This window comes from Lineus longissimus, chromosome 11 (genome assembly GCF_910592395.1).
Source record: "Lineus longissimus chromosome 11, tnLinLong1.2, whole genome shotgun sequence".
NCBI classification, from domain to species: domain Eukaryota; kingdom Metazoa; phylum Nemertea; class Pilidiophora; order Heteronemertea; family Lineidae; genus Lineus; species Lineus longissimus.
In genome coordinates, this window is record NC_088318.1 from 4,625,706 (window position 1) to 4,695,430 (window position 69,725).

General features: G+C 41.7%; 4 protein-coding genes and 1 long non-coding RNA gene across 7 annotated transcripts; 2 read left to right on the forward strand and 3 right to left on the reverse strand.

Moving 5' to 3' along the window:
• Positions 1–5,324: 5,324 nt before the first annotated feature.
• Positions 5,325–9,514, reverse strand: LOC135496200 (uncharacterized PE-PGRS family protein PE_PGRS20-like). Of its 2 annotated transcripts, XM_064785378.1 has the most exons (3): positions 9,436–9,514; positions 6,109–6,896; positions 5,325–6,072 (listed from the first exon to the last, which is right to left on the reverse strand). In XM_064785378.1, the coding sequence occupies exons 2-3, from the start codon at positions 6,887–6,889 to the stop codon at positions 5,792–5,794; spliced, it is 1,062 nt and encodes a 353-aa protein (XP_064641448.1). In that variant the 5' UTR covers positions 6,890–6,896; positions 9,436–9,514; the 3' UTR covers positions 5,325–5,791. The 2 variants fall into 2 exon arrangements, with proteins under 2 accessions (XP_064641448.1, XP_064641447.1); XM_064785377.1 differs by having other exon boundaries at positions 5,325–6,896.
• Positions 9,515–12,000: 2,486 nt separating this feature from the next.
• On the reverse strand, positions 12,001–26,266 carry LOC135496301 (epidermal growth factor receptor-like). Its single transcript, XM_064785558.1, has 11 exons — positions 25,893–26,266; positions 21,718–21,921; positions 20,319–20,471; positions 19,105–19,302; positions 18,288–18,409; positions 17,637–17,736; positions 16,501–16,617; positions 16,018–16,129; positions 15,149–15,331; positions 14,462–14,651; positions 12,001–14,084 (listed from the first exon to the last, which is right to left on the reverse strand). Exons 1-11 carry the CDS (start codon positions 25,969–25,971, stop codon positions 14,067–14,069), a joined length of 1,476 nt encoding a protein of 491 aa, XP_064641628.1. The 5' UTR covers positions 25,972–26,266; the 3' UTR covers positions 12,001–14,066.
• A 9,310-nt stretch (positions 26,267–35,576) lies between these two features.
• On the forward strand, positions 35,577–36,960 carry LOC135495366 (uncharacterized). Its single transcript, XR_010448549.1, has 3 exons — positions 35,577–35,630; positions 36,272–36,323; positions 36,810–36,960. It is a non-coding gene; the product is annotated as an uncharacterized LOC135495366 (long non-coding RNA).
• An 8-nt stretch (positions 36,961–36,968) lies between these two features.
• LOC135496058 (endothelin-converting enzyme 1-like) lies at positions 36,969–39,899 on the forward strand. Its single transcript, XM_064785167.1, has 4 exons — positions 36,969–37,020; positions 37,635–37,802; positions 38,650–38,726; positions 39,800–39,899. Exons 1-4 carry the CDS (start codon positions 36,982–36,984, stop codon positions 39,897–39,899), a joined length of 384 nt encoding a protein of 127 aa, XP_064641237.1. The 5' UTR covers positions 36,969–36,981.
• A 1,892-nt stretch (positions 39,900–41,791) lies between these two features.
• On the reverse strand, positions 41,792–50,043 carry LOC135495387 (G-protein coupled receptor GRL101-like). Of its 2 annotated transcripts, none has more exons than XM_064783940.1 (3): positions 49,970–50,043; positions 48,632–49,409; positions 41,792–47,509 (listed from the first exon to the last, which is right to left on the reverse strand). In XM_064783940.1, exons 2-3 carry the CDS (start codon positions 49,373–49,375, stop codon positions 44,207–44,209), a joined length of 4,047 nt encoding a protein of 1,348 aa, XP_064640010.1. In that variant the 5' UTR covers positions 49,376–49,409; positions 49,970–50,043; the 3' UTR covers positions 41,792–44,206. The 2 variants fall into 2 exon arrangements, with proteins under 2 accessions (XP_064640010.1, XP_064640008.1); XM_064783938.1 differs by having other exon boundaries at positions 49,915–50,037.
• Positions 50,044–69,725: the final 19,682 nt, after the last annotated feature.

Consider the following 69,725-nt stretch of genomic DNA (forward strand, 5'->3'; position numbering starts at 1 on the left):
AACCACCACAAAAGAGACACGCCCCCCCCTCTCCCCCCAGATAAGCAGTGCCAGAGACCTGGCACACCAGCTGCTGGCTTGCAGGCATTTATACTAAAACAACACAATTGGCCACACCAGAGACTTAACTATATGAATACCACACACACCCGTCCCCCTATCCAGGATGAAGTCAAAAGGGGTAGCAGCATCCGGAATTGTAGGTCTGGGAGGGATAGTATAAAACTACTGGGTACCAAAGTCGCCACAAATTACAACCACCCCTCCGCGGTGACGACAGCCAGACCTTGCAGCTACTGGGAAACCAACTGTTGTCTTTTGCAGGGAAAGACAGGAAAACCATAATTACAACCACACCCACACCCTTCCCCCGCACAATTGACGTATGTTGATCCCTTCATTACTGTCTTAGACAACTGTCATCGTTTACGAGGGCAGACTGAAATAAAAGAAGAAATGGGCTGATCATAACAAGAGACTAAGTAACAACCACGCTGAGAGATAAGATAACAACTTGCAGTGGGACTTCAGTAAAGGGCATTGCAACAACAAGGATGTCTTCCCATATTCAGAGTTAACAGACACACTGTATTGATCAGAATGTGGACACATGCTGGATGGCCTCATCTAGAGACAATGGAACAAGCAGTCGACAGACGGGCAGGACCATGGCACATTCAGCTAGCAAGCAACAATCAGGAGATAATCAGACCAGTCACTATATTACTAGGATGCAAGCGTTTTTGGACCAATGCAACCATGATCAGACCAGTCAGATACACTGCTGAAATATCACGGAGGCGGCCACATTAGATCGAGACAAATGCACAATCAGATGATTTCGGAGACAAATGCAACTACGAAAAGACAAGCAGTCTGGACCTGATACATGGCTGTAGCTTCAGAATTGGATGACCTCAATACGGGAGACTGCGGCTTTTATGCCGGGCCACAGTCAGAGAACGACTATGCAAAAAGCCAGCAAGCTGGGATCGATGCAAGCTTGGGTCAATGCGGCAATGACGAGGCCAAAAGATAGAGACCGCTGATTAATAGCTTAGAGAACTATATTGAGAGATAGCAATGCAAGCTTTCAGCGACAGCGCACTGACATGAGACCACCAGCCCGTTATTCGGAAACACTGCTGACGTAGCTTGCAGGCACGATGAAACAATAATTATGATGTAAGTGTAGTGGTGGCATCATTCCTACTAGCCCAGGCTAGAGGGAAATTCTGGCTTCCAGAATCAAGCAGAAGGAGCATTATGATCTTAGGGTACGTGGTGCTACACTTAATATCGGCGACAAGGTGTTGGTTCGCCGTGTTGGGGACCGTGGCAAACACAAGCTTGCCAACAAGTGGGAAGATGAGTTTTATACTGTGTCCTGTCAGTCAAATCCAGATATTCCGGTGTTTGTGGTAGAGGCCGAGTCCGGTTCCCGCAAATGTCTACACCGAAATATGCTGCTCCCGATTTCGTGCCAATCCGACCATCCTTTATGTCGGCCTAGCAGTGACTCTCAGTTGGCCCGTCCTATTCCTAGGCCAAGAAGGTCTTTGAAAAAGTTGGAGGGGGCAACTAAGGGAGAATCCGCTAGTTTGAAGGATGTTCCTGACACAGCGACGATTCCGTCAACTTTGGTTTCCGATGGGCCATCTCTGGATTCTGACGCACTGTCGAACTCAGATTCAGAGAGTGCGAAATCGGAGACTCTTCGTCGGTCAAGTCGACGACGTCGGCCACCGGACTGGTTGCGTCCGGATGGACAGTATGTTTTTTCACAGCATGTTGGTCCTGTTCCGGAATGGCGCCAGAAGGTGTTATTGATCACTGAGCTTCTTGGGGATAGCAGGTTTCAGAGTCATCCCTCTGCTTTGGAGGCTGCTATCCGGATTATGTCTCCAGTATAATACTATATTGTTGTGCTTACTGGCAATACATTTGTGTGATTTTGTATTGTACATTGGTTGAGCGTATACGTATATATATATATATAATGTGAGTCAAATTTTGTTTATGACTTCTTCGCCCCAAAGATGAAGAAACTTGGCTACCAAGGCGTATACAAGAAGCGGACACATGAGAAGGTAAATGGCCAAACAGTAATTTGTTTGAGGCCCACGAGCATTTCTGCGGTTAATGCTAAGTAAAAGTGTGTTCTCTTTTCCATTAATATATATCACTTATCATAGTCGCCATCATCATTAATCACCTCGTCACTCACTCGTCATTATTGCCATATTATCATATTGTTGCACTACCTGCAATCTTATTCACTGACCTGACTCACGCCAACCTTTATTAAACTAAATTTCGGAACCTTTATTAAACTAAATTTCGGAACCTTTATTTAAACTAAATTTCGGGAGAAATTTCTATAAGTAGGGGGTGTATGTGGGAGAATGGGTTAATGTATTTAATAGTTGTGCTGCCCATTCCAGATGGCAGCACAAGCTGGTCTTGCCTTTTTCAATACAATAGTTTTAATGCTCTTTAATACCTTCAATCATTACATAATATATACTTATACCTATTTAAGTGAATGTTTGGTGTGGCCCAGTGCCATTCCTTGAGTTTATCACTCTACTATAAGTTTAACATTATTCCTTGCTTATCATAAATTCTATGTGCTTGCAGGTATGTACATATTCGTGTTCTGTAAATTGTAAATATATTCCGTCATTCCGTCATTAAAAGTGCCTTTCCTTGAGTTTATCACTCTACTATAAGTTTAACATTATTCCTTGCTTATCATAAATTCTATGTGCTTGCAGGTGCCTGTATGCCAAATAATTAGGCCACTGGCCGGAAATATCGGCCACATAAGCTAAAGACATTGCAACCACAATGAAGCCGGGTCGATGAGATCAACAGCAGCCCGGAATAGTGAATGGACAACGAATGGACCTGCGACACAACAGCCAGCTGGGGGAAACACAACAACAAGTTCACTCAAAGTCGATGACAAAGTCACAACCATTCCACCTTTCAGAGTTCATCCTTGAGAGATTGAGACTCGTTTTTGCAGAGACACTTTCGGGGAGGTCGCGTGTCATTAGTGAATCAGATGATACACAACAACTACGAGGGCCATTCGGAAGTAAAGAAGAAACTGCAACATATGGGATGTCCACAATAAGAGACGAAATAGCAACCACGCTGAGGACAGATCGAGAGAGACATACACGACAACAACTTGTAGTAGAACTTCAGTAAAGGACATTGTAACAACCAGAATGTCTTCCCATATGCAGAGTCACCAGAGACACTGTATCATTCAGGTTTAGGACATTTCTGCAACAGTGATCAGACCAGTAAGAAAACACCGCTGAAATCGCTCGGAGGACCAGCTAGAATTTGAGGACCGCAGTAGGGGACATCCACTGGGACTGTGGCATTTAATACCTTCGAGGACCATTGAGAGCTTTTTGCTGGTCCCTTTGGTTGCTTGGTTTGTTTTGGTGTCTCCCAGTTGTCGTGCCACCAAAGGCTAACGAGCGATATCCACCCGCGTTGATTGTTCGATCGAGGTGTTCCTTCTCCTGGACTATTTACCGGCCACGGCGGAGAAGGCCACTCTCCCCGTAATACTCCGACCACAGTCAGAGAGACGGTGTCTTTGGTGTTGTCTTTCTAGTTGTTACAACGCCGCTCTGATAGTTATCCGTCCCCGTCTCTCTGACTGACAGTAATGCAGTTGCAAATGGATGCCATGGATTTTCGGGACAAGTGCTTAACATTGACATTGTGACATGAATCGATGACAGAATGAGTGGTGGCTTGCGGAACATGTTACACGTGTTACGCAGAGACGACACCTGTCCTTAGAACATGACACTAAACGTCTGATTGTGACTGTCTTGACCAGGCCCGACACAAAAAAAGATCACCCGAGGACACTTTGTCTACGCGGCGTTACAACAGTGACTAGGGTATCGTTCTCGATGACCCTGCATGGTTGGATCTGAGCACGGGTTTTCCAGTGTGATGGTTCATTGGCCATCCGACTCCGTTGATGCAAATCGAGGGGCTGTAAAGACACGTTGAAAGCATCTGACTCTCTCCATGTCAAATAGCGTGTTCGATTACTCGCGCGGCGCTTGCGCGAGTAAGCGCCAGTGTGTTCTTTTTGGTACTGGCGCCTCATCTCGCGCCAGGCCGAAGTGAGTGACCCTGTGGGCGGGTTACTAAGACATTAAATGGCCGCCGCAAGTGACCTTTGAAAAGATGGCAAACGAGTTTGTTAATGCCTGTAATTTTTTAAATTTCGGCACTGGGGCGAGTTTGTTTAGACTCTTGAAGATTTTACAGTAACCAGTAGTTCACCAATTTTAGTCAGGACGGCTGTAAAATCGGTCGTGAGCCATACGTAGCAACTGTCTTGATGCAGAAGTCGCAAGGACTCCTAGCCGAGTTAACCGTATATTCATTGCAAGACTGCTGTACATACAGTATGTGCACCAGAAATACCAGAAAATCAGTGTAGTGCCACAACGACTGTATAGATAACAGCACTGACGTCCTATAGGGCAAATCTGTACGAGTTTTATGAGGAAAGTATTTCGACTGAACTGGAGGAGCTTGCTTGGCATTCTCAGCCAAAGGGATAGTGAAAAAAGAAAAATAACATTGAAAATTTTCAGTACGTCTGAAATCAATGTTAGACCAATTCGCCATTCCCTTCCAGAATTACTTGAGAGGTTCAGATTTCTTTCCGAGAGCAAGAAGAAAACGAGGTGGCATTATTGACGGCAACGTATCGCGTTGCCTGTTGTCACAAATAAAACGAAAGAGTGTGTCTGTTAGCTTTGAAGCAATTAAACTAAACAGTCCACTTGAAGACGTCAATTAACCAGAGAAATAAAATCACCTCGTTTTCGTTCTCATATCAAAATCTGAACATCTCTACTGACCACAAGGAGGAACTCAACATGTGTGTCTGTCAATTATGATTGGTGATATCTAAACAGCACCCGATTGTCCAAAACACGATTTGTCGCTAACGCTGGCGTTATCTTGACTTGGCGTCAAGTCTAATGGATTTGACTGACGGAGATAACGCCAGGTTAAGTTAACGCCAGTTTTAGTGACAACATGTTGTTTTGAACGACCAAGCCCAGAACTGAAAGTTACCTCGGTCATGATCAAATGAATCAGAGATTTGAGAAAAGAAATCAGAATTTTTGAAAGTACAGTATATGACTGTACTGGAAGCAAAAAAAGTAGATTTTCCCCTCATAATTTCAGACATAGAAAAAGGTACTGATTGTTTTTTTGTTCTGCGCTATCCCGAGATGGAATAAAAACGACAAATACAAAAGTTATAGTGATCACAATTTCATTACATATCTTTTACATGCTAACATCGATTCGCGTTGATATTTTTTTGGCACAGTAGTTTAACCTGGGACTGATTTAAAATGGCGTCTTATTTCGTTTTTTTTCATCAAGTCAGCAGAGCGACTTCTAGGCGATCATTAAGGTGACTGCTCTCAAAACGTTTTGGAACATTCTTGAAAGATCAACGAAAATCGGTCTTCAGAATTTGAGGGACTCGCGATTTTTATGAATCTTCGGCGGGCGAGAAATCATAATGGAATTGTTCAGCGCACAGTCTTTGATTCAGTTCTTCTGTAAAACGATTGCCAGCTCTTAATTTTATTTGAATCTAGCGCTTTTTAAAGCGGCAACAATCAGATTTAATTTCTTTATAAAATATAAGACCAATAGTAAATCTTATGATGACACTTATAAATTGTCATTGCTCGGACAGCGTTAGGCGAAAAGTTCATTTTAATATTTTGTTTTGTTTCTTCCCGGACGTTTCGCCGCCCTTTCCTCCTTGTTTGCCTCCCTTGCCACCCTCCTGTCCTTTGCCACCTTTGCCTCCCTTGCCGCTCTCTTTCTCATCACCACCTTTTCCTCCTTTGCCTCCCTTGCCGCTCTCTTTCTCATCACCACCTTTGCCTCCTTTGCCTCCCTTGCCGCTCTCTTTCTCATCACCACCTTTGCCTCCTTTGCCTCCTTTGCCTCCCTTGCCGCTCTCTTTCTCATCACCACCTTTGCCTCCTTTGCCTCCCTTGCCACTCTCTTTCTCATCACCACCTTTGCCACCTTTGCCTCCTTTGCCGATCTCTTTCTCATCACCACCTTTGCCTCCTTTGCCTCCTTTGCCTCCCTTGCCACTCTCTTTCTCATCACCACCTTTGCCTCCTTTGCCTCCCTTGCCGCTCTCTTTCTCATCACCACCTTTGCCTCCTTTGCCACCTTTGCCTCCCTTGCCGCTCTCTTTCTCATCACCACCTTTGCCTCCTTTGCCACCTTTGCCACCTTTGCCTCCCTTGCCACTCTCTTCCTCATCACCACCTTTGCCTCCTTTGCCACCTTTGCCTCCTTTGCCACCCTTGCCGCTCTCTTCCTCATCACCACCTTTGCCTCCTTTACCACCTTTGCCTCCTTTGCCGCTCTCTTCCTCATCACCACCTTTGCCTCCTTTGCCTCCTTTGCCACCTTTGCCTCCTTTGCCTCCTTTGCCACCCTTGCCTCCCTTGCCACCTTCTTCTTCACAATCGTCATCATCGCATTCTGGTTTGTCCCCTGTTGGATGTGGTCCCATATCATCATCAGTTGGGCTTGGTCCCATACCATCACCAGTTGGGCTTGGTCCCATATCATCATCATCATCAGTTGGGCTTGGTCCCATATCATCATCAGTTGGGCTTGGTCCCATATCATCACCAGTTGGGCTTGGTCCCATACCATCTCCGGTTGGCGATGGTCCCATGCCAACTTGACGCTTGAATCGCTCGAGGAGGTTCAATGGCCTGGCATCGATTTGGTAGGCTGTGAGAGCCACCAGCAGGAGGCATGTGTACATCAGCTTCATGGTTCAGCTGCAAAGACAGGAATAGAAAGATCTATCAGAAATATGCATAGAATTTTTTAAAAACGTTTGTGATTCACGACCTTCGCCAGACTCCCTGGGCAGCCCATCGCGTCATCCTAATTAGGTCTCCTTATGGACTGCCACAAACACCGCGGATTCTTGGGGCTGGACGATTAGCCAATGGGTATTTCTGTAACAAAACTGTAAGGGCATTTTCTGTCATCGAATCGCAATGGTCGACGTATACCACTTTGGCATACTTAATAGCGTAGCTGATATTCAAATATTTATTTATCTATTTAAACTTCACTGTATTGTACAAAGAACATATATACAAGTAAAATACAGTATGGTGTGTGCGGTAGGAATACCTATAAAAAGCTCACACCGAGACAGTTCAAGATTAGGCCTACAAGAACGGATGACAATACATAAATTACAACTTGATTAAAACCCTCGCATTTAGCATTTTCATTATACCGCATTAAATAAATGGTCTGTAGAGGGCGCACATGCAGCAACTAGTCCAACTGCAGGTGTCCTCAACTTCAAAATAAATAAACTTGTTAAGATAAAACTTCACTATACAATTCTTAAAATGTGAATGGCTTAAAATGGCACGAGTTTTGACGGGTAAATTGTTCCATATATTAACAATGGGATTAAAATAGGACCCAAAGAAGGACTCTGTCCTACAATGCCTAGCACGTAATAATACGTTTTCCCCTCTTCGAGAGATAAATTTTCCAACATCGTCAATTGGGACCGAAAAACACTGAATAAAACATTTATGTAAGAATAACAGATCGAGAATTTCAAAAGACAAAGGTAGAAGGTCGAGACTAGATAATCTATCAGTATATTACGGTGGCCCATAGAGGACATGCGTTTATTTTCAATATAATAGAAAATTTTTCTTTTTACAATGCGTTTTTTTCTCTCGAATTACAACCGCCGTCGGATTTATTTCTCACCGCCGAAAAAATAATTTCCACCGCCGGGTAAAAAATAATAATTCCCACCACCGCGGTGGAAATTAATATCGACCGCGGTGGAAATAATATCCACCGTGGGAGCTAATTCGTTATTGACACCGGGTGGATATTATTTCCACCGCGGTGGATATCAATTTCCACCGCGGTCGATATTAATTTCCACCGCGGTGGTGGGAATTATTATTTTTTACCCGGCGGTGGAAATTATTTTTTCGGCGGTGAGAAATAAATCCGACGGCGGTTGTAATTCGAGAGAAAAAAAACGCATTGTAAAAAGAAAAATTGTCTATTATATTGAAAATAAACGCATGTCCTCTATGGGCCACCGTAGTATATGGCACATCAGAACCGATAATATGACTGGTGGCCCGGTGGCATTTCATTCCCATGGTTTAGATGGTCTACGTACACACTGCGTTGACAACAAACAAAACGATTAAATGCAAAATGAATCTTCGTACTGTAAAATCTGAGATGACATAATTTGTCTTTGGTGAATCAGAAACAATATTTTGTAAAAACAATAATGTAAAAACAACTGTAATCTTGTAGATCCTATTGTACTGACTGTGAAAGTTGTAAAACTGGTGAAGCTGACCATCGAGTATTAGAAAATAACCATACATTTAGGAAAAACCGAGGCGTAGCCAAGGTTTTGGCCAACATTTTAGCTCCATCCAAGCGGTTTTCGTGAGACAATCGATACCGACAGTGAGGTGTCAATTTCTATTCTAAAACATCTCAAATTAATTAACGAATGATGTGGTTTCAAATGCTTTTTGACTGCTTCTATATTTTGCACCAACCCAAGCGGTAATGGTTGCCTAACCATAACGGCTGAATTCAAAACGAGGCGCATAGTGCATTTACACTGTAAACTGCGGTTCATTGTAAATATCCTGTATACATGGACAATAATCTACCAAATTAAAACTTTAACCATGACAACTGGAATGCAATTGCAGATATTTATCGGGAAGGAATCACAAAGATCCGATTGTCAGCTTATACAATCGTGTAGCTAACTTTGATATTGAAACAGGGCGACATGAAAATAACTGTCGTGTCGTATTATCTCTATCGGACATAACAAGTTGATGACCAGTTGACGTCGAAGAAAAAGACACTTTTAAATTATTTTTTATGATAAAACAAAATAGCTTTAAGCATTTAAAACATTAAAAAACAATTTGCAACAAAAATATTTTTTAAATGATTTTTCTCTTCTCATTTTGTGCCACTTACTTTTTTGTGAATATTTTTTTAGGTGTCATAGACATCAACTGGCGATGTCTAATACCAGATATCCATTATCTGCTAATACACATCTAATAGATGTCTTTTAGACATCTACACGGATCAACAAGATGCATTATACACATTAGCAGATTGTTTCTGTTTAACCAGAGTCTTTCAATAAAATAACTGGCATATCACTGCTTCCTGGCAAGCCTGGCTTTAGATGAAAACATACTGTACTTTAGTATTCCCATTTCCATCTCTACAGAAAACAATAAAATCTGAAAACGGTTAAAATGTGAATTAACTTACCTTTGATACCGTTTAGTTAACAGTAGTTCTCGATCAGACGAAATCTTTGCGAAAAGTAATGCCAGGGCTCTCATTTGAGTCCCTTATAAACTCGAAAACACAATACGATCATTGTTACATCATATCTTTGATTCACCTGTTGGCGACGACATCAAGCCCTGGAACATTTTTAAATCAAAACATTTAAAGCTTTAAACCAAATTCACCCTGGAGGATAGCTGGGTCTAAACACATGACTATATCAACAGCCGTATTGTCCAAAGGCGAACTATTTGGTTTCTTTTGGCAAATTTGCCTTAATCTCATGACGTACGAATAATCTCTCAATTTGCTCTGCGGACAAAATATGAGCGGCCAGTTTATTCACAGGCTGAAATGCTTGTCCCATAAAATACTCTTTCGACCTAATTTATATAATGTGCCTTGATGCTCAATACCTAGCAGGAAAATTAAGCTGAAGGTTCAAAAAGTGTAACTCAGCTAATTCGGGACTGACACGATCACACTCTACGATTTCTTGAATTTCCCAAATCTAAGACAACCGTAACCTACGTTCTAGTCGATCCGGTTTCGCATCGTTTTGTTTCACAACCTCGGCTGTGAATAAAAACTGGGAAGGTTTTATAACACATTTTTCTGCCTTAAGCCTCGCATTGAGGCGTAGCCCAATTCGCGGTCTATTGTCTTTGAACAAAGCCTGCTCACACCTACATTTTAGGCCTGAATTACCATGATTACTCTATTGTCTTATCGAAGGGTGCATGACTGGGACAAATCTTGGTAACATCGACCGCCTCGAAACAGCCTTCACTGCAGTCGACAGGCCGAAATCGGCAAGGGCATATAAACGCAAAATTGTCCCTGATAAAACCGAACCAGGTATTCTACAAATGAAGACTCTGGAGGTAGAATGGGGTATTTGTAGTCCCGATTTATTTGTAGCCCGGCACTGCCTATCAATATCATAGGTAGGTGCTACAGTAAAACCGGGGTTACAAATACCCCATTTTGCCTTACATGTAGGCTCAGAGATCCCGGGAAAGTAACACCGTTTTTTTAATCATCGCGTGACTCGGTACAAACTGATGCCAGTATTTACCAACCGGCATGGCACCAAGGTAAGACCATTTGAAATAGGATAAAGGTACATGTATCAGTAACGGACATCGCCACTCGCTTATGCCCGGCAGACTAAACGTAACAACATTCGTGGCATGCTGCGATGTCGTGTCAGTTCTAGGGGGGTTGGGAAATACAACTTTTTGTTCCAAATCTGCAAGCAAAACACAATTTGTTCAGCGTGATATCCTCACTTGGCACGGCCAATCGACCCATATCATGCTCCGTGTCGACCATAATGTATTTATGTTACATTGTTGCTAATAAATAGCTTTCCGTATCGCCTTGCATGTTTATGAGATGACGTAACTGCTGAGTAATTCTCAAGATATTCATTCACATGAGCATGTTGAGACATTTGGGTGAACTTGGATATGAAGAGAAATATTGACATTGTAGGGAACCGCAAAGGTTTTGTTGAATGGATCTTAATCGAGCAAGCAGACCACGTGAGTGCTCTTAAGATCAAGGGTCACAGGAAAGGGCCAAAATGTTTGCTTTTCAAAATGTTTGTGTCAAGCTATAATCTCATACATCAAGTGAGATTCCGTGAATATGATTTGCTGACACACGTCACGTGACCGTGTGGTATTCGCAATGTTGCCCGCTCCAGCCGGTCGAGTGACATTTTGCCATGTCTCCCGGCGTGACGATATTCGGCATGGTACACTTCGTGGCAGGCAATATTTATATAATATGCCAAGGGTGTGTCGTTTCTCGTGGCAAAATTGACCATTATACGATACTGCCAAATACACAGTGACATCACGAGCAAAGCCTCGGGAGACATTGCATCCCGGCGGGGGGACATTCGGCATGTTCCGTGGCGGGCACTATTTATATGATATAAAGTCTTGGCTCTTTAAGGGCACACAATAAACGATAAATGGGCCTGATCGTTTGCTTCAAAATAATAGCAAGAGTATAGTTTCCCCTTTAAAGGGGTATACGCCATTTAATCGTGGGTGAGGAAAATAGGAATAACCTACAGTTACACATGTACACAATGCCGTATAATAGTGCAGATACCATGCATGCACTTTGCTGTCACTTGGTATAATATTTCTAGCTTTGTATAATCTGTCTACATGAAATTTATATTTTGTAAGTATTTACGCAATTGGAAATTTTCAAATTCTATTACAAACTTCACATTTTTAAGGAAAGGTGTACTTTAAGAGATGACAATCGAGGGTACATTTCGGGGGATTCCTAGCTGGACTGGCATGTCTGGTTTGCTCTAACTGACCCTTAGCGTTATCTAGATTCAAATGTTCTCCGCCTATATCAGAACGTAAATCAGAACGCATCTCCACCCAACTCAGTCACTGCAGCTCTTGACCCGGACCTACATGTAGCTTCCGAACTTCCAGTTGCCGATTCGAACCACTCTGTGCCCCCCCCCCCCCTCCCCCCACTATGGAACAGTGGAATGGAGTGTAGCAGCACCGGAGTCTATTTCAATGTGCTACTACCGGAGTAGTCCTATATCCTGGTTTCTTGTTCCAATGACGAAAGCAGGGATCAGGACCATGCAGGTTACCGAGCTAACACAGGTTGCGAGATTCGTACGAAAACTTAAGCGAACTACTTTTTACATGTACGACAGTAAATGCGGTCATCATGTCCTGAATTCATTCACGCGTCCGGACATTTTAAACAAAAATCGTCGATAAAATGAAATAATCGCATATTTCGTCCATGTAGCTCTTCGTACCTGCCTAAACCTTTCGTACTTCTGGCAAAGTATTTTTAGATACTTTGGAATTAGTTTAAGATACAATATTACATTTGTTCAATTATTTTATATGCTGTGTGAAATCACAACAATCAGAGTGCCGTTTTTTTTCGTAAATGGAGCAGGGGTACATTGGCTGTCAATCAAATGTGTTACTGAGAGTAACGAAAGTCACCGAAAATACAACACGAAATATAAAAAGTCTTCCTTCTCACTTTCATTCTATGCTAACCAACTACATGTATAATGGCCTTTAATACAGCCAGGACTTTTTGAACTTTGACCGTCTTTATGATCTACATCTAGCTCTGTTTATAGTTTATTTTCGTTGTTGCCTATGAATCTTGAATCAAACGCAAACAATACTTAGTCTACAATTTATTTCAATTTGATTACAGCTCTCTGGTCATTCAGTATAGTACACAATACATAATGAACCAGTTTGGTTTAAGTGCTTCCAAGGCTAGTGTGGTTTTTGGAGGTCAAAATGTGACTCATTTGTGCTATTTCAGTCCTTGCGCCAATCACAGATTGTTGATTCCCAATCAAACCAAATGGTCCCGATCTTGCTGATGAGGCGGCAGCACTTTTTTCATGTTTCTGCCTACATATCAAACCCTTGAGCACTTTACGATAGCGCTTGCATGCAAGCGTGAAAATAATACAGTTGAAAGCGCTTTGAGAATATAGCAAGCTCTTCACAGTGAATGTCATGTTACTATCCATAGATGTGAGTTCAACATCGTCCATTCCGAGCCTGTCTTCGAACTTGTTGACGTAAACCATGGAGACGGCCATGGAACACGCGTGCGAAAGAAATAACATAGTCACAATCATGGCGAAAACCGCACTGAACGTCAGAATGTTCCTAGCGGAACCAACGACGGCATAGTATTTACGTTTCTTCATCACGCGTATCGCCATCGCGATGTAAATGGTGGTGGTCAGGGTCAGGGCCACGATCATTTCGAGTCAATGGACGAAGACTTTTTAATGCGATTCCAGATGCCATGAAGGACTTAGAGCGTGTGTCAACTTTCAAACAATCACTTAAAACCCATTTGTTCCGCGAAGCCTTTTGTTGGTAGCTACATAGACTTATATTCCGAATGTGCCATCTATGTTTTAGAGACTCAATTTTTTTAAATCTATCTGTTTTACCACTATCAAACTGTTTTAAATCCAAATAGTTGCTTCTAACTCCATTGTAAAGTGCCTTGGAGCATGCTTAGCTTGTACAAGGCACTATGATATCCGGTATTTATTATTATTATTATAAATCAAACAGAAAAGCATGTTAATTTTACCCTTGTTGTCTTGGTTTATTTCGGTTGTGACGTTGGTGAATCCACGGTTTGTAAAGAATGGCAGTCGAGTGACGGTAGCTGAGTAAAAGACCAGGAAGACGTCAAAGCCTAGAGATAAAAGAGCAGCAATGGGAGAAATGGTCACCGCAATCGGCCAACGCAGTTTGAACAAGACCCCGGACATGGCGGCGTAGGCTATAACCGGATGACTGCGATTGAAGGAATCATTATTAAAAATATCGTGAATGACAGAACACCGAAGAACGGTTCGGTGGCGACAGCTTTGAAATTCTGTTGAACCGTGACTGTCATTGTCAACCAATCAGCAGCGGCCAGTACAGCAACAAGCAAATTAAACGATGTATGCAGCTCCTTTTTCGTCGCGATCATGAAGACAGTTCTAGAAGATTTCCCGGGACTCCGAGCACATTCATTTCTTACAAGTATCGCCATCACGAAGAAACGCTTTATATTCCACGTGCTTGCTGAAATAAAGAACAATTCTGTAAAACTTTATTCAAAGAGAGGGTTAGACAAACGGTCAGCCTAAAAGTTGGCTACCAGGAGTGCCACCTACTAGACAGAAGATGAACTAGTATAATGAATGATGCATGTACCACCGGCGCCGTACGCAAGTTTTTGAATGGAGGCGTATCGCCGGCCCAATTGTTCACATGTTTATCAGGCCGAATCTGATAATTGATCTGCTCCGGCTTTCCAAAAACGACCTCGTTTTGGGCCACCATATTTTACCTCCCTGACCCTTAAATGAGGTTTTTTTCAGGTTTTTAAAAATCACCAAATTACAGGTAACTCCAATCCGAATAGCTTTAAACAACCAGAGTTGCTCAAGGACAGTTACCTTTTGCAGATCGGCATAATTTCCCCTTAAGGTAAGCTTGGCAGACGTTCCAAGGCTTCGCCGTAGGTGTCTTGAGTTAATGCGGAGGTTCTGGTTGTCCACGATTGCAACACCGCCATTACCAATTCGCCTCAGCGACCGGAGACCAAGATGGCGGAAGGGCGTTTTAGCGATCACTAATGAGTTTCCGCTGCAACAAAGGAAAAGGTGTAATGAGTTTCCGCAATTGTAAATTCCTCACGAATTACAATTTACGAATACATGTGCGTAAATGGATATAAGGAGTTTCCGCTCGCTCACGAACTATGATTTACGAAGATGAATTCTTTGTATTCGTGCACGTACAAGAATTCGTAAGTTTTAGTCCGTGAGCAATTCGGGAGCTCACTCTTACGTTTGCGCTCACAAAACTGAGAATGATGTGTTTCGAATTTAATCTTATCTGTGAGTGTGAAAATTTAACAAACCGGAAACGGAGCTAATATTATGCAGCCAAGAGGTTTGAAAAAAAACTGGAGTGCTCCCACTAAGAAATCGTACAGCGATAAATATTGAGGGAGATTGGGAACGGTGCAGAGTAACCTGCAGCCGGGGTTACCTAATTTTCCGTTGCGGCGATTGTCAAGTTACTGATATGGTCATCCATGAATTCAAGGTATTTGTCAATGAGTCAATTTTTGGCCCTACCTCTCCGTGAGAAAGCGCCCATGTACCACTTGGAGATTTTCAAAAATCGACAGATCGCGCACCGGTAGTAATGAAACGGAAGTAGTTGCTGCAGAAACCTTGAGATATCCCGTGATTTCTCGCACGGATGAGAGGTAGCGGAGTTGTTCCATTGTTAGCCCTGGTCTATTGTAAAATCTGTCACTGAAAAAGACATTGAAAAGTTACCAAAAATTAGGTTGAAATGAATATACATGAAATATATCTGAAGGGGGAACTGAATGCATGGAAAGCCGGTTTGATTTGCGTTGCCGCATGGAGGGTGGGAGCAAGAGAAAATTCCCCTAGCCCTCTCCCAGAATTCACTAAAAATCTTTTTCATGCAGATTGTTTGCCTTCTCAGGCAAAATACAGGCAAAAGGTTGTCTCTGACCCGCTACTAGCCTGTTCACAGCCAAGACAACTCTCCGAAACATTTTTGCATAGACCTCCGTAGCCTATAGGGGTAGAACAGAGAGGCTATAACTGTTCTCTGGTTTCTGGAAACCTACATCGTGTGAACGTGTGAAAAAGTTCCCATCTAATCGCATATTTAAAGAACAGGCTGGGGATAGGCCTATTTGGCAAGCCGCTCGCTGAACCAGCATCATTTTTTGTCCTGTTCGGAGAACCGCTGCCGAACAGCACTGAAAATCAACCCAGTTTGGCAAACCCGGCGTGGTTTACAACAGAAATTGAAATGTGGTTAACTGATAAGGTAAATACATTGGGTACAAAAGTATAGTTTGGTCTCCATCTTTGGCGAAAAAGTCGTTGTTAGGTGAGCCGGGCTTGCCAAATAGTCACTTCCTAAAGTATAACAATCCGTTCATGTATGTCTGAACACTTACCCTAGAAATGAAAACCGTGTAATATGAATACTCCCTTCTACTATTTCACAATCTTTAAACTGTTCTATGTTACTGACGTCCAAAAATTTACTCCGTGGCAAACCCGGACAACCTGAAGAGAAGGGAACGATATCAAAATCATATCTCCCAGGAGCCAAAGACAATTAATTGAGGAATGCGAACCTGAACCCAGCCTTTGCTTCAGAACAGAGCGTTTGTAATAGCAATGTTATGTTAATCGAAGAACTTGTTTAAGTTCCTTCTTCCCTCAGTTGTTCATGGCGAATTCTTCCGTACTAAAAAGTAAACTATGATTTCGCTTGACCACATTCATGACATTACCATATAATACAGCCACTGTAAGCTCCACCACATTCATTATCATGACATTTGTTGAGAAGTAGCATAGCTTCGGGCTGCCACCATGGTCAAACAAGTGAAGAACAGATAAAACTAGACATAAAAACTCAAAATTCGGCTTACGCTTTTTACAGACCATCCCACAAGGGAGGCATTCTCCGTAGCCGGGATCGCCATGAAATTCCTCCTGTCCTACGGGACAACTCGTAGCGCATGTCCTCCCATCCTTAACTAGGTAATCTGTAGGAGACAAATGGCATAATAGATCATCAACATCATACGAGCAAATGACAAAACATTTATGTAACGACGGTGTTTCTTTCTTGATTTCCCTGAAAATCTAACAGCAATGAAATCTTCAAAAGCTTTTCAATAAGTTAAGAGGTGAAAGCGCCAGGTGACCATGAGCAGCGGTTGGAGAGAGAGCCGGCGAATACTGACAGTGCGAGGTATCGATTGTTATTCTAAAACTAACCTGTATTTAGACATTGAAATGATATTTCGTGTGTTTTTATATTGGCCGGGTCTATTTGGCAAGCCGCTCGCCGAACAGGCATCTTTTTTTGTCCTGTTTGGAGAGCCGCTTGCCAAACAGCACTAAAAAAGCCACCCTGTTCGGCAAGCCGGGCTTGCCAAACAGGGCAAAAATACTACCCTCTTTGGCGAGCCGGAGAGGTTACAACATGTTGGCCAATCAGAGAGCAGTGACGTCATATTCGAATTTATATGCGCATATTTAACAATGGCCGACTTCCCGCTCTCGATTCAATTTCTGTTACTAAACTCGGGTTTTGGTCAATAATCCATGAAGAAGCATGTACATGTACATGACTGTATGGATTTACAAAAAAAGTCATAAACGTGATTTAACTGATAAGCATGTTAGATGCATTAGTGTGCATTTCTAAAGGCGTTTCACTGTAACTCCAGTGTTTCTGACCGTGTTGCCACGAATGATAATGAGCTCCTGGATGGTTGAATATGCATGAGTTCGGCTCTCCATCTAGGGCAGAAAAAAGGCGCTATTTGGTGAGCCGGGCTTGCCAAATAGTCACTTCCTTTTATATTTTGTACCAACGCAAGCGGTTTTGGTTGCAACGCCAAAACCGCTTCATCCAAAAGAAGGCGCAGTGCACACGTACATAACATGGAAAGTACGCTGCTGCATTGCAACCAAGATGTTTAACAAATCGAGGGCTGCGGGTCTAATTGCCTGTGGCAAGGGATGCCTTTACTTCAAGTCCTCTTTAGCGGCTTACCAGGACAATAGTCGACACATATTCGACCATGCTTGTATTTGTGAGGAGGACAAGTTGGTACGCAGGCACCATCGTCTCTGAGCACTCGACAGAATCCTTCCTGCAACGATAAAGAAATGAAAAATTATACTAGGTAGTGGCCTTTTGAAATGGTTGTAAGCCTTCCAACGGTAACATCCCACCCAGATGGCCCTCCAGTTCGCAGTTATTATAGTTAGTGGCAAACCTATATGTACTTTGCAGAGACGAGAAAAAACATAATAAATGGCACTGACGGTGCTTCTTACGTGTAAAAAACTTGCCAAATGGCATCGATAGTGCTTCTTACGTGTAAAAAACCCACTAAATGGCATCGACTAGCTTCTCACGTGTAAAACACACACTAAATGGCATCGACTAGCTTCTTACGTGTAAAAAACACACTAAATGACATCGACTAGCTTCTTACGTGTAAAAAACACACTAAATGGCATTGACTAGCTTCTCACGTGTATAGCATTGACAGTGCTGCTTCCGTGTAAAAAAACATACTAAATTGCATCGATACGTGTAAAAATACACTAAATGGCATCGACGGTGCTTCTCACGAGAAGCCTGCTTAACTCAAACCAATGCACCCTGAAGAATCCGGCGCTGAGCTGTGGTACTTACAAAGCATTGCGTGTTGGCTGGTCCAACGCACCCCAGTGCACACTCCTCGTCACAGCAACCCCTCTCCCCTTCCGCGAAGCAACCATTCCTGCAGGACGGGTGACAATTTCTGAAGACGTCCTCTGAAAAAGTTTTACGAGATTCTTGATGGACGGTGTATATAAATTTTGTATATTTTTGTGAATTACATGTATGATGAAAGATCACAAAACGAAAATGTGACATTTCCTCCAGTGAAAGCAACAACACGCCGTTGGTAAAAGCACGTTCTTATTTCACTTTATGTTGATCGAAGCTGTCCCAGCTGGCGAAAGGGTAATAGCAACAACGTTCCAAAGCAAGAACGGTGAAATAAAGTTTGAGATTTCACAATCATCTAAAGACTCGTCAAAAACCATTTCACAGTGCAATCATGCAATGTTCATCTGATGCGAGTCTAGGTCTTTGCTAAGCTATTGGTTCATAGTGCACTCAAGCTGCTTCTTAACATCCCAAAGGGACTCTTGGAAGTTGATAAAGAGCGCTTATCGAAGAGCAATCGCTCATTGACAAGACGGCTCAATCAAAAGCTGAGCTACATGAATAAATTCAACTGGGAGTCTAGTATTATAATCACTTACCAACAGTTGCCTGACGATTGTCTAATTCAACTTTATCATGTTCAGTAGAAGTGTATTTCGACCACTTACTTGCTTGACAATTTATATGAACTACATATTATATACTCAAATAGAAGTCAGTCTATTTTTACCACTTAGTTGAACTACATGTACATGTTTAATTCATATAGAAGTCCACATGTATTTTGACCACTTACTTGCTTGACAATTTTCCCTTCCCAGCGCCCAACAGTTTACACAGACTTGGGGGTCACAGACGGGGCAGTAGATTGTCGGGTACGAGGGGCTCTTGTCCCTGACATCGACCGCTCCTTGCGTGATGCGCGACCAATCGATCGTATCCATGAAGCACAGAAGAGGGGATTTGACGACCTTGACCTCGCCTTGGCTGATTTCTAAAACAAATAACGGATCACTGTCAAATTTTGTGGTCTCAATCTGACAATCAGTCAAGGAGGCAACTCTAACAAAATTTCAAGACGTGATAATGAGTGTGCTTTGCCATAAGGAACGTGTGGTATGCACAACATGCTGGGAAATTTGTCGAAAGAGGGAAAACGTTTACCAAGAAAACGCCATTCACGCCCGATTACATAATTTACCAGTTACCCGTTTTCTGAGAGATTGCGATTATCGTGTCCATCATTTCGCCTCAAGAATATGTCCCATTACGAGCAATCTGGTGACTACGTTTGTTCTGAACACAGTTACAATCACCGAACAAATGAAAACAACCAAGGGCCACAGAGTAATAAGGGGTTCCGATTTTGATCCGAGAACGAGAATGATGTGGCTTTTTCGCAACGGATATCACGTTGACTTTTGTCAGAAATGTAATGGCCAGGTTATTGTAATAAAAACCCTTTTTATTTGTGCACATTCAGTACACATAGTTTTTAGGCTGAAAATTGCAATTTGAAGTTTTCAATCAGCTTGAAAATAGATGTGTACTCCTCAGACATCCCAGCAATAAGCTATTAAAGTTTTAAAAATATGACCTACTTCGAAGTTATTTTACCAAGTCATGTCAAGGAATTGACGCCATTTTGGCCTTGCATGGCAGAAATTTAGACTGTTGTAAAGTGGACACTCATCGAGACCACGAGGATCATATTGAAGTATGCTCTCCCGATCTAGAAAAATGCAAATAGCACGCCATTTGGTCGATATTGGCCTGACAGGCGGCTTTCAAACAGGACAGACAATTTTCTTTAGGAACTACGGTTCGGTCCCATAGCTGCGTGGCGGATAAATACACGATCCTGCCCTAATGAAGCAGCGTGTCTTTAAAGTCTGTTATGCCTGGGAACCAGATAAAAAAACAATCAACTTTGCTTGAAGACGTTAACTACTACGTCATTCTCGTACTCGAATCATCATCTGAACTTCCCTCATGATCGTAAAAACCTACCCCTTAGATTTGGCACCAACACTCTCTTGAGTCCGACCCCTTGGCCATAGCTCGGATACCAGTTCGCCATGATATACATGCTAAACCTGTCCATGAATAGGTCGCCTTCGCCTCGGATGATGACGAGGCTCGTCAGAGGCAGCTCTTCAAATGCTGAAGTGTTAAAAGGTTGAAATGAGGTTACGGGCTAAAATGCAACTGTGTGCATCCCGGTGGGTATCGGCTTAAAGGGCCCACTTTGGCATGAGATATGTTTAGTTTTCCATACAAAAACGGCTTCCTGCAGGACCGTAACTTCCCCAAACAGAATCGTTGAGCAAACCACTGAACTGCAATAGACAATGGACTAGAACGAGGTGTTACTTTAGGCGTGCCTGAAATTCACAAGCCATGTCTAAAACTATCTCACAGCACTGGCAACAATCACTATCAGAGATCAGAATTAGTGTGTCACTACGAGTGGCGGCGCATGGTATCAAGCAGGGGTATTATCCTCCTGGTTAGGTAAATCCCACGCCCACGTTGTCCCTTTAATATCAAGAAATACAACAAATAATTATCACCTCACTCAATTAATAGCATTCTGCGATAATGACGTCACTGCAGCTGCTGCCCTCTATTTCCCCATCGCTGAATTACAGGCAATGTCGGACAAACATGCGGTTTCGTAATGGATTCAGGCTTTCTAACTAGGGCAGTCAATCTGGCACATGTCCGAGTGTTGGAAATACTACATAATTGTTCTGAATATTTCTCTATCTGACTCTATGGTATCATTCATGCTAAAAACAATACAGGGTCAAAGAAAATTGACTTTGAAATAAGCTCAAATGCGTAGAAATAAGTGTCGATGTCCGACTGTCACGTGACTAAAACGTCATCAATATCTTATTCAAATGACCTTGTGAGCTATAAATAGTAACGTCGCGGAATGCTATTTGCTCACTGAACGTTCTATTTTTCGTTGATGCCCTACGCGTATATGACATACATGTAGATGTGTCAATGCACGTACATTTCAGCCTTACATTTTGTCATAAGGCCATTCAGTACAAATTATTTGGCTATCATCACTCAATCTGATGAATGATATCCATATTTTTGGCATCAGACCTTTATCCAATATACTTGGCAAAAATTCAGTGGAGTGTCTTTTATATATTTGCCTTTATTCGATTCAAAATGCACTGGTCGCGTGATCGAACTTTAAATAAGCTTAAGGGAGAATGCAATAATAATATTGAGGCAAAAACAAAAAGAGGGAGCGATGAACAATACACTTATATCCATTTCGAATATAATTTCGACATGTTCCATGATGTCATCCATAATTACCTTTGGTGACTCCATTTATAATCACCTAATCAATTTGTGGTCCATGAATCGGAAGCATACTTACTCGATGTACTGACAAGCACATAACCTGTAACCTCCCGTATGGAGCTCAAGAAGGACATATCGAGATTTCGGTTGGTGCTGTTACCCACGATGAAGGTTAGTTCCAGGTTGCCATCTACGACAGTGCAGTTCCTGTAACGTTTCTCGTAGAATGAGTAGCCCCGGATAGACAAGTATTGCAAGCCTACTGTGGTGCCGCGACAAACTTAAATAGTCAACAGGAGAGAAATGGGTTAAAAGTACGGTCTACCTAGCTTCAACAATCCTAACGGAGTTTTCAGACAGCGAGAGGATAAGGGATCACAGGGAATATGCCACTTTCGTTTTCTGCGTTCCGTTCATACACTCGGCATGAGAACACACCAACTTCCTGACAAAAAGCCATTAAACAGTAGAACTTCTGGCGGTACATCCTGGGATATCTCGTACACATTTTGCCACTTGATTACATAACATGCTAAAAATAGACGTCTCTTCATTTTGTTCTTTCTTAAAGGACAATAATGTATGAGAAAATCAATCCTTCTTCTAACACCAGGGGAGCCACCATCTAAGGAAAGGAAGACTTCAGTATACATGTACATTGCAGACAGGCAATGTATACTAACATGATAGTAGTTCCTCTCCCGTTAAGTAATGGGGGGGGGGGGGGGGTATTTTTAAGGAGGACACAAGTCTCATGACGTCCATCATGAAAGGCAATAAACCAACCGAGGTGAATAAGCGTCGAATAAGCGTAAGGCTTACTATAAACCGCGAGATGAGAAATCGCGAAATCGCGAGATGAGTAATCATTATTTTCTGCCACAAGATTTCTACTTCCCTTGACCATGACAATCACCATTTCTGATGCTGCTGTCAACTTCTCCATTCAATGATAGTAGGGCCGAAGACAATACAAAGGTTACATGCAACTGAATGTTCATCGTGACCACAACGGTTTTTGCAATTTATAAAGATATATTGTGAGTATAATACCACGAGGTTCAGGGTCAAGATTATTTTCACGCCAGGCGGGCGGCACAAGTCACCATACACAAGATTGACCGATAACACAGGGCATGTACCTGGTGAACGTCTGGTCATCCCTAAAATAACGCAGGATAGTCTGACCATCGAAACTAGGCTTTGATTAGGTTAAATTCCACACACCGCACAGCGGAGTCTATTTCAATGGGCCAATCAAAACAAGGATAGCTCCCTACTACAGCCTCGGTCTCATGAATGTTCACCTTTTCTGGTTCCATATTTCCAATACATCCCGTGGCGCATGATACTCTCACCGAGGTTGGCATCTCGCGATTTCGCATTCCGCATCTCGCGGTTTATAATAAGCCCAAGCTTATAATAAGCCCAAGCTTGGTTGTGAACTCCATTTAGTAAATTTTTTGGGACAACATCACTTTGTTCATCTGCAACAACTTTACGTGAATATATGATCTACATGACTGACATTGTCAATATTAGTATATTATTCTGTAACAACTGCATTTGTCTAATATTGTAATTACGGTCATTATAGGACATCAATGAGAAGTACTCGCAATTAGGTTGTGTTCATCAGATTCATCTTTGATGTGAACCCACGGAACAGGACGGGTATTCGAAAAAGCTGGATCACTGGCAAGGAGGATACCGCGGTGACGTCACATCACGTGATCCCGACCCATATTAGTGATCGCTATGGCCAATCAGATTCAGTCTACTGACAGCACCAGCACTGAACACATCTCCACGTCTCACTGTCTGGTGCGCTCCTGTACACAAAAACACCAATAGACATGAAATATTGCAATACATAGTATGGATTCTTCCTGTGTAAAATAAAATTTACAGAGCAGATTAACTTCCACGAATAAAAAAGACGTTTGGCGTGGCCAAAGTGCGGAAATACTGTCTCCGCTAAAATACACTACGAAATACATTGGGCAATGCACTACGCAATATACAGTAGAGATGCAGTTGAGTTTGTTATTGTTTTGACTTAGAAGCCCGCCCATATCATAATATATTCATGTATTCATGAAGTATGAACTCATTTCTGTCCCATACAACTCTAAGAACAGTCAATTTCTCCTTAAATCATCACCGAAACCGCGATATCCGCAGGAAGATTTCGTTCTAGTGTCCGAAAATGCATGATCTTACAGGGTCGCTAACTCGACAAATAGAGGGGATCTATGGGGATCTATGCGAGTTTTAGGTATTACAATTCTCGAACTTGTAAAATCTGTAAACATGACTCCAAATCCCATTATGAAAATGAAGAGATTGCCCCATATCTGGGAGACTGTTTTGAAACCATCGCTAATTTTGGAAGATCGGTGCCCGGCTATTTGGTTTAAAAAACGGTCTACCTAATGCGCGTCCGGAACAATTTGTGCGTCCGGAAGAGAAAGTGCGCGTCCGGAACAATTTCCTATGTAAATATGAACCTAATGTTGCATTTGATGGCTTAAATAGCATTTTAATTCCATGTAGAGAAAATAAAATTGGAAAAAATCTCCTTGGTGACTTTGTATTTTACAATTTTCAGCGGGGTGATTTGGGTGTTACACAGCCATCAAATCCCAGTTTACTGACGTTTCTCCTCAACAAATTGTTGTTGCAGTTGCAGAATTTCGATAGTAGCCGTGTTGTAATGGATTAGACTGGTATCTGGTGTCTCAGCACATGGAATGAATTTTGTTGACCCCCTTCCCCCGCCCCCCTCGATCCCCTCCCCTCCCCCTAAAAGCGCAAATTGGCTTCACAATAATTGCTATTGCCCCTTATCCCACGGCACGCAAAGACAAACTCATACCGACTTAGACGACCACAACAGGAGAAGGCGCGTAAGGAAGTTGGGATATGAGTATGGCATTAGTAATCAACCACCTCGCTGAAAATTGTAAAATACAAGTCACCAAAAAGATTTTTTTCAATTTTATTTTCTCTACATGGAATTAAAATGCTATTTAAGCCATCTAATGCAACAATAGGTTCATATTTACATAGGAAATTGGTCCGGACGCGCACTTTCTCTTCCGGACGCGCTCCGGACGCGCAAACAGAGTTCCGGACGCACATTAGGTGGACCCTTAAAAAACCCTATTTTTCCCCATCAAAACAGCACTTTTCATTATTCAAATGATAGCTTATTGTCTGAAGACTTATTTCATAGCAGAAAAGATTTGATGCGAAAAATCTAACTTTTTTGATGACTTGATTTTCCCTTGGCCGTGGATCGAGTTTGTTTACAATATGTAGCGCCATCTTGGAAAAGCCGTGTCGTCACTGCGGTATCCTCCTTGGATCACTGGACTGCTGGCCGATTTACTGGATTGTGACTCATGGAGCACCACCGCCTGGATTGGGGATCATTCGGAAAATGGGATATGATATAAACCAATACTTATAGGTATTTAACCCTATAATGCTGCACTGTAGTGGCCTACAGTGCATGTTGCAATACTCAGCCTCATGCTGTCATTGAAGAGTCCCCGACTCAAGTAAGTAATCATTTACTTATTGGCTTGGGAAGTTCTTCAGCTACAATTAAACTTTCTGTCAGCTTTGTAGGTCATGTTGAAGAGTCTGAGGCTGAGGAATCCATATTGGCAGTAACAGTGTGTGCACTTAAAGCACATGGTGGGGAATGTGAGGGATTTTGGAATTGAGCAATCCATCCAGGCGGTGGTGATCAATTAGTCATGATCCAGTGAATCCAGCAGTCCAGTGATCCAGCCTTTTCGAATACCCGAACAGGACTGTATTTTTTCCATACTAGAAAAGGCGATCAAAAAGGTAAAATGTGATTCGACGGATTTTTATGAGTACTACATGTACAATGTTGTTCGGAACAATCATCCATCTAATTGGCCTTTGTCTAATGAGGGCAAAAGCACAATCAAAATGTCCGGAAAAGATCACTTTAAGAGAATCAAATCCTTTTTAGTTCACGGCGCTGTGACGTCAAGATTACACTGTACATGTTTGTCAAAACGTCAAGGTTAAACTAAGCCTTACCACAGGCACATCACAAAAGATAGCAAACTAATTATGTGAGCCGTAAAGCATCCCTGGACACACAATATCGAAAAGGCCAGTAAAGGCAAGTTTGATATTATATCTTTCAACTAACTCGAACTGAACAGCATCATACATAAGCAAATTAGAAAAGTGTTGTGAACCTACCTTTTTCTGGTACAGCTGTTGCGACGACAAGCAGTGGACACAGTAGTGCGACCAAATGGACAAAAATTCCGTAGTCCATATCCTAAATTCAAATCGTCCAAAATATCGCAAAAACAGGCGACGAATCTCTTATTTATCTCGATTTTTACAATTTCGTGTCTGTAAGGAATCTGTCAAAATCCATCAAATGAAATGCTTTAAATATGCCTCAATATTTACACGGTAGTATGATTGATCAATTATTCATTTAGTCGTGGGCCATTATCTTAAGAATTGGGACTTTTCGATAGCTGGCTCACAATGGGTTCGATTTAGAATACAGGAAACATTTATCACAAAAATGTTAAATTTTGAGTAATAACGTCCGGGTCAGGGGTTGGACGACCGTATAATAAGCTTTGATACTAGTGCATTTTTAACTAGGGCATGTTTAGCGATGAAAGGTTTAGTGGGCGTGATCTATACAATATCTTCTGAGTTTGAGAAGGTGACATTGAAAGTGTGCTTGAACATGTTTGAGCCCACGCTTTGGGTACCAAGTCCATTCAATGCCAACAAAACTGGGTCATTTTACCGAATGATATAACTTGTACTTATTCTTGAGAGCATGCGGTTGAACTGGCCTCTGATTTGTGTTCATATGTAGGTGTGTTTGTAAACAACAAAACGACAGCATGTCCGAAAGCCTCCGCACACAAGAGTTTAGCTAGAGATCGCATCGAAATCTGGGCATCAGTCTCTCTCAGCAGGGATGCGTACAGCGACATCCCATCACCGCTTTTGTGATTCAATATAAGGATATGAGCATAATTTCTTTTAAATGAGCTTCAAAACGTTTTCTTAATAATGTAAAAATCCTGATTCAAAACCTGCATTAAACTGGCCTTTTGTGAACGATATTCGGGGATCCCTACACTGGTGTTCAGAGAGGTTCGCATCGAAAAGTGAGCGTATAACCTGCCTCAGATGTTTTTTTTTCGCTGGATTTCGGGTCGTTCTGTTATTGTTTTGCACCTCAGCTCAGTTTGTAGCTGAGATTAAAATGGGCTTCATCATGGCTTCCAGTTAATTGCCCGAGAGAGCTGTGGGATCAAAGGAAACTTGCCGTAACCTGATTCTTTATCTGAAAGACTCTTGAATTAGTAAGTTTATTCACTCCAGAAGACTACATGGTATTGGTAAACAGAAAGTCCAATATACTATATACAAATGATTTACAAAGTGATTGATTAAAGGTTCAGAAAAATAATATTTACTAGTACATAAATTGAGGGCGTAAATATTAGTAGATGATAACCTTTGCACTACGATTGGGAAGCCAAGGGCTCCCGAGTCTACTCTCGAAACCAAACGAACTCAGTCCTAATACAGACTGCCGGGTCAGGCCGGGTCTTGTCCGGTTTTTGCTCCGATGCCATGCACGATGATGCAAAATCATGCAACTTGTATTAAGTGCGAGATTCAAGTCGCCATGAACCCATATACATTGTAAACTGTTTACATACAAAAATACACAGCATAATTATAGTTTGTTCATACAACATGTATGTACTTATTACAGCTACCCATATTATTGGCACATACAATACTGACATGAATTCAGAATTACGCTTGACTTTGGCCCTGATAGAGATAAAATAACCCGGCATACTGATACATGTTTACAGGCAGTATCAATGTCAAGGATTCCGCTTGATGCTTTGAAAAACAGAAAACTCGGGAATTAAACTAAACACTTCCGATTTTTCTTGGCCATCACAGATTAAGTGAGACTGTTTTACCAGTGATACTTATACAACGTCGAAACGCATTCGGAAAAAAACATCGGAATGGAATTAGAGGAAGTTGAGGTTAAATTCAGCCATGAAAGTGCACCGCGAAATAGTGCGAGAAATCATTATCTCCGCCCGGCAATCTTGGTACTGTCGATGCTTTTATTTGCCTCTTTCCTTATCATCGGGCTGTTGATCGCAGGAATAATTCCCATTCCAGGGGCAGGAGTTAGTGGCCAGGAAAATCTGAGACAGGTAATTGATATAAAAGTTCACTTTAAATGAGACGCAAGACATAGGTTCCTGATAAGGGCTATGCCTGTATACCAGCAAACAACCATTTCCTTGGCTGATACCGCGTAGCATGAGGAGGAATCCTCTTCCTGGCGGGGAGTCACTTGGTCACTCAACTCTCAAGTCCTTTCGAAGGCATCGTGCGAGACCTGTCACGTAAATGCAGTGACGGGCTACGGAGATAACTCTCTATTCTCCCGAACCGTTGTTCCCCGGGGCCACAGGCTTCCCAAGGAAAATCAAAGCAGTGCTAACCCAATGCGTGTAAATTAAATTTTAGACTGTTACGGGGCAGCTCGAACCATGCGCCACACCGAACTGCGTCCAACTTGCAGGGAGAATCGTTGGGTCAATGGACCAGACGGCTGACCCGTGTGACGACTTCTTCCAGTACGCCTGCGGGGGTTGGGTGAAGAAAAATTTCATACCACATGGAAATTTAGATAGAACACCCATCACGGAAGTTCAGGAAGAGGTAACTTCCTTTTACAAAGGTGAGTGAGAGGACTGTTTTACAAGCTATTTTTCGCGGATGACTTGAAAACACATCCGAAAATCGACAGCTTCTTTTAACCAGTGGCTTATTTCGAAGTCGATTTCTGTTAAAGTAAAAACTGATGTATATACATGTAGCATAGGGATCGTGTACATTTATAAATATACATGTATTGTAATATTTCAAATTAATAAGACCACCGTCCTCGAGAGAGAACTTACAATAATGCAGATTGTGTAATGACATTGTTTATATGAATGACCGTACGGAAAGACATAATACTGTCTAAAGATCTGTGTCTGGTGCTGATTTAAACTCTACAGCGAGTCCTGAGCAAACGCTAATGTGATATGTTTTCTTATACTTGACGACCTTTTAACCGTTACAAAGTTACAAATAATGTACCAAACGACTACGAATCAGTTTTAATGATTGTTTTTCTTTCAGATCAACTCTCTGAGTATGCCTTCGGTATTGGCAAAGACGATCCCATCGCGTTTCAAAACTACAAAGAGTTTTATTTGGGGTGCATGGATGGCCAAAACAGGGATAGACGTGGCCTACAACCTGGTAGGGGAGTCGATTGCAGTAAAAATCAAGTCTGGAAGACGCGAATGTCTACCCTAGAAAATGAGGTCGACACACATGTACATGCGCAATAAGGTTCACAATGAACCAATTCTAGCGTCTAACCAATTTACAACACTCATGATCAGTCAAAGAATATTTTTTATGAAGGTTGCACGACTCTTTCAGTTCAATTCTGGTTCAAATTGCGCTATGCATGTCAAGTAAAAATTCGTGTATTTTTCAATTACATGTACATGTACACCAGCACAAAATCGGAATATTTTGATTTCTCACTTTATGAACTTCGCCGTTCGTTCAATATTCAAAATTTTGAATTAGATTTGAATATTTCAAATTGCGTAAATACGCACCTGATATAAATTGTGACAATGCCGTTGTGCAGGCATATATACAATTACTATGAGTACCGCGAGTTTCAGTTGACTCGTATGTATAATAACTGACTGCAATTCTATTTTCCTGGACCACCAGTAATTACGAACGGCGTCGGTGATTTCTCATTTTCTCACTTACATGTACATGTAATTGCACTAAAATATACATAAAGTAATTACTAGTATGACGGAATTCAAGTATTTTCTCACAAAATTCAGCAAAAGGATTCACAGCTGGTTCTAATTTTCATAAAATACTGAGTATTTTTGGATACGGGTTGGTACACGCCTCTTGCATACCCAATGAACAGGAAGATGTGGGAGGCTCCGCGTCGCCCATAAACCTGACCGTATACGATTACGAATAACGAATTCTTTATAATCGAATAGATTTACATACATGTACGTGCACCTATACACTGACTTCACAAGGAATTCGTTTTCGTAACTCGTAATTTGTGAGTGATGTGGAAACTCACTTTATATTATCAAAATGGGCATTTTTTCTTTTTCTTTTTTAGTGAGGCCTTATGTAGAAAGCCTAGGAGGGATGAACTATACGGGGGACTGGGATGGAGCTACCTTTGACTTGACGCAGCTAATATATCAACTTACCATGTACAACACAGCACCATTCTTCGAAGTCAGAGTGCAACCCGATGGATTCAATAAGTCAATTCATTCTATCACGGTAGGCAAGCCAGCTCTACACAGTGTATATTAACGATAGACTTGACACGATAGATTTGACTGCATGTTTATTTTGTGACATTCGGTAAATCTGGCGATGGACTTTCAAAAGGTATATTGGTGACCTATGGGGGACACCCCCTTTGCGGCTGCCCCCTCCCCTGCTAGCTACATGTATGCCCATGTAAATACAAATGTGTGTCTTACAATGAATCTGATTCTCGTAACTCTCAATCCTCTCTAGCTTCTTCCACCAGTGGCCGAATGGCGAAAGAAACTGATTATGAAGGTAGGTCGAATGGCGGCTTAATTCAAATTCTATTGATTTCGGCTCATGTTAGTATCGTCCTTGTATCGAGGTAATCGAGAACGATTTAAAGATGCCTCGACGCCGTTCGTCACCTCTACACAGCTTGTTGGCATTGCGTCGATCTGCACGGAAATGGTTGCTGTACAAATGGCCTTCTCAGGTCGGGCCAGTCGGAATACTGTGGCATGATAATTATTAATTTCTCCAATATGATGTGCAATTTGATGACGAAAACAAGTACTGTGAAGTGGAAGGTGACTGAGCAGCCGGCAGCTTGGTAATGATATAATAATAGTAACCCCGTCGGGCCTTAAAAATTCGAAGTTAAAATGACAAAATGTCAAAATGTCAAAATGTCAAAAAGTTAAAAAGTTAAAATGTTAAAATGTTAAAATGTTAAAACGTTAAAACGTTAAAATGTTAAAACGTTAACATGTTAAAATGTTAAAATGGTAAAATGTTAAAATATTGTTTTTTTCAGCCGCAGCAGATCTACGAGGCCCTTGTTCAATTTTGCATTCAGTATTACGGTAATGGAACATATTTGCCCCTGGATCATGTGCGAGATGTCGCCAACTTTACCGAGGAAATATTTGAGGTAGGAAATGTCTATGCATAAACACGAACATTTAGTCTTTTCAAAGATCAAAAAGCTATTTTGAGGTGTCTTTTAGTTTTTTAGCAACTGCTCACGGGATTTGCAAAATCTAAAAAGGAGAGTGAATTTTGAAAGCCTGATTTTTGAGGGTCCTATACTATGAAAAGTTTACAATCAATTTACTGAACAGGTAATTCTTAAGTCACGCTTTTCTTCTAATTTGGCAGCGATTTCCTTAGCGTAAAGAGGAAAGTTTTGATGACATATCACTACTTATAATGTCATGTATAATGCCATGCGGTACTTTTAATCATTACAGCTTATTCGGCCGATGCAGCAGACACTCACATTCGCTGAAGCATTCGCCAATAAGATGTCATTGAGAGAGTTGAAAGACGTCTGTAGTTCTGTAAGTACATGCTCTAATGTAGGGATGCACGCTCGACTATGTGGAAGTTCTGGCTCTCGGGAAGAGTTCGCGAAACAAACCTTCGGGGAGTGAAGAACGTGAAAGACAGCTTGTATTCTTTGCTGCCTCGGAAAGTGTACGCGTGTCAACAAATCTATGCATTCTTTGCTGCCTCGGAAAGTGTACGCATGTCAGCAATGCTTGTACGCATTCTTTGATGCCTCGGGAAGTGTTCGCGTAACAAAGGTAGTATGCATTCTTTGCTGCCTCGGGGAGTGTACGCATCACAAAGCTTGTATTCTTTTGTTTCATACAAAGTCAACGGCCGCTGTCATCTTGTCGCAGGTAATTTGTCACAGAAAGTCGATTGTAAGGTACTCTTTCCCAGGAATTACTGGCGGCGGTAACGTAGATGTAGTAGCCCCTCTTCAGGATTGAAATCATTGAAGATGCAAAGTCAAGACGGTGGTAGTCAGGTGTCATTTCTGTGTTGAGTTTTAGTACTAACTTACCTGCCGACTCAGCCTTCTTGGCTGTTTGTGTCAACCAGATCGGATGATGAGCCAATAGTGGTCAGGTACCATTAATTCCTATTTTGAGATAACGGGCGAACCCCACAGTGAGGCCGAGATGCATTGAGATAGCCAAATTCAATGAGTTTACAATATGTACACTAACTGGCTTAGACAAAGCCCCCGAAACGCCAACGCGAACGTCTATCCTATTGTTTGACAAACTTATCAGGAGATCGAACAATGGGATATGCTACGTAGATGTTATTATACTTACCTGAATGACACACGGCCACCTTCTGGTTGTAGCAACTTCAATAGTTCCTCGTGACTTAATTTCTTGCTTTTGTCGTGTACAGATTAACTGGGTCCAACTCTTCAGCCATCTTCTTGAAAAGCCCGTGGACGACACTTACGAGATTTACGTTTACGAGAACGAGTATTTTGAGGCGTTGAACCAGCTGATCAAGAACACCGAAGACGAGTACGTATAGCTACGATACTTACATTACATGATTATTATATTGTAAGTACCAAATAAACGTCGACCGGAAGGTTTTGTAGCACAGTATCTTTACTCGATGATGTTCCGAAGCGGGTTTTGTTTATAATGTGGGTTGCTAGCCCAACGCTAAACCCATGCACCTCCTTCCAGGCTTGGACAGGCTGCCGCAGTCGTGGAATGCAGAACAGGCGAACCTTTAACCTCGTACAATGTCGTGGCTGTGTGACATACCCGTTGCGACTATTATATTACTTTCAAGACCCGTGTTTCTTTTTCTTCAGTGTTCTAAATGACTTCGCAGTCACCTGTATTACATTGAGCATGCTGTCGTTGACGACAAGCAAAGCCAAGACACAGCCCCTGGTGAGAAAATAGTGTTAAAATGACACAAACCCGTCCCTCAGATGGGTCATCGGGAATTGTAATTGGTCGGATTGGAAGGACTGCTCTCTGGGCCACTCAGTAAAGAGTGAGAGCAAGAGGAATGGTGTGGTTCATAAAAGGATGCATGATTGCTGGTCTAGATTGTCACCGGGCACTAAGCTCTATCGAAAGTGTGTAATTTTCGAAGCAGCCACGCAAATAATTCATAATAAAGAAAGGAATATCGAGCAGAGAGCTGAGCGTCCAAAAGTAGTCTTTAACTCAAAACAATATTGGGCGATTTGTAGTGTAAATTAGTAGAAAAACCGGAGACTCTAGAGTCGCTCTTCCTATCACAATGAGTTTGCGGGAACGGACCGGGAATCGAGCCAGCGAACTCTGATGTTTCCACGCCGCAACTCCGACACCCGATGCTGTAATAATTCAAAATCCTTGATGTCAGTAATCAAATACACTTTCTACTTCGTCAGACCTGTTCATATTTTCTTCTGAGACTAAAATGTGTTTTTCCAGGGTTGGTACCTCGAACCCAAATTCGAAGTATGTTTCCGCATCACTAACCTGCTCCTGAGGACGGCTTCAGAGGCGCTGTTTATGCACAAGTATTACAAAGGCGGTTCAAGTGTAAAACAAAGTGTAAGCACAAACCCGAATTCTAATGCAGCAATCTCATCAACTTATATACGGGGAATGTCAGTTGTCCAGTTGTTCTCCAATGACGCATACATGTACACTTGTAAATATAAACGTACTGCTTTTATGTCATATCATTCATAGACCTTACGCTCGGTGGGCTGCAGCATCAAAGAGAGTTCAGGCTGACTCTCTTTTTTTCATCGTAAACTGTATGTATCAGCATAACCAGGAACTCGTGCGTGTCAGTTGAGTATAAAGATGGGCACCTGTTTGGAGAAGGGGGAGGAACAAGTCAAGCAAGGATTCTATGTCTGTGGTATAATTGACCAGAAAGAACAAGGGAAACTTGTACTGAGATGGCTGAAATTTCATAAAAGGTTGGCCTCAATACGGATGGGCGATAAGTGGCATGGTTAGAGCACCAGGCTCGTAATCAGGACGTCGTGGTGTCGACTCTCGGAAGGACTGACAGGCGCTATTTTATTTTTGTGTCCTTGAGCAATGCACTCAACCTTACTTGCTTCTCTTCGCCAAGGAGCCAATGGGCACCCAGTTGGCAGAGATGGTGAACTACATGATTGCCCGTCCTGAGCGCTAAGTAGCGGTACTTAAAGAACTTTAAATCAACTTTATCAACTTGGGTTTTTTTTCAGGTGAAGAACATGATGCATTACGTCCGGCAGGCATTTCTTGACACCATAGCAGATTCCACCTGGGTCGAGGCCACGACCAGAGATAAGATCATGGATAAAGCTTCCAGGATGGGAACTTTGACATCACATGCAGATCTGCTGATGAATCTCTCGGCAGTCAACGAAATGACGCCAAAGGTACCTCATATAGTCCGTTTCAGGAGCAGCTGACAATGCACAGAAAACCAACGAGAATGGCTTGGGTTTTCGTCGGTATTTTGCTTAAAATATATGGCTCAGTCTTGATGAAACATTATCCGATTCTGCGCGAATTAGTACTTTCGGATACTTCGGACCTTGAAGTTTCAGATGAGATATAACATTTTGTTCAACGGCTGCGTTATTGTGTGAAATCCCCAAAAATCCGAGAGCCATTTCTTCGTAAAACGGTATGAAATAGCTGGGCAAGATGGGTTTGGGGGGAAGAAAGGTATTGAGTCCGCAATGGTGCGGCCGTTCTTTTTTTCTCATTATAACTTCGGCTTCGACCGGCTACCGGGGGTATCATAAGGACATTTCTGTGGTAGGCCTGGTCTGCAATCAATGAAATTTGACTGAAACAATGGGACAGAAAACAGAGTTGTAAAAACCTGACCGTTCAGGAGGAGTTTCACTTCACCAAAAACATCGGCCGCCACCTCCAGTCAGTTTTTTGCCTATATCTTATCAGCTCCACACCCTCAGTGTTCGGTAAGAGCCAATTATGTATCAATTTCCACATTCGACCTGCTATACTCTTTCAGTATCTCTCGCGTGCTGACTTCGTAAAGAGTTATATGAATGCACTGGTATGGTATAGCAAAATAACCTACAGGACAGTCAACTCGGTGTGGACTGAAGAATTGTAGTAAGTAAAAACCATTGAGGATTATTATCATTCTCGAATGAGCAGAGCGAAGGACATTCTCTCAGCCAACACTGATTTCTCAACACACCATGTAATCACAAGGGCACGAATATAACAGAATCAAACAGTGAGCGACCGATCAGCCTCCTCAAAACAGCTGTGTGCATCAGAGTCCATTTATAGTATTTTTATTGGAAGTCTCTGTGTGCATCGATTAATTGCTGATTGAACGCCTTCACGCGCCTGTGATAAAGCAATGGCCTGTGTCAGCAGACACGGAACGACAGCATCAATAAAACTAGGTCTGGGCTGCGAGAATTCTAGATTATCATGGCATGAAAAAAGGGCGAACCACTTAAAATAACATCGAACGTCTCAATGGGACATATATCGAAATTTGGGTGGGTAGTGGGCGAGGACTTATGGTACGATGGGTACTGAGTAAGCTACCCCTTGTTTCGTCCATGCTATTCCCTTACACGTTTCAATGATAAAAATAACTACATATCGTCAAATCGTAAAAGTACATTCCAAATCACAATTGTTGCTATTGATCTTTCCAGTTTTCGGGAAATACCAGGTATATCAATGCCAAACGCCCAATACCACTTGGCAGGAAATATCTTCCGTAAGTATACATTATTGAAATGGTGAGGGAAATTGACAAAATCGTACAACATGGACAAGAACGATATTGGTATTGCCAAGTGTACATATAAAGGGGCGTTCATTTCACACTTCAAACTTGTTAAGTAAAAACAACTATAAATCTGGTAGTTCCTTTTGCACAAACTGTGAAATTTAGTTATAAATAGTAGTCAAACAAATCATTGATTAGTAAAAAAAACATTAAAATGGTAAAGAATCACTATTTCGATATTTAAAACAACTAGTTTCACAGTCGGTGCAATAGCGACTACCAGTGTAGTAAAAAAATACCAGTGTTGTTGTTCATTTTACATATGAACATGTAGGTTCAATCTACGTACATGTGCGTACGCAAGTGTGCGGGTAAAATATGATTTGGACACTTTTATTCGCCGTATAATGTGTCTAGTTTATAAAAATTTATTGATTTCGAACTTTATGAAATTACATTCGTACAAAAGCAAGTTTCGTGTGTTTTTATATTTGCAGCCGAGCATGGTGGCTTCAACTGAGGTATTTTCTTTACTCACCAGTATCGAATGACGAAGCCCATAATGCAATGCAAATCGTGCTCAGGGTATTGAAGTATCACACACATGTAATACACATCGTATATTTCAGAAATTCCTGCCGGTATACTTGACGAACCATTCTACACAGTTGGCGGACCAATGTAAGTCGCCAGCAGCGTATCAATCGTAGTACATTACATGTACATTGGAAGGTATACTGGTTAACATCTCTGGGTACCGTACAAATGACGTGTGTGTTGATGGATCAGCTATTTAGTGGTCCACATCAGAGAAGTTATATGTCAAAGTAGTTATACCCCGGTAGCCAACAATCTAAACTATAACTTTGGGCTAAAACACAGTGAATTAATAGAAAACACTTTTTCTCAGAATATTCGTGTGGCACTCATTGATATTGACTTACTTTGACCTATACCCCGTTAGTTCACGTGAAGGACAGGTCGCCCGTGGCCCTTTGTCCTGAGCAAGTCCCTCAGGAACATGTGTCCAGTGGCAACCATATCGCCTTGGCCTTCTGTTCAATTGATCGTCGCCAAGTGGTCTTCGGTTTGCCTAAAGACATCGTTTGCCTTGCGAATTCCGCCTGATCTTAACGTCGTTATGTTTCCTTTTTACCTTATCGATAGGTATATCAACTTTGGTTCTCTAGGATCGGTGATAGGACATGAAATTATGCACGGGTATGATACACGAGGTCGTGAGTTTGACGAAATCGGTCAGAAGAAAACTTGGTGGTCAGAAGAATCCATCCAAGCGTTCGACGAGAGGAAACAATGCTTCGTTGAGCAGTTCGACAATATGACCGTCTACATTCCTCGGGAAAATAAACGTTTCAATGTAAGAAAACCAGTACGACTTTCGGGGGGAAGATGTTATGTTAAATATTGTGGTGTATTGAGGTGAAATTTCAGTCTTTTTTTCGTCAAAATGGTCGCTTGAGTCTTAACGATGGGCCAAATCTGAAAATACGCATTTTTGAGAGAGAAAAACTGTCGAAGATTTCACGAAGTGACCAATCAACAAATTTATCACTTTGAGAAAACTGCACTCAAAGATTCCGTGTAGTATGACTCTGTGCGTTACATCAGAAAGAGTATAATGGCACGAAATGCATGAATAGAGGTTAAAGAGTTATAGAATTGACAAGGCTTTGAATATCACCTTGATAACTAGTGTCTATAAGTAGAAATGGCTAGTACAAGTCAGATGGCGCTATTATCTCAATTTCAGAAAAATTGCAGACTGGTCACTATGTGAAATCATCGAGGAAACTCACTTAAGTTCCATAAAGTAGATGAAAAATTCCATTAATGAATTAACACGATTAATCATACTGTCACGATATATAACTCGCTAAAAAGGCCGATCGTTTCTTACGATCGGATTATCCGGTGTCTTGAAAATGAAAAAAAAGGAAATCTGAATACGTTTTGGTCCCTTTCATTTTCAAGGTATCTGGTAACCTAACCCTCTCCGAAAACATCGCCGACGCAGGGGGCATCCGTGCAGCCTACCGGGCTTATGAGTCATGGAGAGCAGGGAACGGCGCGGAAGCGATGTTGGTGGGGATGCCAGGCTCCATGACGTGGAAGAAACTGTTTTTTCTCGCAGCAGTCCAGGTATGTACAGTACATGAACTGCCACTAAATTTCGTGCCTATTCCAATATTTTGGCGAGTTTTTTTGAATAATCTAAATCTGACGATCTTTATTTCGACGGATAACGAAATATATTTCGGTATTCCCCATTAATTTTTCTTTGCGAATCTTTGCGCAAAGATTTGGCGGATTACAGTACGGCCGTTTAAACGGGACCAAACCAAACCAGGCCCAACCACACCAGACCAGATAAGTCTTGTATGTCGTATTGGCTGATATGAATAAAGTCTAGCAAATGCTTTTACTTCAATTTTGTACAGAAAGGCCAAGTGTAAATGTACATGGAGTTTTAGATAAAAGCATTTGCTATAGTCTTTATTCATATCACCCATCGAGTTTGTACATCGAACTAGACCAGATCATATTCGTGCGCATTTACACGGCAGACCAATCTAGACCGATCTGGATCGATCCAGATCGGTTTGGTCCCCTGTAAACTCTCCTAGTATCTTGCTGGGCATGATTGTTTACTTCCTGCGGGACATCACGAGAAAGCAAAATAATGGCTTCATCATTTTTGTCTTAGAGCAAAAAGAACACATGCCGTCGTAGTCGTAATAAAACTCGATTCTAAAGTTTTTTTCTCTCGTATTACTTTAAACCGGTGTAGAAGTTTGAAGTGTGCAAAGGATATAGAATGAGGCCATGACCGTCACATAGCTCTCTCTAATGACGGTCGTGGCGTTTGCAGAACCATATACCAAAATCTGTCCGAGTTCAATCGGGCCGGACACTTTTCCCATGTGGACATTTTCTCCTTATACACCGGCAATGTTCAGTATGTTTGTACTCTCGTCTTTCTTCATAGCCATTCTGTCAGGAGAGCACCGGGCTGTTCATGCTGTACATTACCAGAGTGGGACCTCACACTCCATCAATGGCAAGGTACGTTTGTACATGTATAGACAAACAGTGTGTACAGTGGGAAAGTTTTCCCGCTGTTTGGAGTTTGTTCACGTACCGTGTACAAGCGAGTTTCAACAAAGAAAAAAAAATCTCTCCCGTATGACTTATTCGTATCAATTTTACGTATGATGTAACTTAATTTGTGTAGCGGTCATACGTATCAAAACTGATACGGATACGTCATACGAACGTGAAATTCACCCCTGCTGAAACTCCCTATATCAACACCTATACAACTTATGATATCTCCTAAACTATTCAACCAATTTCAGTGCGGTTTTACAAGGTTGTCGCATATGTCGTTGTCTGTATGATCATGATTACAATGTAGTGCATTATTGTCTTCATTATGCAATTGTCAGTATACAAAAGTTAAGAAAACTTTTTGTTTCATGAAAAAAACGACGAAAAAACAATGACAACAACATTTGCGACAACCTTGTGCAAACCGCATTTAAAACGGTTGAATTTATAATTTAGGAGATATCATAAGTTTTAGGTGTGTTGATATTATTATGTGCTAGACTGTACATGCAAGGCGCATTACCTTTTTGTGAAGTCAGCGGCAAAATATCGTAGTGATAATTTCTCTGTTACGTGTACAGTTTACCAAAAGTGAAGTTTCTGACCTCTCGAAGTTGCAGCTTAAAAGAGAAACTGCCGCGGTAGGCCTAAAATGTCATGTAAAAAATTTATACATTTCTATTGAATATGAACAACTCCTGTACCTTTTCCAATGTGCAGCAGAGCACTGTATGCTGAATGTGACCACGAGATAAATTTTCCATCTGGTTTCGACTTTGACACTGATAATATGTAGGGGCTAAGCTAGATAGGTATTGCCCCCCCCCCTCCAAAAAAAGTCACAAAAAAAATTGTGTTTTTGATCATGATTTTTGCCGAAAAAGTGAAAGTGTAATACCCCCGGCCGAAAATATTGCTAAGCTCCTGATGATAGTGCGTATTCAACATAATATAAGAACAGAACCAAGAGTGTCTAGGCCTAAATTGTCTTGAATCAAATCGAGACTAAATTTCGTATTTATTTACAGAGTCAAGGGATTGGTGATGAATACCGATGACTTTTCCTCAGCCTTTCAATGTCCCAAAGGCAGTCCGATGAATCCTACGGAAAAATGTCAATTGTGGTAGAGCGGAAATGAGCAGACGACAGCAGACGACACAGAATAGTTTAAGTTAGTTGTGTGGTTCATTCAGAAAAAAAAAAGTTTTAGAGGATTTGAAAAACCAAGGTTTTTGACCAACTCAACACTATTCATCCCCCAAAGGTATTTCGGCGAAATGAAGAAAATGAAAGAAAAAAATACTGAATTCGGATTTTGTATCATAATCGAGATAAGGATCTGCTGGTGCCTGAGTGGGCGTGACTAAACCTGAATAGAGAGAGCGCCCCATCACTGACAATCATCTTTATTGACAGTAAGAACACCATAACATGATCAATATTGAGTTGTAATGGACGATACATTGGTAACGCCATTATTGTTATGTTCTGATGTTCAAATACGATAACATGTTATCGACATTTGATCAATTTGATGACCAGATTCACTTGAATGATTGTATTGAGCAGATAAATAAACACATGATGCGCAGCAGAACAAATGTAAATAGCAAGGTTCAATCAGATTTGTCTCCCAGTGATTACGTGTCCCACTCACGGAGTCTGGCACGCTTTGGTCCATTAGAACCATAACGCTGGAATATTTACCGCACTGCACCTATTTTTACAAAAGTTAGTACAGAACAATACATTTTCCTGGTTAAATGTCATCATTGGGTGATATGAATAAAGACTAGCAAATGCTTTTACTTCAATTTTGTACAGAAAGGCCTAGTGTAAATGTACATGGAGTTTTAGATAAAAGCATTTACTAGTCTTTATTCATATCACCCATTGTCAAATGTAGTATTAAATATTTGGTTGATTTTTGCATTATTATAGACATTAGGCAGGTTTCGCAAACTACGAGGAGCTATGATCGATGAAGTAGGCCTACAGTCCAAATCACAAATGACATCCATCCTGCTTCTCGTCATTGACGCGCTACGTACGCGCGAGTTGCACGTCAACGACGCACCGGTGACCACTCTCCCGGTCTTCGTTCCTATACTCTTTCTATATGCACCCATTGAAATTCGTAATATAAGTCAGTAGGCCGAGTGAGACTTGGCAACGTTGAACACCATTGACGATGCTTGGAGAATGACCGATGACGTGCTTATATATCTCTATGTTTCCCGTAAATTACGTGCGACCTACGCGCTGGGTATAGCGCGTCAATGACGCACCAACGACGCGAATTTAGGGATAGCAGTGATTTGGACTGCACGAGTACAATGTAGATGTGTGTAAATTCCTTTATCACCGCCTGTTTTGGAAAATTTCCCCTAATCCTTCGTACATCTAAGAGTAAACAAAAGATTATCTGCGAGTGCAGCGTAAGAGAATAAGTATCGGTCTTGAGAACACCACTGACCGTCATAGTTCGTTCTTTGTCAGTCGTGAGGGTTTCGAAACCTGCCTAATGTAAGAAGTAAATATCCTCAATCTTTGAGTGCCTTTTACTGTCGTGAGCTGTACTAGACGATAAAGAAACCCAGATGCACTCGATGGATTCAAACAATCACAAAATTTTGATGAAGTTTTGCTTGGCGCGCAAGGCATTTCGGCTACTTCAATCCGCCATTACGATGCCGACTCGGACACCGTAGTTCGTATGTGTGTGAACGGTGAAAAACCTCCAAATCCTCAAACAACGACAGTGTACCAACTAATTATGTGCACGTTTATTATGAACATTTGCCAACTACGAATTATATGATATCTTACTAACAATATTTCGTGGTGTAAGCGCAGTATGTTTTTGATCATACGGGGTGTTTGGGGTATTGGCCGAACCCCTTACAAGATATACGATTTTGTGACGTACCAGCTTTTTCATCAGATTTCGAGCAAATAAAATACGAATGCAAGTCGGATATTACCAGTATTATGCATACAATGTAACTCGGATGATATCTGACTTAGACAAGTATAGCCTATATTTATTAGTAACTAACAATGTTTAGCATTATATACATTCTCTTTTACACATTAAGTGGTCAGTCCCAAGAGTGTACATAAAACATGATTGACGGGTAACACAGCCCAGTTCTATGTTCCATTGGCTACCAGAATACATTTCAAATGGTGGTTATTACTAACGCTGAAAGGGTGGATGTTGTCCTTGGTGCCGACAAATGGTACCCAGGTTCGGGATCGACTGGACAATAAGCACCCTGGGTGCCATTACACTAGACAAACAGCACCCAGCTTCTTTTTGCCTGGCTTACGGATCTTAGGGACGACGTTTCTTGCAATCTCGTTTTATCTCGCGCCGTGGTACTTGCGGCATTAGCAGTGCTCGAAATAAAAAGAACAGATCAACAGAAAAAAACGCGTTTAGGCCTATAGGTCTTTGAAAGCACATTTCGGATATATCTCTCCTATATACCTTTTCTGAATAAATCATCCGAAATGTGCTTTCAAAGACCTATAGGCCTAAACGCGTTTTTTTCTGTTTATCTGTTCTTTTTATTTCGCGCACTGCTAATGCCACAAGTACCACGGCGCGAGATAAAACGAGATTGTAAGAAACGTCCTCGTCCCTAAGATCCGTAAGCCAGGCAAAAAGAAGCTGGGTGCTATTTGTCTAGTGTAATGGCACCCAGGGTGCTTATTGTCCAGTCGATCTCGAACCTGGGTACCATTTGTCGGCACCCAGGACGACATCCACCCTTTCAGCATAACTAACAGGTGGTACATGAATTTCTGACCAATCGGGATTTATATAGGGCCTATATTGGTATATTTGACCTTACAAAATTAATAGTGGGTGGTATTACCAAGTTTACAAGGACTGACCTCTGAATGTGTAAAAGAGAGTATATTCTTAGAAGAATTACAGATGTTAATAACTAACAACCATAAGCATTACATATGTAAACATCTTTGAATGCTGATGCTTATTTAACATTTGATAGCACATGTACATGTATTTTCTTTCTTTCAGAAAGCATTCCCTCAAGAATTATTGCGGGCAAATTCGTTCATGTTTGCTATTACATCAGAAGCAGTAAACTCAATTTTTGCCACATTCTTTTAAAAAAATTCGAGAACAATATAGTTTTTTCTATAATCTATTGATATGTTGGTCACGAAAAGTATGTTCCAGTTTTTCGTTTCAATAAATAATATTTGGCTCTTTGCATTAATCATTTTCTTTAAAAATTCGATTAAAACCTACGACGTTTTTGATACAAAGGGATGCAAAATGATACATGCAGTTAAGAAAATATAGTATGCTCTAAAATGCCAAGCATTCGAATGAGCTACTGTAAACACTGCAATAAGTGGCCTTCGCGGGCCGTTAGAAAAGGCCTGTAGATTTTTATCCATTCATGATAAGTCGAAGCGTAGTAAAAGCTAACTTGTTCCATTGAAATACAACTCTTGCTTTTGATACGATGTATCAATCAAAATGGTATCATCAAAAAACAGGCCTTTTCTGATTTCCCGCAACAGCCACTTATTGCAACATTTACAATATATTAAGCTAGGTGCACATAGAGCTTAGTGCCTACGTGATCGCAGCCGCAAGGCTCTTTGCGAGGACGCAAATATCTGTGTGCACTGGAGACCGCAGCCATTTAGTTCTTGCGTCCCGGGACGCAGTCGGAATCGCAAGGATCAAAATGATTTGAGTCGGAACCGTATTCGCCGCAGCCATAGGACGCAAGGCTGCGCAAGCAGTTTGCACCGCTCGCCTGCGCGTTGATAGAATTTGCCGACAATCTATTACCTCTCGACCAATCAAATCGTTGCTGTTACACCACATGATTTCAAGTGGCAGCGCCCACAGACATGGTTCAAGAATGGAACAAGGAGCGAGATGAAACATTGGTGATGATTTGGCGACGTCGATGTCACACATGATCGCAACAGTCTAGAGGATTGCGTCGTCGCATGACTTTGGGGGATACGGCTTGCAGCTGCGATCACGCAGTCACAAGCTCTGTGTGCACCCAGCTTAGGCACTATTTCATTGACACATCCTACGATCTCATAACGTATTCTAACCACACCAATAACATCGTAACATTATTCAGGTATACATTAATGCTTTGGACTAACATGTATAGAACATGGTGTGCATTTTTGCTATACGACATGCAGCATTGCCCGGTGTAAAAGAAATGCATGTCTCCCGGAATCTTGAGTCCGGTCCTTTTGTTAAAGTGAACAGAGTCGCCGAGTTCCTTTGTTGAAGATTATGTAGCTAACCCTAACCAAACCATTAACCACATTCGTTGACAATACACAGCTATTGTATGGGGTCCTGCATTGCCAGGATGTCCATTCCTTTTACAGCGGTACAGTTTTGACCTTTTGTGGCTTAACATTTGTCAAGAATTTTAGCAGGGCTTTCTGACGGCGTAGTTGGGAATTTTCCATCTTGAGGAGCAGAGTACTTGGTTTTGCTAAGTTCAAGGTGAGAGTTCAGAGTCTCGACGGAATCGGTGGATTGAAACTTCTCTTTTGACCCTTTGCCTTTGCCAGGCCCACGAGAGGCGTTCAGGCTGGCGATTGTGTACAGAAAGGGATTAAGTGATGAATTAAGAGGGAGGACGAAGACAGCAGTCCAAGCTGAGACAATAGGGTGGATGGTCATACCACCTAAAGCCAAGTACTTCATAATCACGATTGGAACCCAACAACAGAAATCCGAGGCAATCACCATACACATTCGTTTGACAAATACCATTTCCTTCGAGGTATCACGCTTTTGTCCGAAATGCTCCATTTGCTTTCTTGATTTTCTGATGACGGAATAGATGGCAATGTAGCCGATTGCGATGAAGATGAACGCAAGGAGATTGAGAGTGAGAATAATGACGCCATAGATATCGGACGCGTTCTTCCCTAGACTGAGTGGTAGACATACTGCGTTACTACCATAGAAATTGGTAAAGAAGCCTTTTTTGGACATGCTAAGTAACGGCAGTAAAGCCATTCCTATAACGACTATCCAAGCTACTGTGAGAACAATAGCTGCTTGCTTCAATGTGACCTTTTCCATTTTGAAAGCAAATACAATAGCTATGACCCGATCTGCCGTGATGAAGACCAGCAAAAAGACAGATATCTCACTGGAAATCAGGCTGATGATGCCAGCAAAGTAACACAGACCGTGCGACATCCACATCTCCTGTTTCACGCCAAATACGCCTCTGAATTGGACATCGACACCCCCAATGATTAGGAGGTACACGCCCATTAGGAAGTCGGCAATGCTAAGGTTCGTCACAAGTAGGTTTTCCACCCCTAAACCTTGCTTGTGGTGGAGGAGTCTCCAGAATAGGACAAACAGGTTACCCAACAATGCCATGATACCGAGGACCCAGATGGAGTAACGAAGGGTGTCGTTAGCCATTAGGTCATCACATGAGGAGAACACGCCCCCCTTTGGTGTGCAATTAACAGCACGTTCAGCGGCGCAACAGAGGTCAAACCTGTCCATTTTTAATAATTTGGTGCAGACTAGCTTTAGTTCAAGGATTTCCAGGGGATTGACCTCAAAATTGTTATTTCTCAGGTCCAGCACGTCAAAGCAGTGGTCCTGATCACTAGAGTTGGACGGTTCACTGATGATTTGGAAACCGTTTTTTGCGAGATTCGTCAACTCGTTATTAACAAGTATCAGAGTCTTTAGATTCTTGAGCCCCAAGAATGTGTCCGCTACAATATTCGTCAATTTGTTATGACTCAAATCAACATGCTGGAGGTTTGGGTTGTTCTCAAATATTTTTGGCGGTAACTGTATGATATCATTATGTGAGATGTCCAAATACACCAAGTCGTGGAACGATTTAAATGTTTCTGGGGTAATCTTCATATGAGTATTGGAAACATTGAGAAATCTAGCAGCGCTGTTTAAGGTAGTCAGGTTTTCTAAAGATCCAGCGCCTGTACACGCAATGGCCAAACCACGGCAAGTGCATAGCCGAGGACACGTTATGACGTCACCACACATCGTCTCATCATCCTCGTACGTATTACAATGAACTCGTTCGTCACAAACCTCGTTCTGATCAAGGCAAATCCCGTTTCGGCACCTAAAGAAACCTGGGGGACAGGCTGTGTTATTGCAGCCAACTTCATCTTCCCCATGAGGACAGTCAACTGTATTATCACAGCGCATTCTCACAGGGATACAATACGAGTTATTACACTTGAATTTACCCGGACATTCAAAGTCCTTACAGTCGAGTAAATGGCTGCCGTCTCGACACGAAGTCAAGACACCGAATTTGTCGTAATCGTAGGCACAAATGTCTTCACGCCTGAAGCAAGTCGTAAATTCATATTTACATCGCACTTCGTTGGGCTTCGGACAGAAAGAGAAATAGTCCTCTTTCGATTCTAAGTACTTTGATTTTGCTTTCGGCGTAAACATGGCCCGCAGCAGTGAGTGAGCTGACCAATCTTGCAGTTCGTCTTCCGATGCAATGCCAGGACAGTCACCATAGATATCATTTATCATCGAGTTGGGGATCCATTTACCACTATAACACCGGAAAGCCTTCTGCTTAAGATCCCGTGTACGGCAGTTTTTTTCGTCACTTCTATCTACGCAATCGTTGTTGAGATCACACCGCTTGGCCTCATGGATACACTGACCATTTTCGCATTTGAATTGTGCCCCATCGCATGGCTTGTGTTCACAGAATGTTTCATCCGACCTGTCGCCACAATTATTGATGAAGTCACAGGTTAATGAATACGGGATTGTCTTATTATTCGCGCAATTGAACATTTTGAATCGTACATGAGTGGTGTTACAGCTTTCTTCGTCGGATTTATCTGGGCAGTCAGGGATGTTATCGCAGACAAAATTGGGGTTAATGCAAGTTCCATCGTTGCACTTTTTTTGGTTGGCTTTACACATTATAAGTCGAGTTTCAGTTAATCTCGTACAGATAACGCTCCGCAAAGGCTCTTGATTTTTTGAAACATTCACATTATACTTCTTCGCATATTTTTCGTCCAGCCTTGCTATATAGTCCGCCTGTTCCCTCGTATTCTGCACCGTATAGATAATCGTCTTGCCCTCTTTCAGCAACAACACTGGCCCGTACTCTTTCAAGTGCCGCCACAATTTCAAAAGATGCAGAACTATCTGTTTCTCGTTTGGGTTATCGATTGGGGCGACATCAGCTTTCTGATTCGTGCATTCTTTTCGAAGGGTCTCCTCCGGAGTGGGACCAGAGTTAAGACGATCAGTCGACGTGTACATGAAATAACACGCCCTTTGGTACAGAGTCCAACCCTTGCCGCAACCACCTAAAACAGTTGTCGATGTATTTTCAGCGATCTTACCTTGTAGTTCCATGGTTTTATTGTCCTTTCCTCCTCTTCTACTGATTTCCTCTGCTTCTTTTTTGCAGATGTAAGCCGAACATTCAATTGGAAAACTGCAAGGAATTTTGAACCAGAAGCTTTTCTTGAAGACGGCGTAGTTGACGAACATGACACCGCACTTGCAAGTGCCAATGGCCGTTGGTTGAGAGTAAGCACTTAAGACGGCTTGCCAAAGGTCGTCAACGATCGCATCGTCAACGGCTTGATACCATTCGAAGTAGGTAGCTGGATGGTTGTCTGTCCAGTTGAAGTTTGCATTGGCATATTCACCGGGGTCCTACAAATAAACAAACAAATAAGTGTATCATTGTTACCCGCCAAATTTCAACGCCTCTTTATTTCCCGAGATTTGCGAATATTTCTGAAAATAAAAATTTTATTTTCGCGGATTAAGTAATTTTTTCTTTCCGTGCGATTTTTCTGATCAAAAAAATGTTTTTCGTGATTTTCGCGAAACGGTTATTCGCGAAAACTGTAAAATTAAAACGCCTGCGAAAATGTAGCTGGTACAGTATATCATTGCTCAGAACGCAACAGTCAGGGAATTCTATGACGTCATAAAATAATGAGCGCCAATCAATCGTCAGTGTTTACATCTTGCCTAAATTTACGAAAGCCAAGAAAGCTCATTCAAAATTCAATATCGAACTCTCGATTTCAATGTGAACTGCTGACTTCATTATTGAAATCGGGCATTTCAAACTTATAAAAACCATCAAATTTTCACCAACCAATGTTCCGAAAAATGAAAGGGCACAGTGTTCTAAACAGTGTCTCTTTAAAAAAAAGACATTTCACGACTGTACCATTGATAGAAAGTGTCATTGTCTGGTAGGCTTTATCAGAAGAAAATGTTCACACGGCTTTCTGGGTCGCTCTGCAAAAACAACCTGGCCGCTTTCTTCAAAGTTAGTTTATTCTTAAATGTAACTTTTGGACGCCACACAATTTCCAGTTGACAGATTTGCAACTGAAATTAAAAAAATCTTCTTGAAAAGAATCGACTCAAACTCCAGTGCAAATCCGCCATTGGTGACGTCATTGGCGCCAAAAACTATTTCTCTTGACCTCGATTCAAAAAGGTTTTAAAAAACTGCTATTCAAACGATAACGTCAGCTGCAAACATTCTTTATCAACTTATTGAACTATATAAAAACGATTGGAGAAAAGATCGCACAAATATCGACTTGTGAGATTATTTTGAGGAGAACTATTTTGGCCGATTCACTCTACCACTTGCGCGACCTCGTCACAGTCGTCATGACGCTGTGGACTCTGATTGATTTTTCATTATGGCGACCTCGAATGGCATTAGAGGGACGACATGTACGTCCGTCCCAAAACCCCTCTAATGTTGGAATGGTTCATCACATTGAAATGATAAATATGATAACCTACCTCTGCAGGGTTCCGGTTACCTGATCCAATGAGTCCAATGAAAATCCATTCATTTGATCTAAATGATGTCTCATTGATCACCGGCCACCAAAATGATGTGAAAAAATGCTTTAAGTTTAACAACTCCTCTCCGTCGAGGATGCTGACCAGTTTTGAATTACTGCTTTCGCAATGTTCGTTTGCCTTATTCCAGGTCGTAGCGTTCCTGTACAGTGCATAACATAAATGGTCTTGCTGGAGCCAACCCTCTGGACATTTATAATTCGGGTCCTTTTTTGGAACACGGTATCTCAATTCTCGGACCAACATGTTACACCTTTTTTTCCGCGAACATGTGGGACAATCTATCGTTATATTCGATGACATGGTTCGGTAGAATGTTGGTGCCACTGTAAATGCATCTTTCCACTTTCTTGTTGAATTCACACAATAACCTTTTAAGTTTACCTCCTCTTTTACTGACAGTTCTACCCCAGCTACACTTTCCTGACCAAATGATACATACTTTGCCTCGACTTCCCAATATGTCGGAACGGCTGTCGAACAATCAAACGTTTCGTTCCTGGGAAAGTTATCATTTTTGCCAAAGTTTTCCAAGACTTGACAGTTGACACAATCTCCACACTCCTCTTTAGTACAATTCCGCCTTGTCACGGTTGGGGTCGGCGGAGTCTGGCCATAAGCAGGACACATAAACACGCTCAGCAGAATGGAAATGATAGTCACGTTCGCTGGCTTCCCCATCCCCAATATTATGTAATATTGTGTTATTTGCAACCTGGAAAAAAACAGACATTATTACAGATGTGCAAGTTTAAAAAAGTGAATTCCTAATTATGAAGACTTGCAAATACTTTTATCTAAAACTTCATGTACATTTACACAGGCCTTTCTGTACAAAATTGAAGTAAAAGCATTTGCTGGTCGTCATTCATATCACCCAGTGTGTTGCAAAGGTCAACCAATACCTTTACCCAGAGTGGAAATGCCAGCCCCGCCTGAGTGGTGTTTGGCGGGACAACTCGATGTAGCACTGTTAACAACAATATGCTGTAACCAAGGTTTTTTAGTAGTTTGGAAAATATGTGGTGCATTTCTTCAAAATCAGTATTTAAAACCTTGACATGAGGAAGCATCCAAAAAGGTAACGATCTGCAATGATGTCCTGCTTCGACTTTTTTTAAACGAGGACAGGATGACAAACAGGAATTAGCATCTGTGCAGCGTTAAGAGGTTATATTTCATACAGATTTCAGCATATTCGCACTCATTTCGCCACTGACCTGTGTTTCCTTCGGACGACATATAATCTCTGATGACAGCAGGTGGGTTATTTACCTGAAGCGTATTAGTCTTCGGATTTCTTCACGTAAGTCACAGAAATACAAACGGTTACTGCTTCAACAGTGGCGCCTTGAACGAAGTGATTTGTTGAATCATTTGGCCGCCACTGTTGTGATATTGTGTCTGCCTTCATGACAAGGACCAGGATACGCATGCGCAATCTCACATGACACACACAATAAATAGAAAAATAAATGCCGTGGATTTTAATCATCTAATGCAAAATCAAATGTTTGAAAATGATGGCGTTACACTTTTTAGATAACCTTTCAGACCTGTTTTAGCGACAGTGTTGACCAAACAAAGAGTAAATAACTGAGTCAACCAATCCCCAAATCAGGACCAGAAACAATCTCAATGAGTGTATTCACTGCGGAACTTTGCGGAATTGCATGCTGGCAAACTGAGACTGCACTTTATTGGCATTGGAGCATGGGACGAAAGGGTGCCTGGTCGACTTGGTTTTATCGCTGGCCCACTGTCATTAACCGGAGACAAAGCTGACTGAACTGCCTTTATTTACAGTTTACCTGATTTAGTTCAGCTTATTGGCATGGTCATTATTTCAAACAAATACATCAAATACGCGTGTTAGTGATCAAATATCATCACATTACGATAATGGAATTGGACAATGCATTTAGCATGTACACTGGTACATCATATTGTTCTCCATGTCCATCTGAAAACTATGCCTGGGGCGTCAAGCATGTTATCAGCCCGTTTGATAGGCCAACTGGTGATATGTTTTATTTCATTGTCATGAAATCAATATGAGATATACATCATGAGCAAATCATAAAACCAACAAACTACGATCGTGTTTACGTCAATCCGTTGAACGCTATGGTTTATATAGTCTGCCGTTGATGACAGATGAGCAGAGAAGACGTACGCCTACATGAAGTTTGTCCATAAATGCGATACCGGCCCCGGTCTTTCTTTTTAATATAAGAATCTGCTAGAAACCTGACGGGCGATGCATACATTTTTTCACTTTCGCAATCAACGTGGCATCCACCAAATTCGTTGAAATTAGTTTCTTTCAGTGAGTAGAATCGAAGTTTAAATTCGGGCAATGTCAGTTGTAGGGAGTAGCCTCGGAGGACAAACTGTTGATAGAATCTAACTGAGAACGCTTTGACAAGACGGGATGCTTTAATCGAGTCCCATCATAAGTCTCACTCTGAAGTTATAAATGCTATTTCGACCGACCAAGACTGGTCGGCGTCAGTTACTCGCCTAGAACAAAAGAAGGAAGCCTTTTTGAAAAATGCTGCCACCGGTGTACATGTGCCTCACCATGATTGGATGCTGATTGCCACATTTCTTAAGATACTCAGTATCATGTGGGTCACAACGGTATTAACCACGCAAAGTAATATCTTAGGCATGAAAAAAAGACAATTTCAACCCTCATTGTTGGGGCTTTTAGAGCATTGCTTTCATGGCTTATACTGTAGACGACCCCCCCCCCCCCTTCCCTACAATCAAACAGATCACGGTATAGGCAGCGATACCATATCCAAACCAGTCTCATCCCTGTGTGACCAGATATTATGACCTACATTTGGTCCACCGTGTTCCTTATAATGATACAAAGGAGAGAAAAGGGTTACATTCAGCCTGGATTCGTGTCGTGTAGCTTTCACTTACAATATGTGAAAAAAATCTTCAGAGGCCGAAGTGACTATTTGGCAAGCCCGGTGTAGATGTTTAAAATGTCCTAGGATAAAATGTCCGGGAACAAAGGATTCTATTATGCGCTGAGCTATTGACGGTCATTGCCTCTATAGAACCATATGCCATAATCTGTCAGAATACAATAGGCCCGGACACTTTTTCTAGGGGGACACTTTTTACTTTTACACCGGCTTACCAAACGGCGACTTCTTTGCCCTGGATGGAGAGCCGAACTCATTAATATTTATCGTTGTCGAAGAGCTCATTATCATTCAATGGCAAAGCGGTCAACAATAATTCTGGAGTTATAGCAAAGGACCTTAGCAATGTACCCAATGCATCTATTAAGCTTATCAGTTCATCACATACTCGTGTATATTCCGCTCCATCGATTTTTGACAAGAAAATAGAATGAATCGAGAGCGAGAAATCGGTCATTGTTAATTATGCGCATAATAACTTCAAATATGACGTCACTGCTCTCCGATTGGCTAATGTGTTGTGAAGTCTCCGGCTCGCCCAACAGGGTAGAATTTTTTACCGGTTTGGCAAGCCGGGCTTGCCAAACTGGGTTGATGTTCAGTGCTGTTCGGCAAGTGGCTCTCAAAACAGGGCAAAACTGATGCCTGTTCGGCTAGCGGCTTGCAAAATATACCCGGCCTATATTTAAATGAGTTAAACAGACAACGTTTGGTTAATGACGGTCTGTCAGATTTTGAACATATTGATATACACGTATATTCATTTTACAGATAAATCACTTGGCGATGCACTAGAGACTCGTGTTAAGATACATTTACGACGATGAGCGTTTGGATTATAATGTTTTGGTTTCAATTTTATTTGCCTTCTTTTAATTAAAAAAACAAATCAAACACATAACATGACCAATGGAAGTATGAGCATTATACATATATACAATCAAACTTACATTTAATTGGATCATTTAATATCACTTACAAAAACTACAGCATTAATCTTTGAAACTACATCCTGCTTGAAATAAACAACAAACGAAAACAACATACAGCATACATTTTGTGAACTTTGAAACAAATAACATTGCATATTTAAATACTTTTTTAATTGATTAAACCACAAAAAAATTACGAACATGGTGTGTAAACGATTCAAAAAAATATGTGCGGAAATAAAACAGCCAACCTACATCTATCAGTAAAACTTGTTTCATTATCATTCCTGAACCGACAAATTTTTTTACCAAAGCTCACAGAAACGTCACTTGATCATGTTCAGTTATCACGTACCTTCTGCATATACATGTACCGTGCAAACTGTGTCGACGTAACTAAGCCGGCCGAGAGACGACAGTTCAAAGGACCTAATTACCTATAGAATAGGCCTTTGTGTAAACAGACCCACCTCAATCGGCTTAATCAGGTTGACACAGTATATTTTATAAACAACATAATCTGGCAAAGTGTTTCCAAACGTGATAAAGAAAACAAAATCCTTATCAGCCTTAAACTCTTGTTAGCGTGACGATTTTCGTTTAATCAACATCCATGGGAGACCGTAACAAACAGTTTTGAAACGAATGAATAGAATATCAAACATAACATATCATTGTAGATCATGAAGTTTTAATGATGGAACAGAAACTGCATTGTCCATTGTGCGAAGTCGAAAATTATTGTTCACCTCTCGCAAGTCATACTATGTGATAAGTCTCGTCGCCTGTAGCCATCAATTATTAACATACATGTAAGACTCTAAATAACAGTTAAAGCTTATAATTAATTATTCATTTGAAATTGGAGTTTTTTCCATTTCGATATCGAACTCTACAGGGTGGCCCAGAATTATTTCCCCTCACAGAATAGGATTTTATTGTGTATCAATTGTGTGAGGGAAGATCGTTCTGGGCCACCCTGTATATACAAATGATAAATCGACAAAAAATCGCACCCGACATTCGGGACGTAATACGTCTTTTCCCGCTGTGCAAGTAGAACAATTTAAAAAAAACAGGTTGATAATGATATAGACTAATTCATTTTTTTAATAACTTAAAGACTCGTTGATATAATGATCCTAGTGCCTTTTAAATAGCATGGTCAGATTTCTGCTTGATCGCCCCTGTTGCCAGATAAACTGGATGTGATAATTAAGTCTTATTTTGCTTCTGTTAGCGGAAGTTTAAACTTGTGGATGAGAATCGCACAAATGATGATCAACACGCACAAGAATCCACCAGCTGCGCCAATCATGAGGGGAGTTTTGGGCAGTCCTCCTGGAAGATGAAATGGTTCCTTTATTAGTGAATTACATTTTGATTTTGAAAAACTGCAATACGTGGTTGGCAGTTGCCAAACACCCACGCTATCGTAATCACAGATGTTGGATCATTAGTAGAGCGTGATAGCGTTGGCATTAGAAGAGGACAGAAATCACAGATCAAAACTACCGTGCACCGTAAAAATATTCATCGGAAAGACTAAGTATCCCGGGTGGAGCGCCGTCACAGGATGTTCTACGCCGGAGATAGATATGGGAAAGAAAACCTTCCAGCACAGGAAAGATCCCGCGGACTGCATCCACCGACAGTTTCGTGGGAGGGGAGGGAGGGGAAGAAAGCTGTCCGAGTGGCCCCAATCCCTGATTCTCGTTGAGGGTCATAATATGTTCCTATAGAGCCTCTTCCAGTCTTCGCAGAGTGCGGCGACATCCGTACTGCCGTCCGGCCGATTCCAAAGAACAACTGAATAAGTAGGTCTCGCTTCGAACACGCATGGTGACGTCACACCACTCGGAATAACTAAGAATCTATTGAAGAACAGAAGTGAACGGCGCAAACGTAACCGTCGGTTTTACTCCATGAAATCAAGCTCGGCGGTGCTGCGTGAACAGTTGCCTGGACGGCCGTCGGTGACCATCAAGTTCCAAACTAATTCTTTGCAGTTTACGAAAATGCTCAAGAGGCATCTTAAAGGTTATCAGATGAGACGCGAGACAATGCGAAGTACATGCAGCTTAATCATTTACTACTGTCTTAAAAATAAATATTTTTGAGCACCTGAAAGACTTAGGGTTTACACCCAACACGATTATGAACCCCGTAGAGATATTTCAGAGAATTGACAAAACCGTAAGGGTTGAGCTTGAAGGATTAATTTCCCAGAAAAATCCCTATGGGGTGCACATTTGGATGAAAAACACTACGCGTAAATGGTTTTTCAGAGGTTCAAAAACCTTTCTTTTTTAAGAGTGTACAGGGAGTTGTTGCGACTCACACAACGAAAGAAATAAAAAATCCCATTGACAAAGTGTAAACTTACTTTCCCTCGTCATTTTACTTGTGAAAACACTGTCATCGCCAGCAGAATCACTAGTGACACTTAGAATTCGTATCGGGGCACTCTGAAGGTTTTGAAGTGGGTTATTCTGCAACGTCGCCCTGCGGTTTCGGGCCGGGGATCTCATGTACGGGTTCAGAGACGATAGGTCGCCATGCATGTGTACGGGTCGAGTTTGAAGCGCCGATATTTGGTCGATGGCGAGAGGTTTTGCGATATATTTGTGCCAGCTATCAAGCTCTCTCTTTCGTCGGCCTGAATTGGAACAGTCTACCTGAAAATTGAGAAGGATTTTACAGAAACTTTTATTAACCCCTGTAGTGTAAGTTCCCTACCCAATATATTTTCCTCTTATGAATACTATGATGAAATTGTCTGCTAGCTACACCAAGCCGAACATCCACTGGGTCAGGGAGGAGTTTGAACTATTTCGTATCAAAATATGGGTGGGTAAGATTAGATTTACCCAGTAAAATAAAATTCTCAATAACACGGGATTTTCAAATTAGGAATAGTGATGTTAATGAGGAACAAAAAAGAGAAGGGGCAAATTCGGTAATTAATGAGTGGAAGGGACCGAGGACCGAGATTTTGACAAGGGAGGAAATAGCATCCCGCGACGTTACTATTTATAGCTCACAAGGTCATTTGAATAAGATATTGATGACGTTTTAGTCACGTGACAGTCGGACATCGACACTTATTTCTACGCATTTGAGCTTATTTCAAAGTCAATTATCTTTGACCCTGCATTGTTTTTAGCATGAATGATACCATAGAGTCAGAGAGAGAAATATTCAGAACAATTATGTAGTATTTCCAACACTCGGACATGTGCCAGATTGAATCTAACTGCCCTAGTTAGAAAGCCTATATCCATTACGAAACCGCATGTTTGTCCGACATTGCCTGCAATTCAGCGATGGGGAAATAGAGGGCAGCAGCTGCAGTGACCTCATTATCGCGGAATGCTATTGATGATGTGCTTTTGAACTGTGTGTTAACTATGAACTTTTGTATGTCTTTGATAGACTTGTAAACTTGTAGGATTATTTAATTGACTCTTAAATTGAGCCCTTGTCCTTTGTATTATGAGCAAATAAATGTCACTGTAATGCGCTCTTACATAAATTATACATGTGCCTTGAGAGTCCGAACAAGTACATATGCTTGAGACTGGGGTTTACGGCCATGATGCTGATGCGAGATGGTATTGAGAGTCGCGCATGGCCGACAGTCCCTTTTGCCACTGGAACTGAAAAAGTGTTCTCTTCTGGAAAGTAATGCAGAAATCCACTCACCGCAGCACATTCAGATGTTTTCCTACAGACCTTCACCGCACAGTGGAAGAAAATGAACTCTGAATCATCGATACGGAACACGCGGAACAGGCCGGTGCGTGACACCGTGGCATCTCCCCGATCGACATGGAACATGCTTTGGAGGTTCAGGGCAGAACCTTCACTTGGGCAGCTGGATACGACAAATTTATACGGTTCAATACTACAAAACTAACCACTGCGTTTAGGGTTGGCGACAGGACTAAAAGAGTCAAATAATATTCCTTGATGAAAAAATTACTGTAGCTTTAGATTTGAATGAAAAGCTGAACACACTTTGAAAAAAAATCATTTGGAAATAATGTCATTCTCTCTTGCAAAACATTAACGAAATACGAAAAAGCTTGCCGCTTTCTGCAAACAAAGAAATACTATCGATTTTAAAGAGGTCACGTTAAAAATGTTTGCATTTATTTCTTTTGGGTACACACTAGTAATAAAGTGCTAATTCGTTAACTAGTTAATTTGGCGACATCTAACGGCTCATAACCTTTTTCCAGACGTTCCGATGAAAGCAATACCCGGGTGTCCAATAGACCTATGGTAGTTCTTCAAACCATAAAATTTTTGCTGTGGGTTGACACTGATAATTTCAGAGCTTTGGGGTCTGAAGTTTTGGGGGTCATTTTTTACCCGTGAATCGTCTTTTCGGCTGTGACGGGTTAACTTGACAATGAGACCACAGTTTTTAGGCTACTAAACTGAAACTTCATCACTATTTTTCTTTTATAGAGAAGAAATTCATTATGTATAAAAAAATATGATTCAATTTTTTCTATACAATGGAGTCTCGCGCACTGAATTACTAGTGGGTAACATTTTGTCGAATTTTAAGAAGAAATTGTTGAGTTGAAAAATGACCTTAAATAGCGCCTCACTCCAAGAACACACCATTCGTTTAAAGATGTTAATACATTATATACCTAGGAAAAAATAACCAAGCACTGCCAGTTTTTTTGTGTTTGCCATTGGCCCTGTACATGCAACAAATCTACTGTGTAATTAGTCCTCTCGAATCAAGTGCATGATGCACTGTACTGTCACACGACAATTACTTGAAATGCGGAGTAGGATCCATTTGCAATGGGCCAAGACTTCACTGATTTGAATTGATCGAAACTTCCAAACTCCTCTGGAAACAGAAATAGTAATTAGTGCTTGGTTCTAAGCGACAGGAAACGATGATATTCACCTGTTATATAGAAGAAGCATGGACTTTGTCATCGGGTCGGCTAACTCTGGTCTACTTGATGCAAGGCAGACTTCAGGCCGGATGGCCAAGTAAACATTCTTATTATCGATCATATCTACTTCGAGCAGGACAGACTGGCCAAGGCGGACCCCAGCCACCGCGGCGTCCCGGCCGAAACCGTCAAAGACCCTTAACACCAGGTCTGGGTGGACTTCTTCACCTTCAGTGGCCACGTTGGCAAACCTTGAGTCAAAAAAGCAAAATCGAAATCAGAAAAATACAAAATCTACCCACATGCATGAGCAAAGTCGCGTAAACGTAACAAAGGTTTAGGTTTGAATGTGAACCTGATCGCGTCCCAATCAGTACGACGTCCGATTTTTTCCTGTCGCAAAAAAAGTCAGGATCGCAGTGGAAAAGCGTATTGTTTACAGAAACAAGGCCTTCCCATTACAGTGCTGGACAAGTCTACAGTGAATATTTTTTGAAGATAATTCATTGTAGTTATGCTTCCAGATAGGGGGCAGACGACACGTTTCGCATTGAAATTTGAATCATTTTTCAACCTACGAGCGCGGTTTGCGTCTTATAGAAAACTAGAAACGGTCCCGTGGCGAAGTGCTTGTTTGAAGAGCGGGAAAAGATGACCAAATAATATGGGAGATTCTTTGGAAAAAACAACACTACAAGGTTGTAGAAATAGGTTTTTGTGTATACCTTTTTAAAGAATGTACATTGAAATTAAATTTGCAATGCGTTTTATACAGGAGCAACAAGCGACGTAGGTACGTCGGACGTACTATTTCCAAATATAATGGCAGGCCATGCAAATGATGGTGTCGCCTCAACGTGAGCAAAGTCTATCAGAGACACTGGTGTGAGAAGAGATAAACATAGGAAGTTCCTCACCCAACACCGCCCGTACTTTGAGAAGTGACGGTATGGATGACTGTGTTGTAGTCGCAATGGAAGTGGAACAACAAATCCTCTTTGGAGATCGCCGTAGATGAGCTGCCAAACTTGAGAACTATCCAATTCTGATAGCTAATCAACTCTTCCTAGAAACACGTGCATTAAAGGAATATTGTTATCGAGGCAAAGTAAAATTCATCGGAAACACAGTTACTTGTACAGTTACGTGGTGGTTGCCTATTCTTAAACAACTCCAATAGTGTTCTCTGATCACGTGCAAGAAAATTGCGAACAGAGTACAATGAAAGGGCAAGCATTCCCCTTCCCCAACTGCGAAGTTTAACTGAAACATGTGGACCAATCGCCTGTTGAATTGAGACTGATCCGGTCACGATACCCTCATTGATTTTGCTAGGCACGACGAAAACCCGGTGTAGTACCTCGGCGCCTGTGCCTTTTAAGACAACTTCTTCATAGAGTTTTACAGCAATCGTTTTGTATTTACTCCAAAAATTATAATGTCACTTTTCACCAAAGGTCTACAACAAGTCCGTATCAACCTGTCAAGTTCAGATGCGACAAGCGCCTAGTTTTGGGAGAGCGAGTCACAAATGTTAGAAGTTTCGAGTTCACCTCAGGTAGTTTATTATGTAGCCAATCTACATGTAGGCCTATTCTGATTGGCTTATTCTGATTGGCCTATTCTGATGTCCCTTATGATTTAAGTGTATACAGTATAACTTTGAATAATTATAAGCCGCGAGATGAGAAATCGCGAAATCTCGAGAGGAGCAATCATTATTTTCTGCCACATGATTTTCTACTTCCCTGGACCATGACAATCACCATTTCTAACGCTGCTGTCCACTTCTCCATTCAATGATAGTAGGGCTGAAGACAATACAAAGGTTACATGCAACTGCATGTTCATCTTGACCACAAAGGTTTTTGCAACTTATCAAGACACACTGTGAGTATAATACCACCAGGTTCAGGATGCTGCATGTATCAAGATTATTTTCACGTTACGCCTGGCGGCACACGTCACCATACACATGATTGGCCGATAACACAGGGCATGCACTTGGTGAACGTCTGGTCATCCCTAAAAATAGCGCGGGGTAGACTCGTGACCATCGAAACTAGAATATAAGTTATATTAAATTCCACACATCGCACAGCGGTGTCTATTTCAACAGGCCAATCAAAACAAGGACAGCTCCCTACCACAGCCTCGGTCCATGAATGTTCGCCTTTTCAGGTTCCATATTTGCAATACATCCTATGGCGTTTGGTACTCTCACCGAGGTTGGCATCTCGCGATTTCACATTCCGAATCTCGCGGTTTATAAAAAGCCTAACCAAACAACACACGCTCTATAAACGAACTTCTTACCGTTGGGTAGGTCATGAGAGTTCCACACGCACTAGTCTCGTTGTAAGAAAGTTGAAGAGTCAGACACCACGTGTCGGTATCAGGGTCTCTCACGAATATGCAGGGGTCTGTACCATGGAAGTTCTTAATGAAGATGTCAGCTTCATACTCTTGTAGCAAGGTGGACGTGTGGGGGAATTGCGTGGTGTTGTGAGGATTGTAACATAGAATCATTTGGGTGGTTTCACATGTTATTGATACTGGAGAGAAGATTTGAAAGAAGATTGAAAGGACACGTGGTTTTTCTCGAACCGCATGCCATAATTTCAACAGTCATAAAGTGTTTTGTACAATCCCCCCCCCCCCCCCCGCGCCTTGGACAACAATGGAGGCGTTGGCCCGTTGTTTTGTACGTATATATACTTGTACACGATCATGATATTAAAGAGCAGATTTGCATTGAAGAGGTTCAGATGCTTTTTCTCAAGCAGATTTTCAATGGCCAAAGTGAAATTTGTACCACCTCCATTCGCTGAATGAAATTTTCATGATTATATCATATAAGATTTCAAAGTTTAAACAGAGGAGAATGTTGCCCGCAAGACTCCACGCGTGGTGGCGACAACGTTCAAAAAAAGGATCAGATGGACACGCGAAGTGGTATTATTTTTTGAACTTTTTTATGTTTTTTTGAAAATTTGGGGGGACAATGTATTTTTCGGTGTTTACTTTGATTCCCTTTAAAGATCTGTGCTAAAAGTTGTTCATGATTGATAATAAGAAGTATTGAGCTACTGGTTGACTATCAAATAACCAACGATGCGCCCTTTTGCGCCATTTTTAGAAATTGTAGCCTGTCAAAACAGGTCCCCCTTTAGCTTTGTCCCTCAATATTTGCATGATCATACTTCTGGCGAACCGGAGACGCATGCCGGACGTGTCACAGAATAATTATAAACGATTACACGAATAGCTCTAAACCCACAATATGCCAAGCTTTTACTAGCGAGGTGTTTTTTCTTGACCAACAGATATATTTTGATTGAAAAAATGCATTCTTACAGTGGGATATTGCGCAATCCTGGCTGGGGTCGTGTTCCGCTCCTGGAGGCGTAGTTCTCGAAACAGGACACATGCAGCCATCGCGAATGCCATCGTCATCGATATCAAAACAGAGCCCTTTTCTTTCCGAACACCATTCGCAGTTGGGATCCGTAGACTTTGAAAGCGAACGATCTGAAAAGCATAACAGCATATGAAATTTTCTTAAAACCGCCACATTAGGTGATTTCTTGTTTCGGGCAGAAAGTGGTGCAACTAGCATATAGCTGCGCCATCGTTATCTCGAGCCCCTGCATGCCCAACCCAGAATTAGTAATGACATCGATCCGTAACTGGCTCAGTACAGGAGCACAAGAATGAGATAAGCATGTTTTTATTTAAAAGTGGCAGTGTGGTTGGAAGTGACTTTTTAATGTATTTTGCCTTGATTCCCTAGGTCTAAATCCAACCGTTCAAGATTTACGTGTACATTGATGCTAGTGCTCCTGTACAGAGCTCCATAGGTGGTCCAATGATGAAGTCATACACAACAATTCTAACCCCTCTATCTCCTACACCCACCACTGGAACAAACTTGGGTTTATATGGTCAGGTAGGCATACTCTATACCACAACACATCTAATATATTATTACGGAGTTTTCGGAGCTTTGTCTCACGGATCACGACTTTCCTGCTCGACCAACTGACATGAAATTTCACCAAGACCTAACTTACATGTTTTATATCCGGATTGTGCACTTTGTTTTTCGTTAAAACTCAGATAAGTGGTACTTTATGCATGTTTTTAGTCATTTTCGGATCAAAATGATGGAAAGAAAATGAAAGTAAATTAACCCAAACCATGTCCGTTTTTGATTGGAAAATAAAGTTATTTATAACCCAAACCATGTCCACTTTGTCACTCTCCGGTGCCACCCGGCATCACTCCTCACAGTTAATCCGGCGTCTTCCATCGAATACTTCACTACAGCGATTTTACCTCTCCATAGATGAACCTTGCCTATAATTAAGTGCTGTACTGCGCACTAAAACAATAACAAGGTAAGTTAATAAGACCCCCTTTAGGAGGGGCTCTTAAGATACACGTGTGTGCGGGAGTATATAATGTAAATGAAGTGAAATAAAGAGAGTAAATATTGTATATCCTACAAACAATTTTTTTTGGTATTTTTCTGAATTAACTCCGTTGAGTTTACCGATTTCTCCGCGATCTTCCGGTGGTGGTTGCTATCCCATTGCTTGAAATTAATTTAAATTAATTTAAATCTTCATGGGAATTCGCTACATCATATGCCTAAGAAATTGGCCAATTATATTAATATTTTTATCAGAGAAATATCCGTCCTAAATAATGACAGAAAAGGGTGGTTTATTTCAATTTTGTGTCGACATGATCGAGGTCACGTGACATAAAAACAAAACAATCGCACACACCCGTCCAAAAAAGGCACTTTAAGAAAAACAAATACGTTTTTCCAGCTTAAAACCACACTGACGACTAAGTTATATTGGTCTACTGCCCAAATCTGAAGTATCAAATTGAATCACAAACTAGAACTAGCTCTATTTAGCTATAGTTGCGTGAAAAATTCGGGTGAGCGACGTACATTCTGTACCCTAGCGGCCAATAATTAAACTACTTTCAGCCGTCTGCTCCGGTCTCGTTAGGGAGTTTTTCCCAAATGTACGCGATGATGACGTGCCCCATTAACAGGACGTAACATCTATTTTAAAATGCGTTTCGAAAGTGAATGCATGAGGACAACCCATTTGTGTCGTATATCACTGGAAACGCCCGATTCCCGTGAATAAGGTCAATCACAATGTATTACATTACCAAAACAAAAATGTGTCGGAAGGAACTATATGGATGGTCCCATCGCACCCCCCCCCCCCCTCCAGCAGTATGACACAGAAGGGCTAGTTGACTGTCCACCGGGGGGGTTTGGGGGGAGCTTCCCCCCAACGCACTGGTAAAAACCTATGTCGACGGAGGGGGGTTTGGGGGGTGTCCCCCCATTGTAACAGCTGTAGTTGTTAGAGCTTGCACTTAACATATGCTCGTAGGGGGGTTCGGGGGAGCTCCCCCGACCTAAAGGGGGGCTCACTAAGTTCTTGACTTTACATATTAGCGTTTCATTCAGCATTCCTTGCAAAAGTAAAAGAATACTGTCCAAAAACAACCCAAACCATGTCTGTTGTTTCTTCAATTTGCAAGGGACGAATTCCGCAATGACCGTGGAGCGATCGCAAAGACAATGGATGTGCCAATTGAGACACAGCAATTTGTGCACAATTGAACACATGATTATCAGAAACATTCCATAATAGACCGTGAGAGAAGCAATGTGCCCACAAATTTTGCATATTTAGTTCACTTCTGGTGATAAATAACTATATTTTGTGCTTGGAAAAAAGAAGACATGGGTTGGGTCAGTTTTCGAGGCAAGTCCCATGTGCTCTCGAAGTTTCTTTGTTTTCCCGATTAGACTTCAAATCTCGACTTCTTTTACCTAAAGTTTGCAATGGTAAGCTAAAAACTAAGCTCCAACAATACCCCATATCTATCTCTCTTTTACCTTTTACAAACATGACGAAGTCGGCTACATAAACAAATAAATCATCCCCATAAAACGGGATGATGAATTTGACCCAGGCCGGCTGGAGCACATCGCTCCCTCGGATGTGAACTTGCCCTTCATTCTTGAAAGAACTCAATTCCAACTCAGGGTCAGTTACTGTATGACAATAAACAAAGCGCAAGGACAAACCTTTGACAAGCTCGGTATCTTCCTTCCGCAGTCAGTTTTCAGTCACGGACAACTATATGTTGCTTTTTCGAGGGCTAGACGTTTTCAGGACATTACTGTACAAATCAATACAACCACAAAACAAGGATTCCTAGCCGAAGACGCCGTCACACAGAATATAGTTTATCAACAAATACTGTGATCATTTCCGAGGTAAAAACACATATCACTGTTTTTAATGTCTTGACAATGCCCAGGTGACAATGTAACTGTTTACAAACATTCCGCGCGGAGTGCGGGTTATGCTATTAAAATTATTTGTAGCCTGCATGTTGAATAAAAGTCGCTCAGCTCCCGGACTATGTCGATTCAACGGTATTATAAACGGTCACCTACAAGTACATGTAGCGATTGTCAAATCAAAACTTTATTGAAAGACTCTGGTCAAATCAAACCCTTGCCTTTGGACCAAAAACCATATTATACATATCATTACACGGTTTATGATATCATAAACCGACCATGTCTACCTACAGCACAACGAGACATCCGCATTGTATTTGGACTCGACAGGGAAGTAGCCCGTCTGACAAGCGCACTTGTGGACTGAATCAAGGTCGCCGGCGTGAATGCAACGAGAATTTTCATTGACGCATCGGATTGGATATCCTTCACTGTCACAGTATTCGCCGATCTCAGCTGGAAAGAGCAAATCATTGATTATGTCACATCAGTAGATGGCATTTAATTCTCATCGAATGTTAACTTGACTGGATTTATAGTTCGCTAGACGCGCCTGTATGATAACAAAAGGTTTTTCGGCATTTTTTTGTGACAGTGAGTCAAAAATAATTTACAAAAGGTTTAGTGGAATCGGACCTGTCTTCTTTCGAAGATGGTGTTCAAAGTTGGCCGCCCTACTCTAAAATTGACCAGATCTCTCTCCCTCCAGACGTATTGAAGGCTCAGCAATGTCAAGAGATTAAGGGTCAAGATGAGTTTTGTTGTGTTCAGATGTCCAGCAGCGAGTTTTCATCAAGGAGGTACGGGGCCCCAAAACACAAACGACCCCATGATTTAATAAAGCAACCAAATACCAATTCAATCTGGGAGACAATTGGCCTTACAATCAATCAGAAAATGGCAAATACTACCTAATCCGATGTCGCACCCGTGCGTCAGGGTACCAGCGTCATCAGTTCCAGAACTGATCTTCTGAGGCGGGCAGGCGCACCCTGTCGGCGAGTTGTCATCTTCAAGGTCGTAGCAATTGCCACCAGTGCTGCTGCACACTACGCAATCAGGATCCACAAAGCTCTCGGGCCGACACAGATCGTCAGCGGGGACGAATGTTTCTCCATCTGGGCACTGACAGGTTTCTTTTAAAGAGTTACACTCTGCGTTGGCTACTCCCAATTGGCAAAAAGCTGTTCCGCCGTTGTTAGGATCACAGGGGGAACCGACTGTTGCTGAAAATAGAAATAGTGGGCTTATGATAAACCGCGAGATGAGAAATCGCGAAATCACGAGATGAGTAATCATTATTTTCTGCCACAAGATTTTCTACTTCCCTGGACCATGACAATCACCATTTCTAACGCTGCTGTCCACTTCTCCATTCAATGATAGTAGGGCTGAAGACAATACAAAGGTTACATGCAACTGCATGTTCATCTTGACCACAAAGGTTTTTGCAACTTATCAAGATATACTGTGAGTATAATACCACCAGGTTCAGGATGCTGCATGTATCAAGATTATTTTCACGTTACGCCTGGCGTCACAAGTCACCATACACAAGATTGACCGATAACACAGGGCATACACCTGGTGAACGTCTGGTTATCCCTAAAAATAGCGCGGGATAGTCTGACAATCGAATGAATGTGATCAGGTCTGGTTCGATGTATAACTACAATAATGACGTCATTGTAGATTCACGACGACGTGAGCGAAGTGATCAGATCTGGTCTGGACTGGTTGGGTTCGATCTGGCCCTGTGTAAACAGCCCTGGTGTCGAGGTTTAAAATACATGTATTTCGACATCGAGGTCCACTTGAGTGAGGCGAACCTTCTTCAAAATATCAATAAAGAGTATGAAATTTGTTGTTTTTTATGTACAGATGACAACAAGTAGGACCGGGACTTCTTCTGACATGATGAGTAAAGGTTATAAACTGCCATAACGACTTATAGTAGAACAAAATGTAACCGTCGCCAAGCTGAAATTTGCAAACCGCCTCCAAAACCGCCTCGCATTAGCAAAAATCTTTATTTGAGATCAGCATTTGTGTGACGCTGGATGTGGTGCGCAATAGTGGAGGTTGGGCACATTATCCCCTAGACACCTAACCTAAATCCCACGCAGAAGTTGTCCCTTTAATACACAATCTTATACTTACTTAGGAAGCAGACGTCTACGCCTGCTAATTCCGCCGCCTGGTATTTTCCATCGCCACACAGGCACGTTCCTGATGAACATTCTGCACGTCCGCATGCAGTATGACAGTAGGCGTCTTCCGTGCATGCGTCACCGAGTTTAGCTGTAAGTAGATGTAGCAACACAGTACAACAGCAGTGGAATACCAAGGGACAATGTTTTCAAAAGGTCATTTGAAACAAGAGCACCTGCTTGAGCCTATCCAATGTTCATACTATACTCTTCGTCAGTGATGGGTTACAGTCCATGCACAAATTCGGGCAGAAACTCCCCATATGAATGACGCGCCATCTTTCTAGTATTTCATCAAAATAAGCTTTGGCTTGCTTGTTGATCATCATCAATAAAAATAGAAGACAGTAAAACGTACTAACATGACTGGGTTACGTGAACTTGCATGATCTCACACCATCTTCTCGCAATCTAATGGAATATTTCGTATCAACGTCATGGTTCAACCATAATGTGCGAAGTGAAAGGGCGCTTTACTTGAACCTCTGCCCACGCAATGCCTTTGCTGCAGTAACATTGGCTCGGGGAGGCTGTGTCAAACAGGTCTATCTCAACTTATCATTCTTACCCATTTTGCACATTGAATCCCCCACATTTCCATGGTAGAGTGGCGTGCACTGGCAGGTGCTAGCGCTACAAAAGGAATGGACCACAGGGCTGTCTCCCTCGTAGTTACAGAACGTGTTGCTCGTACAAGCGTCCCCAACTGAAAAATACTTTGGATATTTTTTCATGCAATAATAGGCAAAGCTCCGACGAAGCACTTCATCGACAATTTCTTTTGGTAAATTCCCCTCTCACAACTAATTCTAAAGGATGGATTTTCGAGTGCCGCATGAATGATTTAGCGCAGGACTTGATGGCACCACAGACGTTCGGTTCGTCGTTCGTCCGGGTTGCGAAACCTGCCTAATGTCGAAACGAAAGACCCAGAAGACTTCCGATGGAATATGGAAGCGCGGTCGTGACAGTCGCACAGCAGTACTATTTTTTAGCTCAATGAAGAATGTATCATGCCACTATTTGAGTGGATACTAATACATCCGATCTTTGGGAGATAACTATATCTACAACTAACAAGCGCTTCACGAAGTGCACATTGGCTATTTCACATGACTCACAGAACCTTTGTCTTCATTTGTTTGAAATAGTAATGCAATGGGTTGCATGCGCCACGTAAAATGCTTATGTGTAGACGAGCTATCATGGACCAAAACAATATCGGCGGCTTACTTACTAAGGACAGCTTGAGCGGACGAGAGCATACCAACACCTACGAGCAGGAAGATCAACATATTGACTGAAAAAAAGAGAAGTGAGTTTCAGCAAGAACGTTTTATGATGCCTGCTGAGTTATGGTCAAGACTAAAAGAAAATAACCATCCACGATACCCCAGTTTAGGACAAACCTATTTTTACAAGAAAGACTGGTGTTCAGCTGAAGGTGAAATGAAAATACATTGCGTGGCATGGTAGAATTCACAAGTTTAGGCCATACCCTATTTGACAAACACAGTTCGTGTTTCCAGGTAAACATTCAATCAAATGTGCAGTCCTTCATATGGACTGAAGGTATCATACAACGGGAACCTGCCTACCCCTGACACCCAAAAAAAACGAGAGACCAGTACACCAGTAGTTTTGGGGTTTTTGGGGTGTCTGGGGTGCAGGTTCCTCTGATCACACAGCCTGAATAATGATACAAAAAAGATGAATCGGCGCCACGGAAAGAACAACTACACCAGAACATTATTTTCACCCACCTTGATTCTTCCGAGTGCTGACGTCTTGAAACGTGTACAGTCAAGACTAGTTCGTGTTTCGAGACCAGTTCCTATACTCCCCCAAAAATAACATAAGTCCACACACGCCCATACGAATTTATATAGTTATCATTGTGAAGAAATAAATTTCAATTACGTAATTGAAATGAGCGAATCGGAGACGGGCGGTGCGACATTTTGGCTGTTTCGACCGACCCGATCAGTTTCTAGGCCTTCCTTGCCACAGAAAAGGGTAAAATGACATCGACTGCATTGATTTACTTGATTCAAGTGTTGCACAATGATAGAAAAAAAGTGCAATGTACATGTAAAAAGAATTACGAAAAAGACATTCAACGTGCTTTAACGAAATAGTTATATTTCATTTTCTAATTAAGGTCATACTCACTGTGTCCAAGCGCGTCAAAAGCAGACCCATACTCCTTGAGCAGTGATATCAGTGTTATGAGGCGGTATGATATGCTAAGATATCATGTTTTATGTTTTTGGAGAATGTAGCAGACCCTGCTATACCGAAAGGAAGAACATCCCAATGGCCCGATTCATAGTTGCAAGAAGGGCACATTTTATTGCCACCGGGGTATAGCCGATTAAAAGACGTACCCGATTCGCACTGTAATACCCTGCATAACCAAAGAATACGATCACTGGACTCTACTTCCGGGAGGTATAGCCCTGGTCGTTTGTAAACAGTGATACAGCGCGTGAAGGTTAAAAACCACATCGCAACCTCTTCCTTAAGGAATGAAGCGGCGTCACTGTAGCAGTTAGTTTTTTTACCTTTTATAAAAACTACCGGTTCGCCACTCTAGAAGTCCAATCCATCCATTTGTGTTTGCGCCCTCTTTCAAATCAATGTGAACGTTCGGAGCTGGTGTAGAAGTTTAAAATGTCCTAGGATAGAATGCCCGAGAAACAAAGGATTCTATTATGCGCTTCAATCTCTAAGCTATTGACGGTCAGGGTATCCATAGAACCATATCGCAGAATACAATAGGACCGGACACTTTTTCCAGGGGGCATTTGTTACTGTTACACCGGGTCAGTCAAGGCGCTGTTCGTAATACATGTACAACACATCTATAACGTAAAATCCTTTCTTGAGACATCAGTGATCGGGCAGCTGAATCACTGACTTTACGGTATAAATAGTAGTGGTAACATCTGACAAAAATAAAAGTATATTCAATTCGACTTAATGAATATACAATTAACATAGCAAGCTGGTAACCTGTAGAATTAATTAGGCACGTGGAAGTGACGGGTCTCCAGTTTCTTCCTTGAAGTTTATCTTCATACACATATCGGCTTCTGCAGAAGTAAAAAAGTACGGCCGCCAGTGTCTGGTGCGTTCATTCGGGAAAGTGACTAAGGTTATTTGCGTGTCCCATCACAAATTGAGAGATGGGATCTCGTTGGAATGATTTGAGTAATCAAATCGGACAGATAGCTTTTATCTCAAATCATCAAATGAACTGTTGAGCGGTAATGTCCCGAGTGAACATTAAGCATGTTTAGCAAGGGTCATGCAATACTCGCTCTGATCGGAACCAAGTTTGTCATACTTGCATGCTACATTGGCTGATATGCAACTTGTTCAGAGACCGCCGAAGATCGAGACGCCCCTGCGCCGTCCAATTCAAAGTTCAACAGCCGATGTAATATCAGCGGATGTTCCGCATTGTTCAGTGCTCCATACAATAAGCCAGGCAGCTAGCTAGAGAAACCAAGCCTTTTCCAGAGGAGGAAACGTCGAAAACCCGTCAATCTATCAGAGTCCAAAAACAATGAGCGGAAACATATAACAACGGTCACTCAAAATCGTTACATCGGGCGGCGAAATGTTCGGGTGAATATTCCTGAATCTTGGTGTGCTTTTG

Bases quoted from the DNA above. Each gene is read 5' to 3' on its own strand.
- LOC135496301 (XM_064785558.1), bottom strand. From the start codon at position 25,971: ATGGACTACGGAATTTTTGTCCATTTGGTCGCACTACTGTGTCCACTG. The intron at 21,922-25,892 runs GTAGGTTCACAA...TGACTATTTAAG, and splicing joins AACAGCTGTACCAGAAAAAG to TTTGTCGCGGCACCACAGTA. The intron at 17,737-18,287 runs GTAAGTACCACA...TTATCGTTGCAG, and splicing joins CAGCCAACACGCAATGCTTT to GAAGGATTCTGTCGAGTGCT.
- LOC135495387 (XM_064783940.1), bottom strand. From the start codon at position 49,375: ATGGGGAAGCCAGCGAACGTGACTATCATTTCCATTCTGCTGAGCGTG. The intron at 47,510-48,631 runs GTAGGTTATCAT...GTTTATTTGTAG, and splicing joins GTAACCGGAACCCTGCAGAG to GACCCCGGTGAATATGCCAA.
- LOC135496058 (XM_064785167.1), top strand. From the start codon at position 36,982: ATGACCGTCTACATTCCTCGGGAAAATAAACGTTTCAAT. The intron at 37,021-37,634 runs GTAAGAAAACCA...TTCATTTTCAAG, and splicing joins GGGAAAATAAACGTTTCAAT to GTATCTGGTAACCTAACCCT. The intron at 37,803-38,649 runs GTATGTACAGTA...CTTTCTTCATAG, and splicing joins TTTTTCTCGCAGCAGTCCAG to CCATTCTGTCAGGAGAGCAC.
- LOC135496200 (XM_064785377.1), bottom strand. From the start codon at position 6,889: ATGAAGCTGATGTACACATGCCTCCTGCTGGTGGCTCTCACAGCCTAC.